The sequence below is a fragment of the Dendrobium catenatum genome, unplaced genomic scaffold (assembly GCF_001605985.2).
Source record: "Dendrobium catenatum unplaced genomic scaffold, ASM160598v2 fragScaff_scaffold_989, whole genome shotgun sequence".
In the NCBI taxonomy this organism is placed as follows: domain Eukaryota; kingdom Viridiplantae; phylum Streptophyta; class Magnoliopsida; order Asparagales; family Orchidaceae; genus Dendrobium; species Dendrobium catenatum.
Genome location: NW_021319451.1, coordinates 445,136 through 514,811, shown reverse-complemented (window position 1 = coordinate 514,811; position 69,676 = coordinate 445,136). Strand labels below are relative to the sequence as shown.

Below are 69,676 nucleotides of genomic sequence, written 5' to 3'. Positions count from 1 at the left end.
ACAATAACTTGTTTAAGATTTTTCTAGGCCGATGCTGGAGGGATTGAGAATATTATTGGCTAGACTGGAGGGAAAAGGGGAACCATTTGCTAGGCCAGAGGAAATATCGACATTGACTCGAGGACTTTAGAACTAAGTTCTATTTTTATAGTTTGGTTAGTGATTACGTGAGCGATAGATTATTGTAGTTTGAGGAAAGCCTAATATGACTTATCTAGCTATTCTTGCATTTTCTTAACCTGTAGCAACATTAATGCCACTTGTGCCTCTAGGTTTTTGATGTGTCAATCATCATCTCTGGCTCTCACTGAACTGTTTGAATATGAATCAATAGCTGTTGAACCTTCCTCCTTGCCAGAATGACATTTAATCGACTCAATTTCTTAATGGATCCCCTAATCTCAACCATAGAGACATCGCTAATTAGTACATCCTCATCTATGAGCATGTCATCCAACTCTAGATTGAAGGTTTCTTCAGTGTCTTTATTCTTCAAAATCTCCTTAATTTCCCATCCCGCCTCATTGACCAGTCAGTCCCCTATCACTTCAGGGTCGATGGGCAAGTAAGGCTTATAATTCATCATATCATAGAACTCCTTATCTTTTAACTTAGAAATGATGGCTTGTAGCTTAAGATCTTTAGTTGTTAAAGGCTCTGCCATCAATTGCTCAATTATTTACTAGTCTTCATCTTGTAATATCTCGTCCCCTTTAACTACCCCAGGGTCAGAAGTCAGAAGGGTGGCATCCTCTACTAGGTGAGAGACATCTACCTTAAGAGGTGGGGTAGGAGCTTGGAGGGTGATAGCTTTCACATCAGATAGGGTAAATTCGTTAGATCCCTGAGTAATGAGCTTAGGTACAATAGGTGGAATTTGGGAAAGAGTGTTTAGGACATCAAATAAAATATTGGTTGAATCAACAACCAGAACATCGATTGAACTCACAACTGGACTAACTGGATCTAAATAATACTGTCTAAAATTTTTTATGTCTTAACTGAAGACTGGGGTGGCTCAATTATAAGTAGAGGGACATCAACTCTGGTGATCTTTATAGGGATATGCTTCTTTTATGGGGACTTAGGCCCCATGCCCTCGGATGGTCTAAATGAAGTTCAATCAAATATCTGAGTATAATAATCAAGATAAGTGATTATTAATTTTATATTTGAATTTATGTTAACACATGATATATCTCCCTAAAGAAAGAAGACATCATCTGTTAATAATCATTCGATTATAAAGATAATGATTGCTATAAGTTTGATTTTCCAAAGGGAAATATTAATTGAGTTTTTAAAAATTGACGTGGGTTCTAAATCTCCTGCGAGTGCAAGCCCTTATTGTTAATTACATTGTAGGAAGATGGAGTCTCCTACGGATACTCTCGATTAAAATAACAACCAAAATTTTGTTTAGAGATTTTCTAAGAGTGTTATTAAATGAGGTGAATTTGAAGTTTCAATATGGATTGGATTAAATTTTAAACACATACTTTTAGTGTCAACAGAAGAGTGGTAGGAGAATCTTTAGGATTCTAAAATAATTCAGAAGTGCCCTAACCTAAGCTAAGTGTTGAGCTTTAAATGCTGGATCGAGGAGATCTTTAATTTAAGTTAAGTAATATATTAGAAAGTTGGGATTATATTCTTGGAGGTTTGGGGTCTTATGGTTCAAAATTTACCCCGGATCCTAAATTTAAATTTAGACGCTATAACACAGTAGTTTGAACCTAGCTAATGTAGTGCCAAAAAAACCTAGACTTACATCGGGCCTGGATTGAGGAGCAAACTAATCACCTAGTTGATTTAAAATCCATGAGTCCAATCTTTCTGAGAGAGTTGTAAAGACATTATTATTAAAGTTTTTAAGAATTGGGATCAACGTCTATAGCAAATCCTAATTGGTCCCTTAACTTTATGTAGGATGAGAATGCTTGAGATAAATGCAATTAAAATTTTAGACTCGTTCTTAATTAATTTATAATTCAATACATACTCATTGACTTAATTTAATACATAAAATTAATATGTAGTAGTTTTAAAAAGGCTTGAAAATATTTTCCCTAAATATTACATAACATACCCTTAGCATATATGCACCCTAAATGGCCATATAGTGCATAACAAGGAAGATAAGCAATTAATATGATTGTGTAGACTTCTGATGGTCCTGGGCTTACTTCTTAGATTGTTAGAGTTTCTATGTGAGCTAAAAGTTTTAATTTGATTTAAGAAGAAAATATTTTTTTTTAGCATACCCTCACAAACCTCCGCGTATCCAGGCTAAAATAAAACTCAACATGTAAATCACCAAAAAATTAAAAAATGTAGACAAAATTATATACATAATTAAGTCAAATCAAATACATCTATCAATTAAAATAATTCCTTAAATTAATTTGCATAAGTAAATGCCCCATTTATTACAACCCAGATTTACAGAAATTAAAAATGGTCGGGCACCACTAACCACAAACACAAATTCTAATCCTTGGACAAACACAAATGACTTTGAGTGGGATAGTCTCTATCTTCAATTCCTCGGTCTTCTCCTCTTTAGGTCCCTTGGATTCATCGTACATGGATACCTAAATAGAAAAGAAAAACTTTTCCCCCAAGGGAGATGTTATTATTTTCCCCTTTGGGTATTAAAGTAATCTAGAATTGGGCATTCAAAAGGAAAAAGACAATTCCCCTAAGAGGTATCCTTTCCTCTTTAGAATCCAATCTTGGATACCTATATTCTAATTCAAAGACTAACATTAACAATGCTTAACTTTAAAAAAAAATTACATTAATATAAGAGAAAAAAATCCAGACTCTCCTAAAGGGTTATCCTAAGTATTAAATAATCAAATAAATCCCAAGAAGTTATATATATTTTTATTAAATTTAATAAGTAAACACATGTAGTTATGCTCGTATTTATTTGGGGGGTAAGAAGCTGAAGAACCTATTGCAATTACAATAATTATTAATTTAACCCCTTTTTCTTGCCCTACACGAGCGTGATCACCTACAAAAATCTCAATGAACAACTAGAATGATTCTAACCTAAGGGTAAATTATCACCCATTACATCAATTCAATGAATGTAATAAAAATAAATAAACACATCAATCAATTTTTAATCACAGCATGCAAGAAAAACTTGGCATACAATAATAAAAGTTAACACTAACCTAACCTAGACTAGAGTTGGTTGTCCTGGCAAACTATCTAAAATATGTGTTAAAGGCCATGTGGCTGGGATATATCCTAGAATGGGTGATTTTTTAAGTTTGTCTAATGTTCGGATTTATTAAAGGTTAAAAGGAAAATTTTGGTTAGAGTTCAAATATTAATGTATTAAGGTTTTTTTAGAATTAATTTTTAAAGGTTGATTGGTTAAATTAATTTAATTAGTTAGAGATTAAAAGACCATAATTTTTTTAATTAATTAGATTAGTTATTGATTTCAAGGATTATATTATTTTAAATTTTTTATCAACAGATTCGTAGCGTTATGCCACCAGGCTAGAGGAACCAGACCTCTTCGGGACACTTAGCCCCGTAGCCTGGAGTAGTCCATCCTAAAAACCTGGCTGATATAATTGGATTAAAGATTTTAGTTCATTTAAATAATTAAGAATCCTTCAAGTTCAAAGTTTCACATGTCATTTCAATACGTTCAAGGTGTTGTGCCACTAGGCTCAAGGAACCAGACCTCTTTAGGACACTTAACCCCTCAGCCTGGAGTAGTCTACCTCAAAACTTGATATTTGTAATAGTTATTGTGTATTAAAGTGTTGGCTCATTGATTTTATTAATCAAGTTAGAGTTTTTCTAGAATTTTAACAAATTATTGAATTTTATAAATTATTCAGAATTATTTAATCATGTTGATTAAGGGGCCAAAAGTTGACATTTTTAGATTAAAGTTAGCTTTAAAGTTTTAGATTTTTAATAAATATTAGACCCGACGATGAGTAATTAGACTATTAGCTTGCTTAATTTGAAGTTTTATATAAAAAAATTATGATTTTTTTAAGTTTGAACCTAAATTTGAACTACATTTGACCAAAAAGTTGACTTTTTCTTTAATTTTATTTTGGAGGTTTGACACTTTTAGAAAATATTAGATTTTAATTAGAGTTGAATGGCTTTGAGTTTGATTAAATTAATTTTTTCTATAATTATTAGTGTCTTTTCAAAGTTTGGGTATTTTTGGATTTTTTTAAATTGCTTAATTAAGGGATTTATTTTTAGATTTTAATCCATATTAGTACCAAAATTCATGGATTCGCCCCAAAAGGTTAGAAATGACCTAACAGAATGTCTACAATTATTTAAAATTGGAATTTTTAAATATTTTTAATTAATTAATTGAATTTATTATCAAATTTCCTTATAAATTAAATTTAAATTAAAATAAACATCATCTAATGAGTCTTTTAATATTTCTAGGTTGAAGACTTAATTATGAACATTTTTACATATCATTGGATTTTTTATTTAATTTTAATTAATGTGAATTTTTGAATTTTGACACTTAATTAAAGGTTACTTTACCGTTAATTATATTTTGGTTGAGTGTCTATTTAAAACCAATGGACTTCTACTCTTAGGATAGGTAGTTTTACTAAGTTCATGATCCCTAAGTTTTGTTCCTATTAAATGCATGATTAAATTTCTATAACTTCTCTAAAATTCTAAGTCTAGTCCTTAGTTTTTTTGTCCACATGGGTCTCTATGTAAAATTAATGTCTTTCTAACCCTCCATACATATAAATTTAGGCATACCATGCAATATGAATGCCTAGTACTCCACCCAATCTAAGGTCATAACCATGCATAATTAGAGAGTATAACATAGAGATTATTGTTGAGAATGTGATTTTAGGAAATAGAATTTTGATGATTACGAACATTTTTATTTTTCTACGACTATCTTGCCTACTAACATTTCAGGTCCACAAGGTCAAATTTCAAATTGAACTAGCTCAAGATTGGGTAGATTCGGACTAAGTCAGTTTGTAATGAACATCAAGTGTCTTTTACCCTTTCTTTCGTCAATTATAAATGATGTAGACCCTAATACTAAGTAACCTTGCACACAAACACTGAAGAAAAAATTTTAACTATTTTAGAGTTTTTTGTTTTCGATCACATCGTTCGGGATGATCCAAAAAATTATCCTAGACGATCAGTTAAAAATAGAAACCCTCATTAAGGCATCCTGGTTAAGGCAGCCATCATTAAGCGAATCGTCCTGGATGATATTAACATCATCTGGGATGATAGGCTCAAATCTAAAAGAATCAACCATTATATCTATTTAGGAATCTTTTATTTTTGGACATCATCCAGAACATCGTCCTATATGATGCAGTGCAATTATACCTAAATTAATTTGAGAATTAAGAAAAGTAATTAATATTTGATTGCTTGATCATATTATCCTGGATGATCTCAAGATTGACCGGGACGATCAGTTAACAATCCTTAGTTCTTCCTAGATGATGTATAATAAGCCTGGTTACTTTCAAGGCGATGCTATGGACAATATGTACTAGATTGAACTAATCATCCGGGATGATCAAGTTATTTTTTTATCATCCAGACATACATTTAGGGTGATATTTTGGATGATATTAGTCATTTTGTACTAATCGGCTTGGATGATCGTGAGATCATTTTGGATGATCTAGTTATTTTTCCATCATCCAAACATCCATCAAGGGTGATAGTCTGGATGATATTCATTGTCTTGAACTAATCGTACATGACGATATCTTATTGTCCTGGATGATATGAATAAATTATCCTTATGATCGTCCAGACTCTCCCAAATCGTCTTGGCTGATTGAGCTGAATTTGTACTGATTGTATGGGATGATCGACGGATCGTTTTGGATGATAATGTTGGTTTATTGTAATTAAGAGCAAATCCGAAGCTCTTCTATATAAGACCTCTTGTTTTATCCAAGATTGTATCTTTTACTATTGTCCTAACCTGAGAGAGCCAATAGGAGAGGGTGAGCAAGGGAAAGAGAGAGAGGATATTGTGAGGGGGATTTTGTGTGAGGTTTCACAAAGGTTGCTCCAAGAAAGGATCTGAGTCATCTTCTCTGATCGTCATCCCTGGTTCCTTGGAGGTTCGAGAGAGGTCTACTTTAGCAATTGATCAAGGTTCTCTGCCTGCTTCTGGAGGAAGCAAAAGGAGTTGGGTTCTCTACCTACTTCTGGAGAAAGCAAAATGAGGGGTTCTCTACCTCACCGGGGTTGGTGAAAATGAGTTTTTGTATGGGCTTCTCCGCCTTATTGTGGGGGCAAAATGAGAGACACTAAGTTTAGTGTAATACTCGGAGGCACCTCTGGGGAGTGGACGTAGGTCAAGTTGATCGAACCACTATAAAATCAGGTGTATTCTTTCTTATTATTCTTCCACATTTAATTTATGCACTTCGTTACTCTTATAGTGAATCTTGGTTTGGTTGTGTTTGTGTTTTTGATTGAGAATTTTTTTAAATACCAATTTACCCCCCTCTTAGTTAGCCTCGGGACTAATTCATAAGGGCCTAACATCCCTGATGAACTTTCAAGTGGTATCAGAGAACTTTCAATTACTATAGTATTGGGGATCAAAATCTACTAAAGAATGCATGGTTAGAACTCAAGCCTATGTTGAAATGAAAGAAGATCACTCACTAATTCCATAGAGTCCTAGTATGCAATTATTAGATTTAAATTGGGTTGGTCATGGATCTCCAAAGATTTAGGCTAGACTATGATCAAGATCCTTGAAAATTCATGGACAGCTTGAGTTTTCATCAAAAGACCTTGAGAAATTTAGAGAAGGTAAAAGGAAGGCCCTAGAATACCTCTACCAAAATTTAAGTCAAACTAACATATAAATAATTAATTGAAATTAAAATAAGTTTTTTCTATAAAAATTAAATAACTATCCAAACATACATTAAAATAGCTTAATTTTATTTTAAAATAAAATGTACACCTTTTGGAATCCATAGAGCCCTGGAACTCCAAAATCTGTTAAGAAATAAAATTTCTATAATTTTTTACATTTCTAGGAACTTTCTCATTTTTTCTAAGCATTAAATGCATAGTTAGTTGGCGGCATTGACTGTACAGGCACTTTCCATGCCGCGACAAAGGATCGGTGCATGCGACGAATGCGTACAAGCTCTCTCTTACACTTAAGCACATTGAATTCAAATTTGGGTTGTTCAATCCATACGATCTAGGTTAAACGGACCATATTCAATCTGGTATTTACTTATCCACATTATATCCAGATCTGACAGTTGGTCTCATGTGGTTATAACTGGATGACTAAGATCTAACCTCCCTTTCCACTTAACCATGTCATCATAAAAACGAAGCCGTTGATCCCATGGGATTTGGAATGAACGGTCTCAATTTGATCCATTATTTTACTTATCCAAGTCATCATCAAATTAAAGCTATTATTCCCACAGGATTTGGAATGAACGGTCTCGATTTGATTCACTATAATGAGTGATAAGGGCGATTAGTTGGAGCAAGAATAAGACTTAATCGCAATCATCCATATTAAATAAATGGGTTGAATGATGGAGATTTCATCTTCTCTATGAGGTAGCAAAAAACCCTTGACTCACTCTTAGTGTTAAGCATTCAAACCCGTAAATAAAACAATATGAAAACTTAGACATAGGTAGAGTGGAGCTGGTAGAAGGATGGGGAAGTAATTTCAAGCTCTTTGATGAAAGACTCAGAGCATCATTTTGAAATTTAAATAGATATCGAGGGTTAAGAATATACCTCAATCCACCTAGCATTTTTGAACACAAGAAGAAAGGTTGAGCTTGTAGACTGTCCAAGATAAGGCTTCTTGAAGAAACCAATGGTTGAAAGCCTATGGATCACAAGCTACGCACCTTGGGCTGAATAAGTGTCCAACCCCTCATTTTTATGGTGCCAACAGCTCATAAATGATAGGGGATCAATAGGAAATTGAAGGGGAGCCTCTAGGGATGCAGAATGAAAACATAAAGTTCTCTCTAGGTAATGGATTGGGGGATCAAGTTAGTATATCTTATTTATGTCCCTTAGCCCATTCCATGTAATGGCACCTAATGGGATGACTAGGATTTCTCAGAGCAGTTGGTGGGATGACCCTTGTGCCATTGAAAGGCTTGGTGTGGGAGGGGGACCACTCTTGCCTTTTTAGGCTAAACCAAGCCTTGAACTCAGTTAGGGAGCTATTAGGGGAGTGTTAGTTCCCTAATAGAATGATTCCAATGGCCAAGACTAGAGAGAGGGAGGTTGTCTCAAGCATTTGATCATTTAGAAGGATTTGAGCTTATTTGACTAATTTGACCAGTCAAATGTTAATGAGGTGGATGAGAGAGATCAATTGCTTACTGGTTAAGTGTATTCCAAGATCATGAAGCAACATTTTGGAACTTAGATGCAAAGGTTGACCAAGAAAGTTTTTTCTCAAGCTTAGGTTGGCTAGTTGACTATTCAAACTCTTGGGATTCAATAGGATAAAGTATGAAGAGATGTATGTTAGCTATTTGAGTGTGTTGGAAAAAGTGTGGGACCATGTGTAGAGAGCTCAAGTGAGTGTTTAAGTATATAGAGAAGTTTGACCAAGTTTCTAAGTGGACTTTAGTCAAACGTAAGAATATTCATTTTGCATTGAAGTTGAAAGCATTCAAACCCTATTATGAAATGGGATTTGGTGGGGTTTAAGTAAGTATTGATCAAGTGTATGGGGAGATCTGATCAAGACAAAGGATTTGACTAAGTCAACATGTTGATTTGGTAAGATTCATCAAAGTTTAGTTCATGAAAGGTTTAAAGGTATCCAAAACATGCACATAGGTGAGCTTAAGGGTTTAAGGGGTTTGATTAAACTATACGTAGTGATTTGACCTAATTAGGTTAGATTGACCAAACCCAAGCCCAATTAACTAAGTCAATTATTGACTGGATCACCATGTCCGGTCAAGTCTAAACCACTAGGAGAGGTGTTCAAAGGAGTTTGGCTGAGTTTAGAGTTGATTTGGAATTGAATTGATTAAACATGCGATTTATTGTTGATCTTGCCAACCTAAGTTGACTTGGTCAACAAGGTTGAATTAGGGCAGAAGTGGGACTTGGCAAGTTTGAAATGATCAAAGGAGTCTACTGGAGGTGGTTTTAAGGTCATGGGAGGTCATTTCAGTCAAATTGACTATTGATCCTTAAGAGGCTATCTGGTCAACCTAGTTTGACTTAGTCAACCAGGTTGACCTAGGGCTTGTGTTTGGGTCTAACCAGTTTGGTTTGATGTTTGGAGACCAGTGGAGGTGGTCCCATGAACTGGTGGGATCATTTGGTCCAAAATAGGTATTTGAACCTTTAAAGGGTGTTTTGGTCAACCAGGTCAAACCAAAACCTGAGCGTAGGTCCAATTGATCTCAAATGATATTTGGGATTCATTGGAAGAGATTTCAAAGGTTGAAAAGTTTGAACCATATTGAGTTTTGGTCAAATGTCTAAAAATCCCCTTAAAGTGCATTTTGGTAATTTTAATCTCTATTCAATTCTGGGTCAAACTAGGTCCAATAGAATGTGGGTTGCTGATCAATAAGTCATAACAATGGTGATGAAAGTAGTTAGAGGCTTTGGGGATAGTTCCAAAGTCAAATTCCATATGGTGATAAGTCTAGTAGCATAGGCCAAAAATATTTGAAGGTTTTGCAGCCTTTGGAACTAGATTTAGTTTCTAGGGCCAGAAATCTTAAAATGAGCTCAAATTTGGAGAGCTAGGTCTAGAAATATGTCAAGTCAATAAGAAATTAAGAGATTATAAATCGGAGGTCATTTGATTAGATTTCTAGGTGATAGAAAATTCACCTAGAAATGGTTTTAGGACTTGGACACTTGGCCTAAGGTTTTGATTTGGAAATATGGGATTTTGATTAGTTAAGTTTTGGAATACCCAAATGAATCACAATTAGATAAATGATAATGTTGATTAGATAATACCAAGATTTGATTGAAATTTAGATTTAACTATGATTACAAGAAGAATAGGAGTCTAGGGTAGAAGTTGGATTAAAGGCTGGATTGAAATTTGATTGAGATTTTTATGATTGACAAGTGACAATTATCAATCCTAGGATCACCAAAAAGGAGTTTAGACAGACCCTAATGACCTCATACCAAAAATAAGGTCAATACAACCAAATACTTGATAAATAATCCATGATCAAGTGAGCTTATATCAGTCGTCCATTGGAAACTCCTAACTTTCCCTTAATCTTCTCCAAATTTATTGGTCATGCCACTAATTATTGTTGGACTTTCACTCGGCCATCAACTGATGCCTGGTTTATGCCCGACCACCAACTAACACTGGTATTATGCCTGATCACAGACCTTCCCCCTGTCACCAATTAACGCCAAATTTATGCCCTGCCCCCGACAATCATAAGGATTTCGCTGACTTTTCCCGATCACCAATTATAGCCGGACTTACCCCTAGCCACCAATTATCTTTGGATTTTCTCTTGATCACCATCACCGACGGTCTTTACAACCTTTATTATCTGACTAAATTCTTTCTAACAACCTTCACCCTCTGACTATGGCCTCTCTGGCCTCTATCACTCGCTAACTACAATCTCTTTAACTACCATCTCCAGATTATAAGCTCCTTAACCTTCATCATCTGACAATAGTTTTTTTAACCTCTGTTGCTGCCAACTATGGTCTTTTTGACCTCCATTATCAGAGTATAGTCCTTCTAACCACTGTCACTCAACTACAGTTCTTTCTATCTACATTACTCGTCGACTATGATTCCGCTGACCAAGTGAACATATCAAAACTTATTCTTCCAACTCCAACCATCTAATACACTCTATATGATGTATATTAACAACATCAAGATAAGGCCTTCCCCTAAAGGAAGGGCCTCATTTGTAATCAACTACAAACACTAGTGGATTTATTTAAAATGGGCAAGGCCCCGTGGGTTTTCTCCCTTTTCAAGGGTCTCCACATAAAAACTCTTGTTTCTCTTATGAATGCTACATCCCTACTCATTTATATATATATGAGTGTTGAATCTTCATATAAAGTTAATGCGCTAAATTTTATATTTCTACTACTGTGAATATTCCATGACGCAATAATAATAATGACAAAAACATTTGTAAATATATAACAAAAAATTGAATAGAATCATAGTATGAAGAAATTAAAAAACATAACAACTAAATTTAATAAATTTAAAATTAAATACATTATTATTTTGAGCAACTAAACTCTTTATAGTCATAACTTGAGAGATGAAATCAAAATTTCTCTTGAGATGTTATAGTTTATACCTATAATTGGTAAAGCCTTGAAAATAAAATAAATATGAGATACTTATTATAATTGTAAACCTAATAATGAAATATAGAGTAAATAAGCAAAATATAATAATATATTTCACTTGAAGATGCAAATAATTATTGAAAGATTTGAACACTTTATATTAGGTGATAAAAAAATATATTCATAATATAGAGATGAAGTTAAATATATTTCATTTTCTTAGTTTAATAAATTCAATAGTTTCACAAAAAAAAGCAAAGATTTCCTAAATTTGCATCATCAAATATATTCATATAGTTTGAGTCTCAAAGTCTCACTTCATCTAAATATTCAAACTCAAATGCATTTGATTGATCGAACTCGATTATATCATCTCCTTCATTCCCTAAATCACCTTCACAAACAATAAGAAATGTAAAACCAGACATTATTTTTTATTTTATTAAAATGGGAGCTTGTAACCAAGTCCTCTGGCAACAATGACATTTACAGCTTTTTATGCATACATTGAAGTTAACGCATTAATTAGGATGCAGCAATTGAAAAACCATCTATCTAAAGCCATATTTACATGATGAATTGCTTCGTTAGATGCTAAAGCACTCTTAATTAAAAGTTGGGAACATGGTTTAGTTATAAGGACAAAGAAAATGTCCACATCAGCAATTTTTCTTTTTCCTTTATCAAGTTCTGATACATGTGCTTCAGAAGATTATATTTTAAGTAGAGAAGAAGAATCACTTTCTTCCTCTACAATCATCCAGAAGAAACGGTGTACTATCCAACTGCTCTTGTGCTTGTTATTGTTTTCTTAAAATTTTCTTCAAGTTTTTGTGCGTTTGATATCAAACATCGTGTGGAATATTTTTTGCAAGAAATTATATTCCCCTTTACTCATATTAAACATTGTTTCTATATTTATTCCTCCTCCCTTGAATGTAATACTACAATGCAGACATTTGAACTGTTTCTTCCCATCAACTCCTCTAACTTCAGTGAAATGATTCCAAACAATATCCACTTCCTCATGCACACTATAACTGGAAGCTGAAGTCTGATTACTTTCCATTGTAATTTGATTAACTAAATAATATCACATACATATAAATTAAAACCCATCAATCCACATAATCAATTAATATCACATGCACAAATAAAGGTAGTAATCAATTAAGGTACGCTACATAATCAATTAATATCACATACACATCTACAATGTATGATACATAATTTGCATTAACCATTCAACTAAATATTGTTAAGAAAATACAACTAGGTTCTCAATGCATTTTTAGTCTAAGGCTTTGTTTGAGACAACTTTCGTACTGCTTTTTAAAACGGCTTTCTAGTACAAAAATTTCAAATTCAAGAAATTTTTGTACTAAAAAACTATTTTAGAAAGCAATAAGAAAGCCGTCCCAAACAAAGCCTAAGTCTTGCTCAAGAAGAAATTTGGCTTATAGGTTTCTAGCGAGAACACATTGGTTATATTTGGTATCATTTATACTACGTTATTCTTTTTTTTTTTTTAAAGAAGATAAATCTGTGGAAGGAATAATTTTACAGTGATGATCCATTATTATTTTTTATTTAATGCAGTAATAATTTTATATATTCATATATTGAGGTTATCTACATTTAAAAGGATGTGATCAATCAATCAATTCAGAAAAATGTGAGAATTCTATACTTGGGGAGCCCTAAAGAGAGAGCAATTAAAGGTAAAATCTGAATGCTAATTTCAGAATTTCAACAACACTCAAGCTACTGAATATATATTATCCATTCCCAACTTGCTTGTAATATCTTGAAATCTAGAAGTAGGTAATCCCTTGGTCATGACATCAACTAATTGATTACTTATTTTCATCAACCATTCTACTAAATATTGTTTGGAAAACTTGAAGGAAACTAAGCAAAATAAAATAAAAAGAACATCAAAGAAGTAGAGAATGTGAGGAGAACTGGAGAAGAATGAGAACAAGTTAAGAACTCACATTGTAGGTCAGAGAGGAGGAGTTGATGAAGAGATGCTTCAGTTCCTTGTGGGCTTCGCAAAAGAGAACAAGAAGGGGGAAGGTACGTCCAAACTGAATAGGAGGAACTGAAGAAAATGCTAGGGTTTTTTTATTTGATTTCATATAAGAGGCGATAATCTTTACCGTATTTTACTTTAATCCATATGATTTAATCTCAACTACTGAAAACATATTTTAAATGAACCGTTATGTTATTCAAAAATAGAACCAATTTGGTAGTTCAGAGGTTGAACCACCGATTCGAACGGTCTAAGAGTGGTTTTTTACAAATCTAGTTTTTGAGCAAACCGTAACCAGCCTGCCGGCTGATTCGCAGTTTAACTAGTTGAGCCGGCCAGTCTAGTCCGATTTTTAATGCCTTGATTTTTTCAAATCAAGCTTTGCGTGGAATCAAATTGGCTGGCTGATCAGTTGCTATTTCAATCGGTGGTCCGGTTTTTAAAATCATGGATATTTCCCTCTTCTAAGAAAAAATATTTCGTATTGTCACCGAACGACGTCTAGAAGCGAATGCAACACGTCACATCATTTTTTTTTGGAAATTTTGGGGCAAAGCCCTTGTATTAAAAACCAAAAATAGTTACAAGTAAAAAACAGTTACAAGTAATTCTAAGAAAACCTGTAAAGGAATAAAAGAAAATCTAAAAAAACATCAAAACTTCCCTTAACAGAGGGAGCAAAAGTTGGCAGAGCAAAAACAATAAAGAGCTTGGAGAGAGGACAAGGACTCAGGCATAATGAGATCCCCCAAAATCACACAGAATTGATCAATGGCTGTCAATACGAGAAGTCCCAGGCTGCCAATTGCCTCCAAGAACTGAACAGCAACGAAAAACATTATCAAAATTTATCGAATAGCAAAATCGACCAGGCAATAGGCCGTCCAATAGGACTTGAAGATAGCAGGCGACAGTGCAGCCACTGGGAGATCCCAACTCATCATCGCCCAAAAATTGTCCAGCCCCCCAGCACCACCACGAAATCAGCATAACCTCAAGATAGAAAAGAAAATTTCTCATTAAGCTTGTGAATATCTTTCCAGCTTTTTATTTTTCCTCGAATAGCCATAACAATATCTTTGACTAGAGCCACCGGAGTAGTACATGAATTAGAGAAACGTCTATTGTTTCTCTCTCTCTCTCCACGAGAAATAAATAGTGCAAGCAGTGACAAAATAACATAAGTTTTTCTCAGCTTTGTTGAAATTAGGAACATAATCAAGAAAGTCATAAGTTTGAGTGATGTTTGTTCTAAAGAGAAAACCATTTAAGTCAGGTAAAATAGCAGAAATAACCCAAAAAGACTAATCACATTCAAAGAAAATATGATGATGAGATTCTGGGTAGGCATTGCAAAAAACACAGTTCACCGAGACTTGAATGCCTCTCTTAATCATAATATCCGATGTTTTAAGTTTTTCAATGATAGCCATCCACGCATAGCAAGCATACCTTAATGATGCATGTTTGTGCCAAATATATTTATATCAATGCACCTTCTCTAATATTGAATAAAAGCTATTAGTGTGCCATTTAAGCGTCGGACGACTGGAGCCCTCCCAGGTAAATTCTGGTTGCTCCAAAATTGGAATGGCCGAAATCTGTCTCTTAGAAACCAGAGAAAGAAACTATGGTAAAGGCCACATGTCATTAACAATAAAATCTTCAATTTTCTTATGATACAGCCTAGCATCACAGCACAAATCAGCTAGTGTATAACCATTTATCCAAGGGTCCCATAGGAATGAATCACAACAGTGTAATCCAACAGACATCTTAACTTTGGATTTAATATTTTGTGCAGTAAGACAACAAAGTTTCCAAAATTTAGAAGAGGTTAAAGCAACATGTTTCCAGGGAGATTCATATTTTGCTCGAAACCAAGCCAAAGCCAAAGACTGAGAGTTATAAAACCGCCAGATAAAGGAACAGACAACCCCATAATATAATGCATCAAAAGAAGAAATCCCAAGCCCACCATAACATTTAGGTTTGGCAATAGTCTTCTAGGCAATAAGATGCATCTTTTTATCCTTGATATTTCCATGAAGCAAAAATTTAGCAGATAATTTAGAGATGAATGCACGACAAGCTTTAGGTATTATGGATCCCCTAATCCAATAAGCAATCGAATTTGCTATCGTGAACTTTAAGAATTATAATCTACCAGCAAAAGAAAGGAATTTAACTTTCCAACCCTCAAGTAGAGAAGAAATCCTGCTCAGAAGGGGTTGGAAGTGAGTAAACTTAAGTCTTTGGGGGGAGATAGGAATGCCAATGTATATTAAGTAAGGGCTCCAATGATGAATTTGAAGGCAATTGGTTATAACATCAGCAGAAGGAGCATCTTTGGCAAAAGAATGGAACTTTTATTCGGATTAATGTTTGGGTTAGAAGAAGAAGCAAAAAGATTTAGGGCATTTTTAAGATTCATGGCATTGCAGTGAATGGCTTCTCCAAACACTAGGAGATCATCGGCATAAAGAAGATGGTTGATAGAAACATCCTTGCACATGAGACCCAAGAAATTAGAAGAACTAAGGCAATGGGAGAGACCATCTATAGCAATACAGAAAAGAAGATGGGAGAGTGGGCAACCTTGTTTGAGGCCTGAGGAAGACTTGAAAAAACCTTCCAATAACCCATTGATGCAAACAGAGAAGAAAACCCTCAGAAATACAACCATTAATCCACTTAATAAAAAGCTCTGGAAAACCTTTAATTTCTAAACGGTGTAAGAGGTATTCCCTAGAAAGGGAATCAAAAGCTTTCTTGTATCCAATTTTGCACAAAACAGCTCCTTTCCCTTTTTAAAATCTCTGAGAATTTCTACAGCAAGGATAATATTATCAAGGGAAGATCTTTGATGAATAAAGCCAGCCTGACTCTCATGAATAATATAAGGTAGAATCCCTTTCAATTTATTAGCAATCAGCTTAGCCACAATTTTGTAAAAAAACATTGCATAAAGAGATGGGTATGTAATCGACAATGGAAGCAGCATGAGAGGTTTAGGGAATTAAAGTGATAGCAGTAGCTTTAGCTGTCCTAGGAAGGTATCCAGTAGCAAAAAAAACTTTTGACATCCTTGCACACAAGATGACCAATCAAAGGCCATGTTTTTTTGTAGAATTCAAAAGTATACCCATCAGGGCCCAGAGCGACCTTAGCCTTGCCAAAGAAAACCACCTTTTTAATATCCTCTTCAGAAAAAGGCTCAATAAGAGTTTGGGTCAAGTGATGAGGAATCAGGTTTCCAATAGGAATAGAGGGGTCATCCCACTTAGCAGAAGGGGAGGAGTTGAAAATGCTTTGGAAGTGGTGGATGATATAGCATTAGAGATATCAGGTTGAGAGGAGAAGTGGCCTTGATCCGTGTAGATTTCCCGAATGTAATTTGTATTTTTCCTTGCTTTAATCTTAGCATAAAGGAACCCTAAGTCATCCTCACCCTTAGATAACCAGTAAGCTTTGCCTCTTTGAGAAATCCAGCAAGACCAAGCATGTTGTAAAGTAGCTAGGTTGTCGTTAACCCTCTTGAGATTAATATTTAAATCTGTGTTCAGAGGATTAGCTTGCAGGTCAACAAGAATCTTGTTTTCTAATTCTTGAAGTTTTAAGATAGGCTTAGTAAGATAATTAGATGAGGCCCACTTCTTGCCTTTAAGAGACCTCTTGAGGATTTTGAGGGAGAAATAGAATGCAGAGATTGGACTACCAACAGACGACCTAGCAAAAGAAAAGCAAATGGCCTCCCAAATACCATCCATGTTCACCCAAAAGTTTTTGAACATAAACCTAGCATTGGTAGAATTAATGGCAGAGTCCAAGAGTATCAGGGGAGAGTGGTCTGATCCAAATGGCGAGCAACTTTATAATAAGCAGTTTGGAAAGAGTTGATGAACGTCGAATTGACCAGAACTCTATCAAGTTTGATGTGGATTGGTTGATCCGGTCTTTGATTAAACCATGTGTAATATAAGCCAACAGAGGCAAGTTCTTAGACACCACAATCAAAAATGAATTTGTTTAATTCCTCAATAGAACTCATATGGAGAGGATTACCACCCACTTTTTCATAATCAAATCTGCAACTGTTAAAATCTCCCATGATAACCCAAGGTGAATCAACAGGAGGGGTAAGATTCTTAAAATCATTCCAAAGAACTTTCCTGTCAATCATATTATTAGCTGCATAGATAGCCGTCAGAAAAATAGGAGGGGAAGTTCCTTCAGAAAAAGAACCATGAATGATTTGAGCTAGGATGAAAGTAGGGGTGAAGGAGACAAAAAGAGGATCCCACTTGATCCATATTCTTCCAGGAGAAGAAAAATGAAAATTATGATAACTAGCTTCATTATCAAAAACCATGTGACGGTTAATAAACCAAGGATCCAGAGTAGCTTGAAGCTGCACCTTAGCTTCCAAAATACACAAGAACTTAACACTATAAGATTTAACAAGATCTTTATAGAACCGAACCTTCTCATGGTTGTTAAACCCCCTCACATTCCAACTAGAAATTGGTGTACATGTCACTGAAACTTTGAAGCTTTAGCCTTTTTTACAGATTTAGGCTTTCCTTTTTTGGGTTCTTTATGGGATTTGGGTTTGGTCTTAGAAGACCCTTTTACATCAGAGGCAGCATAACATTCTTTAGAATAAGAAATTTCCCCCGAAACCGACATAGAAGAGTTCTCAGAAGTTGAGGGCTGATCAGCTGGTTGATCAGCATCTTGCTGTGGTATAGGGATATCCATAGGAGGGGGAGCCATTATAGATTCATCAGTTTGTAAAGAGGCAAATATATTGGCTAGCTTCACATTAGCAGGGATATTGGCACAACCAGGAGACGAAACATCAGGAGAAGAGGAGATATCAGTAGGAAGATTAAGGTTCGGTAATGCAAGCATTTTACTCGGGCTAGATATAGGAGGAATAGAGAAGGGGATTTGTGGAAGAGGATTAAGCACAACAGATTCAACCAAGTCCGTGATATTGGGGGTAATAATGGGTTCGGGACCAGGTTGTGAAATAGGTAAAGAAACAACCAACGAATTGTTGGGAAGAGGATTGGGAGGGGTAGGATGTTTTAAGGTAACCAAATTATTAGCTGGAGCTTGGATGAGCTTGGGCAGTGGTGGTTTTGAGGTAGAATGATGCTTCTCCGGGTTGCGACTAGTACTACGTCCCCTAGGACGAGACGGAGGAGGAATTGAAACTGGATTTGGGTTAGAGGAGCATAGAGAGAATGGGTGAATCAACGAACCACAGCCTTCACACGGTATCGGTTTCCAATCATAAACCACCTTGAGTGTCATGTCTAGCCCATCAATTAGAATAGGGATTTCATCCGGCAAAATCGAATCCTTAGCAATTTGCACACAGATTCTAGCAAAGGTCAACCTAGTTCTCTTGGCAATGAGCGGATCAACAAACAAAGGAACTCCTACATAACTGGCGATTCTAGAAATTCCCGTTGGAATCCACAAAGCTAACGGTAAATTGATGATTTTAATCCAGATAGGTATAGAGGCAGACTCATCCCTAACCGGATTAAATTTTGGTGACCACCTCTGTAGTATGAAAGGTTTCCCTAAGAGAAACCAAGGCCCCCAGTCCATACCATCTCAAGATCCTCCAGAGAAGTAAATTTGAGTAGAAAAAAATCATCCGCAAGAGAAAGGAGAAAGAGCGAACTTTTAAGATTCCAACGATTTTTCATAGCCGAAAATAACCTTTCGTAGTATGGCCTTCGGCCAATCGAGTAACCCACGAGTGAAAGAGTCCAGAGAGAAGAACCTTCTGAGAGATCATCCGCAAAGAAAGAAAGCTTCAAACTTGGCGAAACAAAGGAGACGGGAAAATCTGGAGTGAGCGATGTTGTGGCCTTGAGATTATCAGCATAAGATGAGTTAAGCGACAGAGGAGACTTGCCAAGAAGAGAAGCAGAAGAGAGAGGTGGAAAATCTTGAAGAGAAGCCTCCATGGAGAGGCCATCCCCAGCGGGAGACCCAATGGCGTAAGCGGCGACAAGGGAAGGAACCAGAGCAAAACCCTAAAAACCTTCTCTCTCAAACGCGAGTGGTTTTCCGGTCAAACGGTCAGCTCTCATCATTTTTTTTATTATAAATCATTATTGTGTACCGCTCGATATCATATTTCCTACATTCTAATTTATTCGGTATCTGCATAGACTAATTTCTCATTTTTCGAATTAATTGCTCGTCTTGAAACGTCCGGCCCTCAATAGGTCCTATAGTAAAAAAGGGCAACCGGAAAAAGAAATGGGGACCGGCAGATAAGGAATCATATCGATTCAATCCACGCTGGCGCCAAAGCGGCCCGAACCAATGAACAGGATTGCCCAGGCACCGTCATGACCCCACTAGATGTTGTGGCCAGTGAAGGTGCCACGTCAGACGGATACGTTCAATAAATGACACGTGTCAGTTAAATGGAGGTCCATCGAGATCGCTCGCTGCTTCCGCCTCTTATCGCCAAGCTTCAACCCAAAAAAAAAAAAAACCCGAAAATAAGGGAATTTTTTCTTCAAAATTTCTCTCAATTTTCCCTCGCGTCGCCCTCCGTCGCGGAATCCGCCATGACGGCAGCGGCAGCACTTTCTCTTCTTCCAATCTGTCTTCGCCGACCCTCTTCGAGATATAACTCAAAAAAGGTAAGAAAATCCTACGCCCTAGCCAGAAATAGCAAATATCTTGAAGTTATAGTGAAACTAGCTCTGATCCTGCACTGGTTAAGGAGAAACTTAGGGTTTTCTATAAATCAAATAATTAATTGATCTTCAGAACTAAAGAGTATTTGTTTGGAACTTTTTGACGTTTAGGTTTTGAAAGCATTTGCTTCAGTGGTTGTTGGATTTATTTTTTCTTTATTGATGGGTTATTTGACTTTAAATGTGAGTAATCGATCCTTTTATGAACGGAACCCCTCAGGGTTTTTATTCTGATTGAAATAGTTGTTTTGTAGTGTGGCTATGCTTCAATTTTGAAGTTTGAGACTCTTTACAAGTTTTTTTTTTTAAATGGTTTTTGATGGTGAGAAAGTGCCCTTCTCTATTAAGAAAACAATTCAATTTGACAATTTGAGTAGGGACATCTTTTCATGCTTCTAAAATGAAATCTCTGATTCTTCTATTCTTTTATTTTCCTTAAAATGACCCTTAAAAACCGTTATCATGTCACTTGGAAGTATTCATCTGAGTATTTGTGGCATCAGGAGGTCATTTTCTTGCGGATTTAAATATATTTGTCATCCAATTAAACCTGAAAGCTTGATGCGTTCCTTTGGTTTCTTGTACTTAGAAAATGGAAAATGAAATTTTCATGGGAAGAAAGCCTATTTTTCTATAATGCCATAGGGACCACCTGAAAAAAATGTAGAATAAACTAATTCTTATGGCTTTTGTATCTTTAAATTGGTATCTCTGAATCGAAATGCTATGCAGGGTGGTTTTATTAGAGATGAATTCAGAATATTTGCTGTTTATAGAGAAGAAGGGGGAGGTGGTTTGCAGAAAAGGAGTAGTTGGGATGCAATATTTGATGTTGAGGATCCAAGGCCTAGAATGCTACCGTCTAAAGGAAAGTACTTGAATGCAAATCAAGCGTTAGAGGTTGCTAGGTTTGATATACAATATTGTGATTGGAGGGCCCGTCAAGATTTACTAACAATCGTGCTTCTCCATGATAAGGTACTGATAAAGTTTAACTATCTTGATATGATGCTGATTTATGATGCTTTTAATAATTTTATTGCATCTTAGTTCTTTAGAGTTTTGATTCCTGACCATGAATTCTAAGCAAAAGTAGAAATCTCCTCTGGATGATGATTAATAGCTAGTTATAATCTCTGCTAATTTTAGTCTTTATTTAACTTGAAATACTTGAGAGAACTATTTCCGAAGGCCATTGAGGCTTTTCCAGGTAAAAAGTTAACATTCTTGTTGTTTTGAAGAAAAAAGTGAACTATTTTTTTGTGAGTTTCTTAGCACCAGCAGCAGCTTTCCTAATAATAATGTCCAATTTCAACTGAAAAAAGTTAATAAACAAATAGCATTTTGTCAGACTCATCCTGTGCTGGTCATCTGATGACAAGTGTCAGAGATCAGATATTCACTTAGCTTCATATTTGTTGATGATTGTTGATTTGTAGAGTTGTTGCAGCATCTAACAAAGTAAATTATGCAGGTTGTTGATGTTCTGAACCCTTTAGCACGTGAGTTCAAATCTATTGGAACCATGAAGAAAGAACTTGCAGATTTACAGAAAGAACTAGCAAAGGCTCACAATGAGGTATGTATGAATTGTTGCAATTAATCAAATGATTTAGGCCAATCTGCTTATTTTTGTTCCCTTTCACATTATTTGGATCAGGTTCACATATCAGAAGCAAGAGTAGCTACTGCGTTGGATAAACTAGCATATATGGAAAACTTAGTGAATGATAAACTTTTGCAAGAAAGGATTCCAAAAGAATCCAGTTCTGATCCTGTGCCAGTTGCTGTAAGCACTTCATCTGCGCCCATAGCTTTTAGCGCACAGTCGCCTAGAAAAAGCCTTGATGTTTCTGGTCCTGTCAAACCTTATCACCCCAACCTTAAAAACTTCTGGTACCCAGTTGCTTTTTCTACGGATCTCAATGATGATACCATGGTTAGTATTTCGTTTTCCATGCTAAGACTAAAAAGTTATCTAAATAAGTGCTGCTTTTTTAATTGGTTAAATTGTGCTCCTTCAGATTCCTTTAGATTGTTTTGAAGAACCATGGGTCATATTTCGAGGCAAGGATGGAAATCCAGGATGTGTTCAGAATACATGTGCCCACCGGGCTTGCCCTCTTCACCTTGGATCTGTGAATGAGGGACGGATTCAATGTCCTTATCACGGTAAGTTTTTGGCATTGATTACCAGTTTCGATTGATTTTGTCTACACTTATTGTTTAATGGGTCTCAAGAGGGGTTGAGTAAAAAACTTCCAAATGGCATCTTTAATTTGCATTATTATTTCTCTTGATCTGCAAACAGAATCCACTAATTTTGCTTTAATTACTTTATTTCATTTGAATTTTATGGAAACAAACAGCTTACTTGTTCATCTTTCTATTTATTTTGGGTCATTTTGTTTGATAGGAAAGTGGGTACGGATGTATTTTATGGTTATGATTATTAGGCTTGGGGAACATTAGGATGATGTGGGGGATGAAGGGAAGGAGGGTGTCGGGAATTAGAAGGGGATTTCAACAATAAAGGTTTTTATTGCTTCTACAATTAATCAAGAGGAGATTAGTCAACCACAGAAAATTTCTTTTTAGAAAATCAGAGTGCGTTGGAAAACAATAATATATATAACTTATTCATGATGACCAAGATCTAGATACGGCTAGTAGTGGCTTGTAATGTCGGTTTCATTTTTTTTTACTTTTTCCAGTGAGAATTTATAGTTGTCAACATGCTTTTTAGAGATATTCCGTTAAGTATAAGATATATTTTGACAATGGTCAATCACATTTGGTGTAATATGCCTTTCGCTTCTCCAGGTTGGGAGTATTCAACCAATGGAAAATGTGAGAAGATGCCATCAACCCGCATGCTCAATGTAAGTATAAGATCATTGTCATGTTTTGAGCAAGAAGGAATGATCTGGATTTGGCCTGGTGATGAACCTCCTACGGCTACTCTTCCTTGCCTGCAACCTCCTCCAGAATTTCAAGTTCATGCAGAGGTAATGAAGTTGTAAGATAATGTAGAGAAAAGTATGATAATTTCACTAAGCAAAAAAAAATCGGAATAGATAGCGGTTGAATATATTTTATTACACAGCAATTTGATTGTCTAAAAAGTTTGAATTATTATATTTTGCTAAAGTTAAACTTAAATCGAGGATGCTACATAATTCCATGTTTACAGATCGTTATGGAGCTCCCAGTGGAACATGGACTTCTCTTGGACAATCTCTTAGACCTGGCCCATGCTCCTTTCACTCATACTTCAACCTTTGCTAAGGGATGGAGTGTTCCAAGGTATTCTTCTTCAGTTGATAATCATCCTGATAATTGATTCACATGGACAACGCTGAGTACAATAGTTACCCAATGCATATCAAATCATTACATTTTTTGATAGCTCAATCTGAAGTATAAGAAAAGTGTCAATGCTGGAAAATTAGGAATTATATTGAAATTTGCAGGATAAGAGGAATTAAGGCTATAATTCTTCACTAGTACAGCAAAGGTTGAAGTACGAGTGAATCATTTAAAATTTCTTTTTTGAAGAAAAAAAAATCATTTAAAATTTCTTGTGTGTATTATATGTTGATTTCTATTTCTATTTTTATTTTTTTTATTTTCTGTATTTGAATTAAGTTTCACCTATTCCCCAATACTTGCATCTTAATTCTACTAAAAAACTTGAATCTATGTCAGGAAGTAATTGTGATTTTTTTTTATTACAATTTTAAAGTATCAAGTGATTCTTAATATACCTTTCTTCATGGCATCCTCCCATATCTTAGTAGATATCCATATTAACATTTTTACAATCAACCAGACCTAAGAAGTTTCATTGGGCATAGATTGTGTGTGTGTGTGTGTGTGTGTGTGTTTTTTTTTATTTCCTTTTCTCAATATAAAATAATTCTTAATACACCTTTGTAGATGGCATCCTCCCATATTTTAGTAGATATCCATATTAGCATTTTCGCAATCAACCCAGCCTAGGAAGTTTCGATTGGCATGACTAGTTGTACATTTTTCATCATATTCCATCGGGCTTAACTTTAACTTGTGTTAGAGATTATTCTTTGAAGACATTGGGTAACTAAACTAGCATGATTTTTGCTCTTCTTTTTCCCCCTCACAGCTTGGTCAAGTTCCTCACACCAGCATCGGGACTTGAAGGATATTGGGATCCCTACCCAATTGACATGGAATTCCGACCACCTTGCATGGTCCTTTCAACAATAGGTATCTCAAAACCTGGAAAACTGGAGGGACAAACTACAAGACAGTGCTCAACACATCTGCACCAGCTTCACGTGTGCTTGCCATCCTCCAGACAGAAGACACGGTTGTTATATAGAATGTCACTTGATTTTGCACCGATACTCAAGCACGTCCCTTTTATGCATATATTGTGGAGGCACTTCGCTGAGAAGGTGAGTTCTGTCTATTGATGCCTCTTATTTCATATTCGGATTATAAATAATGATGTGTGTCTCATGCATTCTGCTTCCTATTACTGTAAAATTATTCTCTTATAACGCTACTAGCTGTTTAGCTTCTACTTCACCTCGGCAAAGCAACTAATTATGGAATGTATGCAAATAGCACTTTAAAAGCAGAAAGATTGATTGATTCATACAGTGCTCAATCAAGGTTTAAGGAAGAAAGATGAAAAGGCTTCCCTCTAGAAATTCGCACAATTAGAGCAATAAAGCAAGGTCTTGTAGTGGCAACCACGAAAATCATTAACAACAGTTAAATATAGTATAAATGAGGTTGTTAAGCTGAATTTATGATAAAATTAGAAATGATATGATGAAAAATGACTATACTGGTGAGATGGCTTACTCTTGAGTGAGATAGTAAAAAATTAGGAGGAATCACCATTGTTTCAAATTCAACCTATTTATTCATCTTCTTAGATTGGGCTTGCATGCTAGCAGAAGACTATGTTAGAAAGATTCTTGGATTATCCTCTATTGAAATAAGATTATGAAAACTATAATGAATAATAATTAATCATTTTAATTTAAGGACACTCAATTAACCTACGTATTTATATCTTTTGAGGTTGTATATTAGAAAGCAAAATACACATAATATGATGTGTAGATGTAATTAATGCAAAAGCGTTATGTAGGGGTTGTGTAAAATTTTGCACAAATATAATTTAAAATAGCATGCTACACTCTAATAGAATAAATGAGAATGATTATTTACAAAGACCGCTCTAAATAATTGGGATAAGGCTTTGATGATTAGGCTTCCTCTTCCCATTTTGTATAATTGTTTTATTATGATTCAATATATACACTTATTTCCCCTTAATTTCCCTTGTTTCAGGTCTTAAATGAGGACTTGAGGCTTGTTTTGGGGCAGCAGGAGCGAATGATAAATGGAGCAAATATCTGGAATTTACCTGTAACTTATGACAAGCTTGGTGTAAGGTATAGATTTTGGAGAGATGCAGTTGAGAGAGGAGTCAAGAAATTGCCATTCAGTAAACAAGAAATATGAGAATGATACACCAAGTACTGGTCCGCGGACTTCTCCCATTGTCATCATTCTTTTTGAGACATAACTTGCATAGCTATGCATAGAGAGCTCCAGGAGCATTCCATTGGCCAAAAAGAGCAATTGATGATCCAAAGTAATAAGTTTGGAATTTTACTTTTTGTACAAACTGTAAATTAGTCGTAGTATCAAGGCATGAAGTATAAACTCTGCCTAATTGCCTTTTTTGTGTGCAAAGCTAATCTTGATTCTATTAGTTTTTTTTTTCTCTCGTTGTATCTTCATTTTCTTATCAATAAAGAAAATCTTGTTCCAAGTGGTTCAGTTGAGTTCCATTTTTTGCTTCTTTCTAGTAGTGTAGCATTCTCCTTGGAATAGCGTGAAATGGGATGACGCCGGAGCTGAAGGAAGGAAGCCGGAGCTGAAGAAGAAATAACAGTGGGAGTAGTAAAGGCAACTTCAGTTTAATATGTTTTAGAACTAGTTCTTTCATTTGTTTGCTATAGCCGTATATGTGGCTTAATAGAGTATAAATACTCGTGTAACGAATTAATCAAGGAGGTTGGATAGTGAATTTTCATGATTTTCATTTTCGTATTGAATTTGATCTCTGTATCCGGTTTTCAACCGGTGGTGATTTTTGGCGCTCAAACAAGAATTCAAACGAATTCTTTGTTTTACGCTCCATTTGTTTCTCGACTAGTGACGATCATCGTCGCCGGAAGAACGATGACGTTCGTCCCTGTTCTCCGCTCGAGTTGCTCGACGTCGACGGAGTTCTTGATCTCCGTCCTAAAGCTTTCCGTGACCCTGTTCTTCGTGTCCGGAGTCAAGTGGTATCAGAACCGGCAAGATGCCGCCTCGCCAGAATGTTCAGAGACCAGTCCAAGAAGTCTTGATCGAAGATCTGCAACAAGAAATAGCTTAGTTACAACAGCGATTAGCTAGATGTGAACAACGTGAGCCTGTAATAAATGCCTATGAGGATGAAGAGGTTAATCCGTTTCATTAAGAAAGCTCCAGTGAAAATGAAACTGTAAGACGACCGGTGGGTAGATTTAACAAGAAAACTCACCATGATTGTGGGATTAAAATAGAACTCCCTGAATTCGATGGACGAATGGATCCGGACGAATTCATTAACTGGCTTCAAACAGTTGAGAGAGTTCTTGAATTCAAAGAAGTCCCGGCAGACAGAATTGTCAAACTCGTTGCGATCAGACTCAAACGAACTGCATCTTTGTGGTGGGAAAATTTGAAAAGATTAAGAAATCGGGAAGGGAAGAGCAAGATTGTGACGTGGACTAAGACGAAACAGGAATTGCAACGAAAATACATTCCCGACTAGTATAAACAAGATACTTTCTTAAAATTTACCCAGCTTCAACAACATCAGCTGACTGTAGAAGAATACATCTTTGAGTTTGAGCAGTTATCCTTGAAATGTGACCTCGTAGAATCGGAAGAGCATACCATGGCTCGATTCATATCCGGATTACAACCGGCGATTGCCAATGTGGTGCAATTACAACCATACTGGACATTCCAGGATGTCACTGGGTTGGCTTTAAAAGTAGAAAAGCAGCAAGACATAACCCGAAAATTTTACCAGAAGAATGTCAGTCCAGAACCTGCGAGTAACAAGGACGCCAAAGTTTCCAAGAATGTAGCAGGGCCGAGTAGACAATCGGACGAAACGCCCGCATGTATGCCTATTCAATGGACTCAAGGTTCAACTACTGCACTAGCCCGTAAATGTTTTAAATGTCAAGGATTTGGGCATATTGCGTCCAACTGCCCCAACAGACGTGTGGTGACCATGATCGAGGAACCTAAATCTGAAGATGCTACCACCAACTCGGCTACTGAGGTTCCTGCGTCCGAACCTACCTACGTAATGGGGGATGAAGGAAATTTGCTGGTCTTACAGCAATCCCTAAACATTCACGAGGATGATTCATGGCTACGTCATAGTATCTTTCGAACAAGATGCACCGTCAAAGATCGCGTGTGTAACATGATCATAGACAGTGGAAGCTGCGAGAACGTAGTTGCCACTGTCATGGTGGATAAGCTGCAACTAACTACCACTGATCACCCTAAGCCGTATTCATTATCTTGGATACGCAAGAATGCTGAAATACAGGTGGGCAAACAGTGTCTGATTGATTTCTCCATCGGACCATTCAAAGATCGGGTTCAGTGTGATGTCATCCCCATGGACGTCTGTCATTTGCTGCTGGGACGTCCCTGGCAATTTGACAAAGGGACTATACACAATGGAACCACAAATACCTATTCGTTTGTCCATAATTATTAACAAATGGTGTTGTTACCGTCTCCTGTCATAGAGCATGAAGAACGTTCTGCAACCAACATCTTTAGTCATGCCCTGTTACTTCAAGAGTTAAAAGCGGCTCAACATGGTCTACTGGTGATCCTGATGGAAGAGAATTCTCAACAATCAGAGGTTCCAGAAAATCGTCCAGCCCCTGTTACAACAATTTGAAGATGTGTTAGCATCTGAATTACCCACGGGACTCCCGCCTCTCCGTGACATTCAACATTAGATGGAACTTATGCCAGGATCGGTCCTACCCAATAGACCCGCATACAGACTTCGGCCAGATGAACACTCGGAATTACAGCGACAAGTCGAAGAACTCATTAGCAAAGGTTTTGTACGACCCAGCGCTAGTCCATGTGCAGACCCTGCATTGCTCGTCCCTACATTGCTCGTCCCTAAGAAGGATGGGTCCTTCAGAATGTGCATCGACAGCCGCTCAATAAATAAAATCACGATCAAATATCGTTTTCCCATTCTTCGGATCGACGATATCTTTGATCAGCTCCATGGTGCAACTCTGTTCTCCAAGATCGACCTGAGAAGCGGTTATCATAAGATACGGGTGAGACCGGGAGACGAGTGGAAAACAGCCTTTAAAATGCGGGAGGGGCTTTATGAATGGAGCGTGATGCCGTTCGGAGTCTCCAATGCCCCCAGCACTTTCATGAGACTCATGAATCAAAATTTTCAACCTCTAATGAATAAATGTGTAATAATTTACTTTGACGATATCTTGATATACAGTCGTGATATTGAAACTCATTTGATCCATTTGCAGCGTGTTTTTGAGATTCTCAGGGAACAACAGCTATTTGCCCATCCGAAGAAGTGTCAATACTTGACAAACAGCATCACCTTCTTGGGCTTCATCATATCAGCTGCGGGCGTCGAAGCTGATCCCAGTAAGGTTGAGGCCATAATGCAAGGGACGAAACCCAATTCAACTACTGAAATACTCCAGTTCCATGGCCTCGCCTCCTTCTACAGAAGGTTCATAAAGAATTTCAGTTCCATCGCTGCGCCCATCACTGAATTACTCAAAGCTGAACAATTTTATTGGACACCTAAAGCAGATCATGGGTTTGATTAGCTAAAACTTTCCATATCAGCAGCACCTGTTCTGGCTCTACCCAACTTTGAAGAAGTATTTGAGTTAGATTGCAATGCATCTAACTTGGGCATTAGCGTTGTACTAAGTTAGAAGGGTCACCTGATCGCCTTCTTCAATGAGAAACTCAACGACGTGCGGAAAAAATATTCAGTATATGTTAAAGAATTCTATGCAGTGGTGCGACCTTTACACCATTGGGAACATTATTTTCTACCACATGAGTTCATCCTATTCACTGATCATGAAGCATTGAGGTTTTTAAACACACAAAAAGAAATTAAAAGGGAGCCATGCTGCTTGGGTAGAATATATGGGAGCATTTCATTTCGTCCTGAAGCATAAATCGGGTAAGTATAACTAGGTGGCGGATGCACTTAGTCGGAGGATAGCCCTGCTTCAAACATTACAAAGTAAAATAACAGGATTTGAAATGCTGAAGGAATTATATCCCCAGGATCCCGACTTTGGAGATATTTGGGCCAAATGCCAAGAAGGACCTAATCAGTTCTACCATTGTCGACATGATCATATTTTTTATGGTAATCGGCTCTGTATTCCTCAGTGTTCGACGAGGATGACCATCTTACAAGAATGGCATGAGTCTGGTATGGCCGGACATTTCGGCAGAGATAAAACATTGGCTTTAACCAAATAACATTTCTATTGGCCCTCACTTAGTAGAGATGTGGAACGTTTCATTAAACGTTGTCGCATTTGCATTCTAGCCAAAACGCAGGGACAAAAACTCGGTTTATATACGCCTCTACCAGTGCCGGAAAGTCCTTGGACAGACGTAAGTCTAGATTTTGTGCTTGGACTACCGAGAACTCAACGCAGCAAAGATTCAATCATGGTGGTGGACGATCAGGCCAAAATTGATCGTCCTGGACGACTCCCAGAACTATTCTCAGGATGATATTTTCTACAGTGCAGATCGGCCTGGACGATCTCACCATCGTCCCGGCCGATCCTGGGGAAAAATCACTTTTCCCAGCAGCTACAACAAAGGAACGAGGTCTCACAGATGGCTCATTTCGTGGCTTGCAGTAAGACTCTGGACGCTACTCATGTTGCCGACTTATGTTTCAAAGAGATTGTCCGACTGCACGGGATACCGAAATCAATGACTTCTGATCGGGATGTCAAGTTTCTAAGTCATTTTTGGAAGACGCTATGGGCCAAGCTGGGAACGAGACTACAATTCAGCTTAACTGCTCATCCTCAAACTGATGGTCAGACGAAAACAGTCAATCGAAGTCTGGGAAACCTTCTTCGATGCTTTGTGGGAAAGAATATCAAGCAATGGGATCTCATCTTACCGCAGATAGAATTTGCATTCAACAGATCTGTGAACCAGGCCACGGGACACACTTCATTCCAAGTAGCATACGGCGGTAATCCCCTGACTCCGTTGGATTTGATTCCTCAAGAAACTAACAGTAGCTACAGTGCCGACGGAGATAAGCGTAGTCGAGAAATTCAACAACTACATCATCAAGTCCAATAACTCATTCAAAAGCATAATGATAAGTGTATGAAACAAGCAAACAAATCTCGACGAGATGTCCAGTTTAATGAAGGAGATAAAGTGTGGATTTGTCTGCGGAAAGAAAGGTTCCCTCCCGGCGCGTTCGGCAAGCTCAAACCAAAAGCGGATGGACCGTTTCGTGTCGTTCGAAAAATTGGGAACAATGCGTATCAAATTGAGCTGCCAGGTGACTATAATGTTTCAGCCACCTTCAATGTGGCTGATCTTTCTCCCTATTATGAACCTGATGTTTCTCTTACACCGGGAGAATGACACCGGAGCTAAAGGAAGGACGCCGGAGCTGAAGAAGAAATAACAGTGGGAGTAGTAAAGGCAACTTCAGTTTAATATGTTTTAGAACTAGTTCTTTCATTTGTTTGCTATAGCCGTATATGTGGCTTAATAGAGTATAAATACTCGTGTAACGAATTAATCAAGGAGGTTGGATAGTGAATTTTCACAATTTTCATTTCCCTCTGGAATTTGATCTCTGTATCCGGTTTTCAAATGGTGGTGATTTTTGGCGCACAACAAGAATTCAAACGAATTCTCTGTTTTATGCTTCATTTGTTTCTCGACCAGTGACGATCATCGTCGTTGGAAGAACGACGACGGTCGTCCCTGTTCTCCGCTCGAGTTGCTCGACGTTGACGGAGTTCTTGATCTCCGTCCTGAAGCTTTCCGTGACCCTGTTCTTCGTGTCCGGAGTCAAGGGAGGTAAGCAATATTTATGACTTTGACAACAAAACACCTCTTAAAAATAAGGAGAGATTATTACGTGCGGAGTATGGATTCAGCTTACGTTTTGACTCCAATCAAAATAGAGCCCGTCACCTATACACAGGCTGTGTACAATTTTGTATATAGTGTGTGTATAATATATATAATGTTTATTGATGATGTGGCTCTTTTCTATTAGAGGCCGGCATGTAATAATTTCTATTAAATAAGAGAGCAAGTTTTGTAGCTTTCTTATAAGTAGATTGTGAATGCACTCTGTAGCTGATCTAATTCACGACCCAAGAATGCGTCTAAGTGATTCGATTCAAATTTTAATTTGAGCTAAGTTAGCTATGCTTGGCTTAAATCCAATGTCAAATTGAGCCAATATCTGAACAGTTACTTTGATCTAGTTTAATGACTACATTCAAGCAAATTCCGACTCTTTTAAAATGCGAGGAATGTTAAAAAGATTGAAAAATCTTTGTCTGAATGCATGCCAAATAGAATGAATATACCATCTTGCTCTTACCTGAACAATTTCTGAAAATAAAATCCCTTACAACTTCAATCGGCTTTCGTTTCGGCCAATCTTCTCTTTTTCAAGTAATTCCTTAAAAAATTTGATCCTGCATTCGTTTGATTCAATGCAAGTTCGGTTTGATCCAAATTTATGTCATACGTAACATAGATTGTTAATCGGCATATTAATTTCAATCCATTTTAACCTGCATCAATCTTAGAATCAAATTCTCAGGCATTAAGGCATACTAACAAGTTACATTTAACATCTTAAAATGGGCTATTACAAAACTTGAGGAGAAGGTTGATAGCAGATGGATGCAGATCAATCAACATCAAGCCTTTATCCCATTACGTGGGGTCGACTACATAAATTCTTTTTCTCCATTGTGTTATGTTAAGAATCAAATTCTTATTTAAATCTAATAAAAAAAGATCATTTCTAATATTTTATAACCGAGTCTTTATAGGTCTACATCTACCTTTCTTAAAATAGACTAAATTTAATACATCTACTCTCGTAACAGGGTCATTGAAAGGCCATAATTTTACATAACAAAACCATCTAAGACGACTCTCTAATCTTATCTGTCATTGGAGCTACTTCAACCTTTTCATGGATATGCTTATTTTGTATCATATCTCTTAGAGTAAATCCACTCATCCACCTGAGCATCCTCATCTCAACAACACTAAACTTATTATTATACTTCTCTTTTAATGGCCAACATTATGCGCCATAAAATATTAGATGTTTCACCAAAATTTTATAAAATTTTTCCTCAAGTTTGAGTTGCACTTTTCTATCACACAATAAACTTGAAGCATTCGTCTACTTCAACCATCTAACTTGAATATGACCATGTGCTTTAATAATTAAAGCGGGTAATATATATATATATATATATATATATATATATAAAGTTGTTCTATATAAAACAGTTTGACTTAAACAATAAGAAAAAGGAAATTGAGGAGTCTAGCAAAAATAACTATTATCACAACATAGAAGGAAATGACTGAGATCCTTAGAAATCTATATCAATAGTTCATATCCTGGAAGCTGATTCCTCATTCCGGACTATCATTTAGCAGCAAAAGCACAATTTTTTTACTAGCTCACAAACAGGCTGAGATGACTTGTACATTTTCACAAAAGTTGAACTTATATACTTATTCGTCACATCACAAAGCCTCAGTATTTGATTTAATTGCATTTCACACCGGTAATAGATTTCGATCCATCCCTAAAACCCAAAATCCTAATCTGCACCGTTTTTAGAGGGCGAAACCGCAGTAGGGGCAGAAGCGGAATTGGGGGTCAACGGGGCGGGAGCATGAGTGGCAGAGGAGATTACCGGTAAGGGATGGGAATGAGCTCTGGTCGCCACCGAAAATTTCGTTGTCCGAAGTATCTCCGTTGATTGGGAGTGATTGGGGGAAGAGCAAGGAGCAGTTGCGGCAATAGAAGGCTGGTTGTTTGCCCGACCATCGCCAAACGGGGACGAAGAATAGCTTAAGTACCTTCTCGTAATCCACCAGATCGGCTATGCCCCCGCATCGGATGCAACGCCCCGCCGCTTCCTTCAGCACCCGCCCGGCCTGCTGCTCTAGCCCTCCTACGAAGAAAAAGAACATCTTCACTTTCTCTATCCTCCTCTGATCGGTAATACCATCGAGAAAAAAAAAAAAAGAAGGAAGGATTTCTAGAAGATGGAATCGATGCTGAGTTTCAAGGAAAGCTGCTTCACCGCTTTCAACTGAGACGATATCAAAGCCGTCCGTTTCCTTTTTACTACAATACAATTTTAGGTTTTGTTGAAACTCCCCCTTGCACCACCCCCACAAGAAAAAAAAAGTAAAATTTACTTGCATATCATTTTATAACATCCTATTTATATATCTAACATCTAAAATTTTAATATTACATACATACCATCTTATATTATTTTAATATCAAATATATCACTTATATTTCTTTCCTACCACTCATATATTTTATTTCTACCACTCATATTTGATATGAAAATGAATTATGGGTGGTATGTATTTAATATTAAAGTTTTAGGTATTAAATATGTAAATATAATAACATTAGGTGGTATGCATGTAAATCTCCCAAAAAAAATATTATGCCTCGTACTACACTTAAATTAATCCCCCATATACAATAAACTTAACCGATTAAATATTTCTATAATATATTTACTGAGAAGAATATATTATTCATGATTTTATTTTGAATAGAATTATTTTAAATGAGGGAGAATTTTTTCTATTCATGAGCTACTCTTTATATTCATATCGTTTGAATTTTGGCTTCAATTTATCCGAATAAGAATAAATTCGAACATAACTCAAACTAAAACTAAAATACCATATTTTTGGAATTTGCCGTTCTTAATAGAGATGAAATTGTTCATTTGCAAGAATCTCTTCACATATGAATAGTCCCATCGATATCTACCCTAGATACGTCATCATGAAATTGTCTTGATTGGGCACGAATCTCGATGCAAAACCCAACCCGGAAACTTCAAAAATTAAATCCGGAAGCACCCGAACTCCGATTTCAGCGAGCTTACAGTCAAATTGAGCGTCTCGGAAATACGAACCCAACGACACCAAATTCAACCCAATCCGAGCCCAAATGGGTCCAAATCAAGGTCCCGAAGCGCTATTGGAAGGTTCAAACCACAATTTGAGTTACCAAACGGTCTCCGATTTTAACGAGCTTATACTTGAATCGAACGGCTTGACGAGACGAATCCAACGAGCCTAAGATCTCCGGATTCTGACATCACTAAGGCCTTCAAATGGCTGACGAATGGTGTACGATCAAAGGGTTCAATATCGACCGTCCATTCAAACCACTCCCTATTTGCCCATGATCTCACACCTATTTACGAGCCATGCCACTCCAGAAAAATTATAAATAGAGTCCTCATTCTTCACAAAGGGGACTCAAGTGAAGAGAGAGAAGAAGAAGAGAAGGAGGAGAAGGAAGAATCTCCTCCTCGACCACCGACGGAGCTCTTCCTACTGCCTGAAGACGTCGGAACTCTGCCAGATTTTCGGGAAACGCCGGGAATTTGCAGAACTTTGTAACTTTGTGAGAAGTTGATTGTAAATTGATCGTCTTGATTTGTAAGACGTATCAACCTTTGTACTTCAAACAAATACTAGTGGAACTTTGCAACTAGGCGAGGCCCCGTGATTTTTTCCCTCTTTTGGGTTTTCCATGTAAAAACCTTGGTGTTCACTTCTCTTTTCTGCTTGTGTGCTGAATACTCGTACAACGCTAGGACGCAAATTTATAAACTCTACCGCCGCGTATATTCTAGCACGCAACAGTTTGGCGCCGTCTGTGGGAAACACTATCCCACAACTTCAAGTATTGTTACAATGGTCAACAGGCGTAGCAGTCGCATCATTGGAGCTTTCCGCTCCAACTCCCACCAATCCAGAAATCTGTCTGCAAATCAAAGACGCCCGATGTCTGCCTTTTTTCATCCTGAGGGGCAGAATGCTGCCAGAGAAGGGACCTCAGGACCTTCTTTAGAAGAAAGAATCCATAAGATGGAAGAATCTTAAAATGAGATCCTTCAACTCCTGCGAGATGATCGACAGCCGATATTGGAGGAGGTCCTTCTCCCTCGGGATCCACCAAAGGTTGAAGATGTTCAATTCGAGCATCTTCAAGAAGAGATTCATCTTCCTCCACCTAGAAGACATCCTCAATCACGACAGGATGATGAACTTGCCGATACAGCAAGCTCAACACATCCTTCCCCCTCGACTCGGCAGCCTCGCATTCTTTCGGATCTCCTAGAAGGCTCTGCCAAACCACACATTGCGGAACTCCCTCACAATGTCCTGCGTCATGAACTGTGAAGATTGGTACGGGAAGAGTTCCCCCGAGGAAATGTGAGGCATGCTCTCCGACAGAGGAACTTCCAGGAGTCATCACCTCTAACTGAAGCCATTATTCAACACCCCATTCCGGTCGGATTCAAAGTGCCAAACGTCGAGTCCTACGACGGGACGACCGAGCCGTATGAGCATATCGACTACTACAGAACCATCATGCATATTCAACGAGCGTCAGACGCACTCCTTTGCCAGGTTTTTCCTGTCACCCTTAAGGGACAGGCTCAAACGTGGTTCTATTCTCTTCCATCCAGAACGATCCCTTCATTCATCAAATTAGCCAAACTTTCGTTGAACAGTTTGTGGCTAATCGAAGAATTGCTAAGGATTCTTCGCACCTCTCCAGAATCCGCCAAAATGAGTTAGAATCATTGAAGGATTATTTTCAGCGGTTTTCCACCGAGGCTCGACAGATTCCAGGAGTAGACCCTGAATTACTCAGAGGAGTCTTCCTTGGAGGCCTTCGTCCTGGCCCCTTCTATGCGGCCCTTATGCGAGACACCATCCATTCATACGCTGACTTGATCCATCGCGTAGAGGCGCAAATCTCTGCAGATGAGGCTATAAATGCTCACGTGAAGCAGTTTGAGCAAATCAATGGGAAGCGCAAAGGTGTATCTGGGATGGGCAATTCTTTCTCACAGCAGAAAAAGCAAGGGAAGAATAATCTACCTCATAGGTGTTGCAAATCTATTTTCATGACTTATATTTTGATGATTGACAAATACTATTGATTCTCTTGGACTGCATGTTGCTTCTAACTTTTCAGGAATCGAAGATCGGATGAACAGACGAAGCCAGTTCAAGATTGCGTAGGTCTAGGGTTGAGTCAATCTGTACTTTGTTTTTTCTCTTCTTGAGTCTATTTGTAATTGTCAAAGAGACTGATGCTAAGTAACCCTACACACACATACTTGAGAGACTTAGAATTTCTATTTTTACTCATATCGGCCAGAATGATATTTACATCGTCCTGGACGATCAGACTTAAAACAGAAAATTTAAATAAGGATTCTTAATTAAGGCAGCCGTCATTAACAGATCGGCCTGGATGATACGTGTATCGGCTAGGACGATAAGCTCAAAACAGAAAGAAGTTACCGCCATAGACAATTAAGGTATACTGTATTTTTAAATTATCGGCCAGGACGATCATTGATCGGCCTGGATGATCATTGATCGGCCTGGACGATATTCACAAATTATGCCTTAATTGATCAGGAAATCAAGGGAGTAATTAAGGATGATTGATACGATCATATCATCCTGGAAGATCGCAGGATCGGCCAGGACGATCTATTCAAAAAACTTAGTTACTTCAGGACGATAAATAGAGAGAGAGAGAGAGAGAGAGAGAGGATCTTATGAGGGGATTCACAAGGGTTGCTTCAAGGATCGCTCTACTTCTTCTTCGTCTAGAAGTTCTCATCCGTGGAAGGGTCGGTAGAGGTAAGGAGTTAGCTTTTGGTTGTGGTTCTCTGCCAGCTTCAGGAGGAAGCAAAAGGAGATAGGTTCTCTGCCTTGCCGGGGTGGCAAAAAGGAGGTTCTTGTAAAGGCTTCTCCGCCTAGTTGTGGGGGCTAAAGGAGAGTCACGTTTGTAGTGCAATACTCGGAGGGCGCCTCTGGGGAGTGGACGTAGGTCGAGTTGACCGAACCACTATAAATTTTTGTGTTCTTGTTTTCTTGCTTCCGCACTTTTATTTCCGCATTTATTTTTCACGTGGTGTGATTTTAGTTTATGTGCTTTTGGTCTTTGTAAAAAGAAATTTTTTAAAATACCAATTCACCCCCCTCTTGGTTAGCTTGGTACTAAGTTCATAGGGCTTAACATCCCTAACGAACTTTCAATAGGTCTCCATCACCGCGATGGGAACCTCGACAGGAGGAGTATACACCACTTAACATATCTCGAGCAAATGTGTTGATGGTTGTTCGAAATCAAGATACATTGAAATGGCTGAATCCTTTGAAGTCGAACACAGGAAATGCAGATCAGTACTGTCACTTTCATCGAAGTCGTGGTCACACCACCGAAGCCTGTAAGCAACTCAAGGATGAGATTGAAAGACTTATCTGCTAGGGCTACCTTTGACAATTTATTCGGGATCCACCTACCCGAGAGGAAGCTCGTCCCGCTGGGGGGCAAAATCAACAACAAAGACAACCATTAAATAATATTCAAATGGTTGGAGAGATTAAATGATCACGCATTTAGTGTATTTGTATTAGCAATACTACTTGTCTTATTATCTCTTTTATGTTGAGTAGGGTGTCACTTTGATATCTCCAATGTTTTCTTTTAAGTTAAATGTTGTATTGTGTCCGTACGTAGATCTCGTGTATTGAGTACTTTGTAATTTGTATATCCCTGACTCATACGAGGGAAATATTGTACTGTCTTACATGATGCAGTAATATAATGTTCATATTGTTGTAATATTATTTTCTCTTGTGAAAGATAATTTTTTTTTTCAAACTATTTCTCCATGATTTGAGAAATACACAATCTACATTGTATCTCAATCACCAGATGATCAATCCTAGGGGGATTTGATCTGACCTCATCCACACAGGTTAACGTCATCAAGCAGGGCTCTAACATACAACCTCGGATAGGTCTTACATCCTTGGTGGATTCTCTCGACCTCTTCCACACAGGTTAACGTCGTCGAGTAAAGGCTCCGACATATAACCTCGGATAGGTCTTACATCCTTGGTGGATTCTCTTGACCTCTTCCACACAGGTTAACGTTGTCGAGCAAAGGCTCCGACATATAACCTCGGATAGGTCTTACATCCTTGGTGGATTCTCTCAATCTCTTCCACACAGGTTAACATCGTCGAGCAAAGGCTCCGACATACAACCTCGGATAGGTCTCACATCCTTGGTGGATTCTCTCTAGCCATTTTACAAAGGTCAACATCACCGAACAATATTCTGAGTAAACAATGTTCTCTCTATAAAGACTCCAAGAATGCAAGTGATTGATAAATCTATCACTTATACAAAGAATTCAGTCAGTCTAAAATTTCGGAACAAATATTTTTGGACTTCTACACGTCGTTGGACTTCTGCTCGTTGACAAACTTTCGTCGGTCTTTTACCCGACATCGTACTTCTACCCGACGTCGGACTTCTCCCTATCGTCGAACTTCTGCTCGTCAGCGGACTTCTACCCTACGTCGGACTTCTCCCTGTCGTCGGACTTCTGCTCGTCAGCGGACTCCTACTCGTCATCGGACTTCTGCTCGTCGATGAACTTTCGTCGGTCTTCTACCCGATGTTGAACTTCTACCTGACGTCGGACTTCTACCCGATGTCGGACTTCTCTCTGTCGTCGGACTTCTGCTCGTCAGCGGACTTCTACTCGTCGTCGGACTTCTGCCCGTCGACGAACTTTCGTCGGTCTTCTACCCGACATCGTACTTCTACCCGACGTCGGACTTCTCCCCGACGTCAGACTTCTCCCCGTCGTCAGACTTCTCCCTGTCGTCGGACTTCTCTCTGTCGTCGGACTTCTCCCTGTCGTCGGACTTCTACTCGTCATCAGACTTCTGCTCGTCGATGAACTTTCATCGGTTTTCTATCCGACGTTGTACTTCTACCCGACGTCAGACTTCTCCCTGTCGTCAGACTTCTGCTCGTCAGCAGACTTCTACACAATGTTGGACTTCTATCGTAAATAGCGGAAGCCTCAACCGTCAGAAAGCTGGGGAGAGGAGAAGAAATCTCATAACTCCTGCACAAGAGGAGGGGCACTAATTCGAGCAGGGGAAATTTCCCACTCATAAATAGCGGAAGCCTCAACCGTTAGAAAGCTGAGGGGAGGAGAAGAAATCCCGTAACTCCTGCACGAGAGGAGGGGCGCTAAGTCGAGCAGGGGAAATTTCCCACTCGAAATTAGCGGAAGGCCTCAACCGTCAGAGAGCCAGAGGGAGAAAAAAGAGGAGAGGAGTAGTTTTCCGCTTGCCTTAGGGGGCTATTTATAGGGAAAGAGGGGAAGGAATATTATCCATGATAAGGAATATTCCAAAAAAGATACCAAGAATATTCTCTTTAAAAAAAAGTTGTGGGCCCACATCCAAAAACAAAAAAAAACAAAAAATGGAGCCTTTTTTTCTAACCGGTTGCTAAGTAAATAAGGGACGCGTCTCTCTAGTATGGCAGCACGATTTAAAGAGGGAGGAAGGTTCGGCAATTCCATGTTCATTGTATCATTGCTCGAGTGAAGATAAGCTTTCAAAGTAGGAAGGGAGAGACTGTAATGATTTGAGAGATGAAAATTACATCTCAGGAAACCACTGCGCCTCATTTAGAAATAAAACCAGCTCATAATTATCCGAAATACTAAGCTTTTTTAAAGGCAAGACTTCTCAATGGTTTCATTAGAACCAAAGGATCACTTATGCTAAGATCGCTGAGCATGAATTGAAAATTGTTAGTGGTTTGCATTTCTCCAAGAGAGATCATATTGGGGCATTTTTTAATTATCAAGAAACCAATTTTCGATGTTTCGAAATTAATTTTGATACTTTAAAATTATTTGGATCCTCTACGCCGAAGATCGGATTATTTTAAAGTTTCTACAAAAAATTCCTCAAAGGCTATTGTACATATTTTCGGACTTCTGGAGCTTCGACGTCCGAAAATAGGGGGGCAACTGATACGTCATCATGAAATTATCTTGATTGGGCACGAATCTCGATGCAAAACCCAACCCGGAAACTTCAAAAATTAAATCCGGAAGCACCCGAACTCCGATTTCAGCGAGCTTACAGTCAAATTGAGCGTCTCGGAAATACGAACCCAACGACACCAAATTCAACCCAATCCGAGCCCAAATGGGTCCAAATCAAGGACCCGAAGCGCTATTGGAAGGTTCAAACCACAATTTGAGTTACCAAACGGTCTCCGATTTTAACGAGCTTATACTTGAATCGAACGGCTTGACGAGACGAATCCAACGAGCCTAAGATCGCCGGATTTCGACATCACTAAGGCCTTCAAATGGCTGGCGAACGGTGTACGATCAAAGGGTTCAATATCGGCCGTCCATTCAAACCACTCCCTATTTGCCCATGATCTCACACCTATTTACGAGCCATGCCACTCCAGGAAAACTATAAATAGAGCCCTCATTCTTCACAAAGGGGACTCAAGTGAAGAGAGAGAGGAATAAGAGAAGAAGGAGGAGAAGGAAGAAGCTCCTCCTCGACCACCGCCGGAGCTCTTCCTATCGCCTGAAGATGCCGGAACTCTGCCAGATTTTTGGGAAACATCGGGAATTTGCAGAACTTTGTAACTTTGTGAGAAGTTTATTGTAAATTGATCGTCTTGATTTGTAAGACGGATCAACCTTTGTACTTCAAACAAATACTAGTGAAACTTTGCAACTGGGCGAGGCCCCGTGGTTTTTTTCCCTCTTTCGGGTTTTCCACATAAAAACCTTGGTGTTCACTTCTCTTTTCTTCTTGTGTGCTGAATACTTGTACAACGCTAGGACGCAAATTTACAAACTCTACCGCCGCGTATATTCTAGCACGCAACAACCCTAATGAGCTTCCAACATAAATTCCTATTCTCTTTAACATGCCATTGATCTCGCTAATGCTTACCCCCAAAAACCTCCTGCCATGAAATCCTCTTTACCAACACATGTGGGGGATTCATCGATTTTTGTCTAATTCCTCTTTACCTTCACATACGAATGAGATCATTATTGCTTGGTGCCAAAGAGCTACCATTATGAACATCTCTTCTCATTCACACATCTACGGTCCCATTAATGCTTGCCAGTAGGGAGCTCTTTTATATGAACTCCTCTTCACCTTTACATATTGATGACGTATTGATGCTTGCCAATACTGAGCTCCTATCACAAACTATTTTTCTTTTTGACATGCCATCAATCTCATGGATGCTTGCTCTTGCAACATGCCATCAATCTCATGGATATTTGCTCTAGCAAGCTCCTATGATAAACACTTCTTCTCCTTCACATGCCACGGGCCCCATCGATGCTCTTCCCCAATGAGTCTTTGTCACCAACTACTCTTCTTCTGAACACATTATCAATCCTATCCATGCCTTCCCTTAGGAAGCTTCATCTAAGATAAGAATGACAAACCAAAAGGACAAGAATGGTGATTTGAACCTTTGTTCGAACCATTTTGAATGATTCAAAATAGAACAAGCTTTGATTGATTAACAAGTCAAATGAGCTATTCATGAATGATTGATGGCGACCCATAGCTAAGGTAATTTTGTCTAAAATGAACTTTTTAGTTTTTTCTTCAAATAAAAATATGATGGGGATATTCTACCAATTACATATATTATAATGTGTTAAATTTTTCATTAGAAAATGCTAGTAAGGTTTTTTTATATCCTATTTATTTTACCAAAAAAAAAACATATTTAAAATATATAATAAATTTATTTATTTGTATTTGCATCTTCTTCATGATTGTTGATTATTTTATAAAGTAAATTGTATATTTGTATGTGAGTAGGATGATATCAGTTCATATAATCTAGTAAAAGCATAATATGAACATTAATTTTATCTTAAAAAAATTATGATTCTATTTGATATTATTTTCTTAAGTTGCTCCAGATTGTATTTGTTTTAAACATATAATAATGAAAATTATATTTACCGAGCCAATATGTCAAGTCTAATCATTGAATCAAAAGCATATCTTTATAGTCAAACATGTGGTTTTTGGCCTTCTTTTGTAGAAATGACATTATAGAAGGAGGTAGGGAGAGAGAAAGATTGGGAGAGTTCTTGCACTCAGAGATAAGATGCCAACAAATGAATGAATTGTTGCCTAGACTATGTAACAAGATCTTATTTATATTGTAGTGTATTTTATTTTATTTTGTCCTATAACAAAAATAAAATATCATATCTCTGTGCTCAATAACTTTCATAAAAATTAATAAGATGCCTTAAAAGTCAAATAGGAATAAATATGCAATTTGATCAAAATTTAATAGTTTTAAAATATTAGATAACACATAACATATAGTACATACATACATACGTACATACATACATGCATACATACATACATACATGTAGGATCAAAAAAATCTCAATAAATTTAGCATTGCCCATCTTAAAAATTGGGTATAATTATCTAAATATTTTTAGGTTTAATTATATGAATTGAAAAATATTTTTCTTTAAGGGTAAAATTCCTAATTTTATTACTTCTACCATTTTCAATAATCTCAATAAATTTAGCATTGCCCATCTTAACGAAGGATCTTCTCATGGAGTCATTGATAGCCCGGGCATGGCTAGCTGAAAGCGTGCATAAAATAGAATATGCCTTGTGGTCAATTAACACTTTGGTTTTCTTTGATATAGATAGGCCACTAAATATGCAAGTATACATGTCAATAAAGTAATAAAATGATTGAGAGAGTGTCGATCATATGAGGAAGTGTTCTGTTAGATTGCAATTAAACTGCTACACTCTATTATAGATGGAAGATTTATCCTTCTAAATGAAAATCAAGGGTTTAAGAATTTGTCACTTACGAAGAAAAATAAAAAAGATAAATGGGATACCAGATATTAAAGATGTTTTGGACTAATGTATGTAAAATAATAAATTTTTCTATTGAAACTCTTAAATATTGATGTGGAATAGAGCATATGCATCCCTAAATCTTTGTCGAGCAGCTAAGGTTGAAAAGGGAGGTTTATGACCTTCCTACAATTCTATTATCTCCATAAAATATAGAAGGTTTAACATTTCATGTATATGCATGTCAAGATTCCATTCCAATACTCCTATTTATTTTAATTATTCTACATTAAAGTAGTATATATATCACACTAGATATTAACTAGACATATGACTATTGTATGCTAATTAGGAACGAGATATATTGAAAAGATCCATAATTTCATTCAAGACATAAGATCCTATATTAGTACTTTCAATATGTTCACAACATTAATCCAAAACTAAAAAATTAGCCATATATGGTAATGAAAAAAAAAAACATATTCATTTCTTGCATAAAAGAGAAGATATGGAAGATAAAGGTAAAATGTCACCTGAATAGTATACTTATACTCTCCACTCTCCTTTCTCTTCCAAATGTATGATTGTTCAAAATAAGATGGGCTAAGATCTTCAAAGAAAGTATGTTGCTCTTTCTTAGCCTCCCTAAGATTTAACTCTAAGGGGACACTATAAAAAGTACAATTCCACACTATTTATGACAGAACCCCCGAAAACTTTAAACTAAAAATTTATTATACTAAGCAAAAAAATGGGCTCAGGCATTTCAGCGCTTCAAATGGTGGCATCGCGGCATTATAAGATGAACTAGTACATCAGTGCTACTAAGCTTGCTTCACTGTAGTGCTGAGCTGACTCTGCACATCTATTGGATGAATTAATACGTCATTTGGCTTATTTTGCATGGCTCTGTCTTTTGTTAACTTCTCCATCATGTCACTACAAAAGTTGAGTTTTGTGGCCCTTGAATATGTAAAACCCCTCCGAAGCTGATTTTTTTTAGTGCTGTTAGTCCGGGGAACTGACTTTAGTCCCGGACGAACTGAAAAAAATTGTGAAGAATCTGTCAATTTCATCTGGACGATCCTGTAAGGGCCGGGACGAACCGTCGGGACGAACCGAACAGAGAGCATCATTTAGGGACAAAACAAATTGGAATTAATTTTTGTCTGTACGATCCGTGTCCAGAGGAGTTCGTCCCAAGACGATCTGGGCATCATCCTGGACGATCCTGCTTGATAAGTATCGGATTTGAGATATTTTGGAAATATTTTGAGGAGAGAGAAAAAGCAGGAGAGAGAAAGAGAAGGAAAGAGAAAGAAGAAGCTTGATTTAGGAGGCCCCGGAGCGCTTTTCGTTTGACAACGTAGTTTGAAGATTTGTTTGTCTCGCAGTAAGGACTCCAAATCCTATTTCTGATTTCGAAGATTTCGAGTTTTGATATTTCTGTGCTAAGTTTTGTGTTTCCGTTACCGAAAAACGCGCATAATTTTGTATTGACGAAAGTTTTACCTCACAACTTTTGATATATTTCTAATATGATATTTCTGCACGATTTGAGTATTTTATGTAAAGTTTCTACCGGTTATTTTGAGTTCTGTGCAATTTTTATCGAATAAAAAATTATCAGGATGTTGGAAATTATTGCTTTAGTACAAGTAAAGCTTTGAAACGTTATTTTATTCGATTTCTGGTAATTTGATAATTTTCAAGAACTGTGCATTTTGAAACGACGTCTGTCTACTATACGATATTTTAAGGGTTTTTTCTGCATTGAGCTAAATTGTATTTATTGATTGCAATACCTTATTGATATGCATACGAATGTGAATGTATGATTGAATTATTATTATTGTTACTGAAAGACAAGTGAAGACTGGTTGAACCGTTGGTTGGATATTGACTTGACCTGTACAGGATGGTGGGTCGACGGGCTTTCCTTTAAAAAGGGTTTGGTGTTATCCTCTATTGATCATTGATATAACGATTGGGAGTCATAAGGAGATTATTTTGCCGACGGACGGCCGACGGGCACAGAGTGACGACTCTTATTGAGCCAACGGATATATGGATATATGGATATTTCTACAACAGCACAATGGATATACAACGATACATTGACATTGAAAAATGCCTTAATAGCCAGTGATTATACTTGTTCAGTAAGACTACTGTATTGAATTGCATGTGTACGGTATTGACCTATTGATCTCATTATGGATTCATGGATTTATTGATATCGACTGATTTGTATTGAAATTTATTTATTGACGGATTTACGAATTTACTGTTACTGTACGATTTCATTGATATTCGTATTATGTCACTAAGCATTGATACTGATATGAATATCGATATTGCATTGACTTATTGTTACTATGGACATGGATATTATTGATTCATTGATATTGATTCATTGATACTATCGCTTCATTGATACATCGTATTGAACTGCTACATGTGATTCATTGATCAGTATGGAATAGGTTTTACTGTATTGATTTGATTTCAACCATTCTTGCGATGTATTGGTTTGATTGTTTTATATGATTTCATACCGATTGATGTTATTGACCAGAGATAATTGATTTGATTGATTATATTGATACGATGTTGATTTAACTGATATTATCGAGACGACGATTTTTCTCTATCAATTTGACTGATCGATTTAACTGAGATCCTTTCGAATATAGATTTTTCTACTGTTTATGGATTCTTCTGAGATTTATCGTATGTACTGATTCATGGAGCTTTATGGGCTTCTTCCTATTATTTATCAATTCTTTTATCGATGATTGTGAATTATATTGATCATGCATTGATTACTGATTTTCGTATCTGCTGCATATATTCACTGATCATGTGCAACTGATTGTTATGGATTTGATGGACTGACATGCATATTGTTTCAGTATCATGCTTTGATTTCAGTTGTAGGTATTAGGTGACCTGCTGGGCTTTTTGAAGCTCATTATATGTGGTTAACAATTTCAGGTCAGAGCAAGGGAGCAGGAAGTGATGGTTGATCAAGACTATCGACGAATCCTTTCACTATGGATGCCTGGGGCGTCACAGAATATACAATCCAACACTGTGGTGTTATACTGATCAGCATTCTGATGCTTGAATTCCCAAGACTTAGGTGCTACAACACTTATTTCTAATGTTATAACACTATAAAGCTATACGGTGCTAACCTTTGCTCCATTGGGGTGTTGAATTATTTTCCATTTTCCTAAGGCTTCAGTGCTGCAATTTCTTGATCTTATGTTGATGCATTATAGATGTTACGGTGTTGGTAGTATGAGCGATGCGGCGTTGATTCAACACATGTGAATATTTCTCCTTTTTTAAATTTCCTGCACAACATCAACTAAAAAACCATATTTCATTAATTTTTAAGATAATAGAATAGTATAAAATTTACACTTAATAAATTTCCCGAGTTTTAGATCTTATTTATCCCAAGCAATGGTGTAATCACATATTTATTAATTCATTAGCCCAAATAAAATTTGTAATTTAGAATTATTAAAAGGTATGCCCATACTTCACTATCTATATGTAATTTAAAATGGTCAACGTTTGAATGTTAATTTGAATAATCATAAATAATTAGCCTAATCAATCATCCTTGTAATTGTTTGAATTGAGCTTATTCTCTACAAGTGTATGTGTAGGTTTTGACCTACATTAGAAGTTCATTAGTGAACCATCAAAGTGCACTACTTTGTGCTTATTCTCTACAAGTGTATGATTTTAGATATGAATAATGTATCATTTAGAGATTAGTTGTGCTTGTACCTACATTAGAAGTTCATTAGTGAACCATCCTATATATTACTTCACTTATCTTAGCATATTTAATATAGGTATTAATATGCATTTTGAAATTGAATTTTAGGAGATACTAATTTTTATTGTAGTCATCTTTTTTCTTTTCAAATTTTGCTTTTATTTTATTATTATTATTTCTTTTTATACTTAAAGTATAAATTAATAATTTGGATTATCATTTTTTCCTTTATCCCTCTAACAATCTTCAATAAGTTAACATACAAATTTAATTAATTGCTAATTCTATAGTTTGGTTTACAATGACCTTTATTAATTTAATCTACACAATCCTTTTCTCCAAACTCAATTATTAATACTTTCAATTTAGTAATCAATGTTTAAGTGTATAGCTTTTAAGTTCAAAACATGACCATGACTTGGATAATTTTCCTTAATTAATTTTTATGATTTTCAAATTATAAATTAAAGCACTTTGTTCATTTAAATTTTCACCTAAAGTTTATTATTTTAAATAATTTTAATTACTATTTTTTTTTTACTAAATAAACCATCAAAGTGCAAGTGCTATGAGTTAAGCAAATGTGGGAAGTTTAATTAAATGTATATGATAGAGAAAAAATAATATATATAAAAATAATTGAAGATTATCACAAGTAAATATAACTAAGCACAAAAGGAAAAGCTTGTCTTTTCATTAAAATGATAAAAAGCTCCAAGGCAATGAAATACATGCTAATAAAAATAAAAAAGATAACTATAGTGTATGAAATAGTATTCTCCAACTCCAATGTCCAATTACCTACTCATTGACATATCATTAACAACGACTATCATAGCCATCCACTGTTTGTTGGTGGAAGTTTGAAAGCGGGTTTTGAAAGGATTTAATCTTGTTTGAGAAATTTAATATTAAATCTACATTCTCAAAATCGAACATCTCATTATAAACAATATATTTCTCCTTAAGGCCAAAATATCATTTGCTAACGGGTTCATATGATGAAACTGAAAGTTGTTATCCTGATTGTAGTAGTTGAATCCAAATAAGAATCACATATAATCCCGAAGGGTTGAAATGAGATTTTATTAATATTCAACCACTACAATCCGGATGGGAGATCATTAATTGCATATTTCATGTCACAATAACGAATTATATATCTCTCAAAGGAAAGAAAATATCACTCATTATCGATTGATGTTATCGATTGATGGAACATAACGATAATGATCGTTATCATCTTAATTTTTCCAAGAAGATTAATTTTGAATTTTGAAAATTGATATTGAAAAAGGTGGATGTTGGTTCTAAATGTCCTACAAGTGAAAGCCATCGTATTTAATTACATAATATAAAATTGGAATTGTTGACCTCCTTTACACCTGGTCAAATTGACCAAGCTAGGTCCCAAGACCACCTCCCTTGTGTTCAGTGGGTCGAACCCAGTCTATTGAGCCCAAACTCAGGCCCTGGGTCAACCTGGTTGACCCAAATTGATCCATACCCTTCCATTTGATTTCAAATCAAATCCAAAGCATCTCAGACTCAATTCTCACCTCCACTGGACCCAATGGGTCAAACCCCACCCATTGGGCCCATACTTGTGCCCTAGGTCAAACTAGGTTGACATAATGAGCCCTATTTGGTCAAATTAAATTTATTCAAATCCATACTCATCCTTGGCTCAATCCACTCATCCCTTGGACCTAATAGACTTGGTTGACTAGGTCAACCCAAGTCTCTCTTGGTCAATTTTGACCTATTTAGGTCAAATTAATGGCATTTATGCCATTTAAAACCTTCATATTGCTCCTTGGACTCAAATCCCTTCCTAATTGAGCTCCTTTCCCTCCTAATTATCCCTAGGATTGATCATGGCCGTCCATTGGATGCCTTGGCCTATAAATAGTCTCCTTAGCATTCATTAGGAGCTCTCTTGCAATCTCTCTTTCTCCAAGACCCCTTAAGCTGACTTCTTTTATGCTTGAACTCCCCTAACCCTTCTCCACTCTTTCCAAGTCAAACCTCGCTGGTCTAGGCCACTGTCGGCGAGATCTCCGATGACCCAAGGCTAAAGAAAGTCCAAGGTGATTTCTTGATGATTCGTAGCTCGTTTGATCGTGGCTTCAACTAGGGAATTGTACAAGGACAATCGACAAGCTCAACCGTGCCAAAATTCTAGAGATCTAACAGTGAAGTTCTCCAAAATACCTTACCCTAGGTAACTACACTTAGATTTAAATAACTTTGTCAAAAGTGCATTTTAGACCATTATATTGGTCCCCTAATAATGCTCTTCACTAGTGCTAATTAAGTTTAAAATTTCAAACAAACCCATCATGTTGTTTGTAAGAATGAGACAAAAAATGTATTAGGGGTTCGATTTCACCCTAGGCTCGTGTGTACGAGATCTCCGTTGTTGATCATTTAATCAACAGTGGAGATCCAGCCGTTCCACAATTTTGTTCGAAACGTGGAATCGATCCCGCGGTCATTCATTTCATCTAGCGCGATCAGGGTCGTTGATCCAAACAGCGAGAGATCCAACAGCTTCGTCGCCTCACTAATGTAGATAAGTAACACGTCATTTTCTACATAATCATTGCCAATGATTGTGCGATGGCGTAATCATTGACAATGATTACCAGGAACTAGTCCCGAGCCGACGCGTGGCACGTCACTACCACCTTTTTTTTAATCATAAAATTTTCAAAAAATTAATTTAAAATTAGAAAAATATAATAATATATAATATTTTTCAAAATATTATCCCCTTTAATTTAAAAATAAAATTGACTTAAAATGTTAAGTATATTTTAAATTATTTTATTTATGAAGTATTTATTATTTCAAATTAATAATTAATTATAATTGATTAAAATATGTTATAAAATTAAAAAATCCTATTTTAAAATATATTTTATAATTTTAGAGAAATATTTATTATATTTTAATCTAATATTTAATTATTTTGAATATTTATTAATTAATGTAATTAATATTTAATTACTACTTATTAATAACTATTATTTTAATTACTTTAAATTATTTTAAAATTTCTTTTAATTACTTTAAATTTCAAAAATTCATAATTAATTCATTGTCAATTGAATTTTGACGTATAATACCTCATATTTTTCAAAAAATAATGTATTTTATATTAAAATTATTTTAAGTAACCAAAATTTAATTTTTTGGTTTATTTATATTTTATTTAATTATTTGGTTATTTAAATAATTAATATATTAAATATTTTGAAATTTAAAAATTATTTTAAATTTCTTTTTGGGTGACCAGTGGATCTATCAAACACTTATAAAATTTAAATTATTTTTAATTATATTATTTTCATAAATATTTATATACTTAATACATAGGTATTTTAAATTATTTTAAAATTACTTATGTAATTAAATTACTTTCCTTTGGAAGATCTATTCATGAAATTTTAAATATAGCTTATGCTTATGAATAACATTCATTGTGGAGAGGATTAGTGGGTGGTTGAGTTCCAATCATCCACTAATCGTATCATAAAGCATACTTAATTACTATTTTTACCATCTTTTGCATATATAGGATGCATGAACACCTTGTTGCGAATCTAGATTCAGAAATTATAATTTTGATGATAGTAAATATTTCTAATACTTTTTTTTTTCTACGACTGCCTTGCTTACTAATGTTTCAGATCCATAAGATCAAATTACAAATCAAGCCAGGTCAAGATTGGGTAGATTAGGTCTGAGTCAGTTTGTAAGTGTACATCAATGGTATTTTCCTTTTTTTGAGTCAAATGTAACAAAGTGGGTCCTGATGCTAAGTAACCTTACACACACATACTAAAAGGGAAAAATTATATCTATTTAGTGTTTTCTATTTTTGATCACATGATCCGGGATGATTCAAAATCGTCCTGGACAATCAGTTAAAAATAGAAACTTTAATTAGGACATCCTGGTTAAGGCAGCCAAAATTAAGCAAATCAGCATGGTCGATATTAGCATAGTCCTGGATGATAGGCTCAAATAAAAAGGAATCAACCGCCAAATCTTTTTGGGCATGTTTTATTTTTGGACATCGTCCTGGATGATGAATTACAATTATGTGTAAATTAGTATGGTAATTAAGGAAAGCAATTAAGATTTGATTGCATGATCATATCATCTGGGACAATCGTAGGATCATCCGGGATGATCAGTTCTACAAACTTTAGTTTCTTTCTGGATGACCAGAGCGATGTTCTTGATGATACTTAATATTTTGAACTAATCATACAAGACGATCCAAAAATTATCCTTGGCAATCAGTTATTTTTTAATCATCCAAATATGTATCTAGGGCAATATTCTAGACGATATTCAACGTCTTGAACTAATCATCTAAGACGATCATGAAATTATCTTGGATGATTAGTTATTTATTCACCGTCTAAACAGTTAAAGTCTGGTCGAACAGAGCAATTTTCTGGATGATATTTGATGATTTGTACTATTCATACAAAACGATGTCGTATCATCCTGGACGATTATAATAAACAAAATTTTTAATCGTACAGCCTCCTCCATATCATTCTGGCTGATTGACCTTAATTTATACTAATCGTACAGAATGATCGGTCGATCATCTTGGATGATCTTTAACAATTAATTACAAATTAGGGAAAATTTAAAGACCTTCTTTATAAGATCTCTTATTTACTCAAGTGGTGATCTTTCACTGTTATCCTGACCTGAGAGAGCCAAGAGGAGAGGGATAGAAAGGGAGAGAGAGGATCTTGTGAGGAGGAGTTTGTGAGGGTTTCATAAAGATTGCTCCAAGCAAGGATCCGTATCATCTTCTTCGACTGTCGTCCCTAGTTCCTTGGAGGTTCTGAAGAGGTCTACTTCAATAATTAATCTAGGTTCTTTGCTTACTTCAGGATGAAGTGAAAGGAGTTGGGTTCTCTGCCTACTTTAGGAGGAAGATAAATGAGTCAGGTTCTCTATCTCATCAGAGTCAGTGGAAATGAGGTTTGTACAGGCTTCTCTGCCTTATTGTGAGAGCAAAAAGAGAGCCACTGAGTTTAGTGCAATACCTAAAGGAGAGGCTCTGGGGAGTGGACATAGGTCAAGTTGATCGAATCACTATAAAATTTTATGTGCTCTTTCTTACTGCATTTTTACATTTAATTTTTTCACTTTATCCGTGTGGTGAATGATTGTTTGGTACGTGATTTTAAATTATTTCAAAAGATCTTTATTTTTGGTTTAAGAAAATTTTAAAATACCAATTCATCCCCTCTCTTGGTTAGCCTCAGGCTAGTTCATAAGGGCTTAACATCCTTAACGAACTTTCACACATAGTTTAGGCCCTCTTAGATCTTAGGATTTGTGTGTTTACTATTTTTAATATATCCCACTCATGTTACCTTAAGGGTTAATTTCAAACTTTAATTTTAAACCTATTTAACGTAGCAACACCCTAGGGATAATAATTAAGGACCTGTCTAATGAACTTAGAAAATTTTTAGGAGTTAGGACAGATCTCTGATTGACATGAAACTTTAAACACTTAAATTTAGTAACATCATAAACCTCTTAGACTTTTTTAGGAATTTTTAGGAGCCTTTATACCCCTTAATTAACAAATCCTAATTTAACCCATTAATTAAGCCATGAAAATTTCAAAAAATTATATTAAATTCAATTTAACTCCTAAAATTGCTCATAATATCTCAAACTCTTAAACATTTAACCCTTAACCTTAAAAAATTAGGGCCCCTTAATTAGACTTCAATTTTGACCTTAATTTAATTTTAACTAAAATTCACCCTTTTGCCTTAATTAAATAAATAAAAAATATTAAAAATTTCCCCAAACACTTGGTAACACCTCTTTGGATCATTTTGGATATTTGGGGAAGATTCTAATCAGTTTAGAGCTAATTTGGATCAAAAACCCTAAAATACACTTTATTAATAATTTTTTATTATTGTTTAATTGCCCCAACCTTAAAAAATTCATAACTTTGGCTAGAAAACTCCAAATCCAGCAAACTCAAATCCTAATTGCTCCTCTTAAGCCCTAATATTTAACTAAAATTCTAGAACTCCCAAACCTAGCCTATTTCCAATAATGACATTTTGGACCCCCTTTAAAATAGCATATAGGAGGACCCAGACCTTCTAAAATTTACTAAAATAATTTAAACTTTAATTATCACTAAACTAAGTGTTAAAATATACCCACAAACCTAATTAACTAAAATAAACCCTAATCCACTAATATTTACACTATAATTAAAGTTTTTCTTTTTAGATCTTCAACAAATCTGAACCCGAGATAACTTAAACTAACTATCCCAAAGCCATACAAGCCTACTACACACACATAGATTTGTTAGGGCATCATTTTTAGTCTTAGGAATAGGGCCGGTGATTTTCCTTTTCTGCTTTATGTGTTGTGATGCTTCTATATGTGATACGTGTGATTGGTTGACTTAGTTTGTTCTGATGTATTATGATTGATGTAATACTTATTTCATTATTATGCTTTATTCACTTTGCTAGTGATATGATTTGTGCATTAGATCACCCATGGGCTAGGAGCATTTTTCCTATTAATCCAGTCTTATGCGGGTGGCCACGCTCATTCAACATTAAAATAAAGGGGGCAAAATAATTAAAGTTTTAAAACTAATAATATTTTTTCCGCGGATGCTCCAGAGACTGCTCAGCCCCTTTTAAAATTAAAAGAGTGTGGCCAAGTATTTTTCTATTTATGCATAATATTAACTGCTTGGATTGTGCCACATAAATTGCTTGGGATTTTATTAGGATAACCCTGCAGGTTCAGCTTTAGTCTATATTTTTCTTTTTTTTATGATGTAATTTGTAATTTAATATCGAGTTGTGAAAATCTTCAAAAGTGAGGCAATTTAAATACTCGATACCTAAAGAGAAAAAGAAAGGCCCTTCATATGAAATTTTTATTCATTTGGGTACCCTTCTGGAGGACAATCCGAAGGAAGACAATCTGGAGGAGGACGATCCACTTGAACATGAAGACTCATGTTCTAAGTGTTTCTAACTAGGATTCGTAATTTTACCTAATCCACATGGTGGATTCAGATGATAATGGGCTTGTTGAACTTGCAGATTATCCTCGTACAAATTTCTAGTTGAACTCAAGCCTTGGTTCACCTTGGATCAAACAGAATTTGCCTAGGAAGCTTTGAGAGCTCGGTTGGCCAGAGATCTCGCCACCGGTGAGTCTTGGATGGTGGGTTTTGGTCGGGAAGGGTGAGGGGAAGTAGTGGGAGCTCGAGTGCAAAGATTCTCGGGCTTAGGAAGGCTAGGATGAAAGAAAGAGCAAGATCCTCTATTTGAAACCATAAAAAGAGTATTTAAAGGCTTAAGGGCTTAGATCCATGGCTAGGATCGAATCCTTAGTCAATTGGGAGGGAAAACAAAGCTACTTGGTTGTGGTCCTCAATTCAAACCCTTTTGGAATGAATTCAAGGCATTTAATGGGTTTAAATTGGCTAAAATAGGTCAATTTGACCTAATATGACTTGAGTTGACCAAGTTAATGGTTGACTTGGTCAACTTAGTCAATTAGGTCTAATGGGAGTGGGTGTTTGAGTCAAGGAATGTTGGAGTTGATTTAAAATTGATTTGGGCTTAAAAGGGCCTAATGGATCAACCTAGGTTGACCTGGTCAACCATGTTGACCCAAGGCCCGAGCCCGTGCTTAGCAAGCTCAGTTTGACCCAAGGAACTGAGTGGGATAGGTCTTGGGGCCTGGCCTAGTCAATTTGAATTGTTTGTGCAAAGTGCATCAAAAGTAAAAAGATATGCAAAGTGCATCAAAAACATTTTCTGGCTCCGCCACTGAATAAAATCAAGAGGTAACTTTCTCATTTTAAGAATATTTGATTTTTTTTTCACTAGATATGGGATCATTTTATTTTTTATTTATTTTTATTGTTCTGATTGTTTGTGCCCCTCCTCTTTTTGATAATGTCAAAGGGGGAGAACATACTATTTATTTGTATCAATTTTCTATTTTAAAAAAATAAAAACAACAAAAATTTTGTCTTCCCCTATTTTTCAATTTTTATTCTAGTGAGGGGGAGATTACAACAACAACAACAACATTAAGCCTTTATCCCACTACGTGAGGTTGGCTACATGAATCCTTTTTCTCCATTGTGTCTTATTAAAAGTCAAATTCTCGTTTAAATCTAATAGAGAAAGGTCATTCCTAATATTTTCTAACCAAGTCTTTTTAGGTCTACCCTATCTTTCTTAACACAAGTCCAATCTAATTCCTATACTCTCCTAACCAGGTCATCAGAAGGCTGCCTTTTTATGTGACCAAACCATCTAAGGCGACTCTCTCTAATCTTATCATCTACTGGAGCTACTCCAACCTTTTCATATATATGCTCATTTCCTATCCTATCTCTAAGGGTAAAGCCACTCATCCACCTGAGCATCCTAATCTCTGCCACAATTAACTTAGTATTATGCTTCTCTTTTAATGGACAACATTCGACACCATAAAGCAATGCAGGCCTCACTACCATCTTATAGAATTTTTCCTTAAGTTTGAGGGGTACATTTCTATCACATAACAAGCCCGATGCATTCCTCCACTTCAACCATCCAACTTGAATTCTGCTGATAATATCCCCATCTATTTCACCATCACTCTGAACATTAGATCCAAGATATCTAAAACATGTACTCTTATTAATGACTTGATCGCCCAAAGTCACAATCCCCTCACTAGGTCTATTACTACTAAAATTACACTCTATATATTCCATTTTAGATCTACACAAGCGAAAACCTTTAGACTCTAAGGTTGACCTCCACAATTCAAGTTTACCTTCAACTCCCTCTCTAGTCTTATCAACAAGAAGAATATCATCAGCAAAAAGCATACACCAAGGTACATCCTCTTGTAATATTCTAGTGAGAACATCCATGAATAAAGCAAAAAGATATGGGCTTAAGGCTGATCCTTGATGTAACCCAACCGAAATAGGGAAATACTTGGTCAAACCACCTTGTGTTTGAACACAAGTAATAGCTCATGCATACATATCTTTAATGATTTGAATATAAGCATTATTGACTCCTTTCTTTTCAAAAACTCTCCATAGCACTTCTCTTGGAACTTTATCATATGCTTTTTCTAAATCAATAAATATCATATATAGATCCTTCTTATTTTTTCTATATTTCTCCATCAAACCTCTTAATAAATGTATGGCTTCTATAGTCAACCTACCCGACATAAATCCAAATTAATTTTGAGAAACATTAGTATCACGCCATAACTTATGCTCCATAACTCGCTCCCATAGTTTTAAAGTATGACACATTAACGTAATACCTCTATAATTCGTACAATCTTGTGCATCACCTTTATTCTTAAAAATAGGAATTAACACACTCATTCTCCACTCATCTGACATCTTTTTAGTCTTCAATATAGTATTAAAACGTTTAGTAAGCCAAGAAATCTCTTCATCTCCGAAGCATTTCCACACCTCTATTGGAATATTATCAGGTCCAACAGCTTTTCCACCCTTCATTTTCTTTAAAGTCTCTCTACCTTCAGCTTTACTAATACGCTGATAAAAATAAAATTATTTATTTTCATTTAGGATGCTAAGGTCACTATAGTAAATCTTATTTTCACAATCTTCATTAAAAAGTTTAGCAAAATATCTCATACACCTTTGTTGAATATCAACTTCTAAGAAAAGTATTTTTTGATCTTCATCCTTAAATACACTTCACTTGAACTAAATCCTTACTACTCCTATCTCTTTATTTGGCTAACTTATACATATATGAGGAGGAGATTACGAAGATATTATTTTTAATTTTGTAAATTTAACCAGTAATATTTGCCATTATAAAAAAGGAGGAGATTGTTGCAACTCAAGCTCATGAGTTTATATTTTTTTGTGATAACAAATATTATGGCTCACTTTCTGTTGTCTACTTGTATTTGCAATATATGTTTGTTTGTGTGTATACTAATATTTCAGGAATACCATGCAACATTAAACAAAGAATCAAAGCTCAAGATTGGGTTGAATAATGTTATGTTATAAAAGGGTCTGTAATATTCATTGATGTAATTTTGATTTCTTGAGTCAAGTATTGTAAGGGTGTATGCTTGCTAGGTGATCATGCACACACACACTCAAGGGAGTGAGATCTAGTCAAATCAAGAAGATCAAGTTTTGAACTAATCATACTGGACGATTTAGGATCATCCAGGACGATCATTTTATAATCTTGGAAAATAGCTGCCAATACTAATTTAGGCAAGATTTTAAGATTTAATTTTTGTTCTAATTGTCCCGGACGATCTGGATCATCTAGGACGATATATAAAAATTATGCCTAAATTGATCTGGTGATTAGGGAATTAATTATGATTAAATTTTTCAATCCGATCATCCTAAACTATCTGTATATCGTACATGATGATGTTTGACGACATACTTGATTTTCCTAAATCGTCCAAGCTGAAATACCATAATTTTTCTTCTATTTGTCCTAAATGATCCACAATATCATCCTGGATGATCTATACATTTTTGTACTAATCAGCCTGGACTATCCAAATATTGTCAAGGACTATCAGGTCAAATTCTGCACATCGTACTAGATGATCATGCCATCGTCCTGGACGATATTTGGCATCAAAATTGAGTTTTTAGGGTTATCTGAAGCCCTCTTATTAAGCATATCGTACGGGACGATTCGACGATCGTCCTGGACAATAATGTTAGTTTGGAGCATTTAAGAGCCTTTTTGGAGCTCTTCTTTCTAAGCTTTGTCATGGCACTTGATATGTCTCTTTGACTGCCATTGAAGCTTTATTCTTCTGGAGGAAACTTGAAGAGAGAGTTTGAAAGGGAGAGAGAAAAGGGTGGAATTTGAGAGAGGGAGAAGATCCTTGGAGGGAGATTCAAGGGAGTGTGGAGGGGGTTCCACACGATTGCTCCGAAGAGCTTGCACCTTAGTACCATCGGATTCAAGGCTCGTCTTGGGGGAAGTTTTGGGAAGAAAAAAACCTCTTTGGTGTCAAAGGGCCCGACTACTTCGTCGCACCGGGGAAGGTGGAACTGATTTTGTAAGGGCATCTCCGCCTAGCTGTGGAGGCTAAAGGAGAGACTCTAAGTTTAGTGCAATACTCGGATGGTGACTCTGAGGAGTGGATGTAGGTCAAGGTTTGACCGAACCACTATAAGTCTGGTGTGTTCTTTCCTTTATTATTTATGCATTTATTTTCTGCACTTTGATTTTCTTTATGGTGAATCTTGATTTTGGATGTGATTGTGTTTTTAGTTAAAGAAGTTTTAATATCTAATTCACCCCCTCTTGATTAGCCTTGGGACTAGATCACAAGGGCTTAATATCCCTAACAAACTTTTAAGTGCCTTCAGTGCACTTTCAGGTTAAAGTCTTGGTAGGTGATTTCAATGGGCCTTATATTGACATAGATTGGAGGGCAGTGCACTCTTTGTTAATTTGAAGGCTTGCAAAATTTTCAAAAAGGAGCTCGGAGTTGAATGAGTAGGCAAGAGTAAGGATGAATTGAAGGGTGGTGCGAGCAAAGAAAGTGAGTACCTGGAAGTAAAAAAATTCATGATTAATGATTTTAGAGGGGTGGATCCTGGCAGCCTTATAATGATGGTATGCTTCTTCGTTGGTTGCTTCAGCGAAGCAGGGATCAACTGGTGAAAAGAGTAGAAAGTGGGGAGAAAGGAAGAAGGTCTGAAAGGATTTGAGTGAAGAAAATTCTTATTTACCCTCCCTTGAAATAGAAACTGGCCAAATCGTACAGTACAAAGTGGTATAACACAATACAATCTAGTGTATTAAATTTGTCCAGTATAATCTGTTAAAAAGGTGGTCTTATTGTATAGTAAGATTAGAATGTACTGGATGATCCATGTGAAGATGATCATCCAGCTTGGACGATCATTGACTGATCAGATCATATAATACGAAGAGGTGTTTATACAGTACAATACAATATTTAATATCATATTGACCAAATTTAATTCGTCAAAATGGATCAATTACAGTTGTTGGATGTGTTGTGAGAAGTTATGTAATACTTTATGAATATTGTATAGTATAATGTGGGATTGTACATTATGATGTGGGATTGTATAGTACAAAGTGGGAAATTTTTAGTTTTTTTTTGTGATGATCATGAAAACATCACAAAAGGGCAAGATAAATGAAAAAAATTAACACACAAGCTATATAACAAGCACACATAACAAAATACGAACAAAAGCAAATTACTTAAAAGTACACAAAAGAGTGAAAACATTAATTTCTAATTTATCCTGATTTAAGCTTGAATATCCATAACACCTAGTCTATTTCTCAAGATGCCAAAGGTTTCAAAAGTAAGGGGTTTTGTAAAGATATCTGCCAGTTGATTTTTAATGGTGATATGATGTAACTCTATATCCTCCATGGTCATATGATCTCTTATATAATGATGCCAAATGTCTTTGTGTTTGGTCATGGATTATGGATTGGTTTTTTTGAAATACAGATGACACTGGTGTTATCACAAATGATCGCAAAAATGCCAATAGTGAGTCCATGATCAAGAATTTGTTGTTTAATCCATAGGACTCGAGCAACATAACTTCCTAAAACTATGTATTCTACTTCAATGGTAGATAGGGTTACAAAGTTTTATTTTCTATTAGACCAAGAGACTAATGATTGTTATCTGAATTGACAGGTTCCAGAAGCACTTTTCCTATCAAATCTAGCATAGTTACATACACTAAATATGATATCAGGTCTACTGATAGCCAAGTAAAGAAATGATCCAATTATCTATCTTTACTTCTTCTGGTCAATTGATTTTTCATTTTGGATCCTTAACTAATTGAATGGTGAAGCACATGAGAGTTTGATTGCCTTAGCATTATCAATCTCATATTTTGAAAGAATATCTTTAATAAACTTTGATTGGCTAAGGAAAGTTCTATCACCCCTTTGCTTCACATTAAATCTAAGGAAATAGGTAAGCTCTCCCATCATGCTCATCTCAAACTTCTCACTTATTATTTTTGAGAATTTATCACAAATAATTTTATTTGTAGATCCAAACAATATATCATCTACATAAATATAAATAATGAGTATATCTTCTCATTCTTTCTTTAGAAATAGGGTGGTGTCTACAGTACCCTTAAGAAAAGCTCTATTTAAGAGAAAAGTGCTCAATCTTTCATACCAAGCTCTATGTGTTTTCTTAAATCGATATAATGCCTTTTTTATTTTGAATATATGATTGAAAAATTTTGAGTTCTCAAAATCTGGGGGTTGCTATATATATATATATATATATATATATATATATCTTTTTTAACTACCCCATTTAGGAAGACACTTATAGCGTTCATTTGATACAACTTGAATCCTCTAAAGCAAGTAAAGGCTAATTACACTCTAATGGCTTCTACTCAAGCAACAGGGGCAAATATCTCTTCAAAATTAATTCATTCAACCTAATTGTACCACTTAGCTACTAATCTAACCTTATTTCTAATTACTATGCCATAGTCATTCATCTTATTCTTGTAAACCCATTTGGTTCCTACAATACTCTCGTCTTTGGGTCTACTAATCAACTCCTAAACATTATTCCTAACTAAAATCAACTCACTCTTCTTGCATAACTAAGATCCAAAATTCATCAAATAAAACATGATCTATTTTTGAGGGTTCTACCATAGACATAAAGGTAGAGTGGCTAACCTCATTTCTAAGTCCATGCCTAGTTCTTACTCATACTGATGGATCTCTTAGGATGAGGTCCTTAGTATGACTAGATGAATATCTCCAATATTTATGCAATGGGTTCCAAGGTTATACTCTATTTTCTAAAATAATAGATTTTACTCCTTAGGCCACTTCAACCACTTTTTCTTCTTCTAACCTAGGCTCAACACATCAAATACTACATGGGTGGTCTCTACCACTAATGTCATCTTATTGAAAACTCTATAGGATTTACCTACAATTGAATATCCTAGGAAAACCCAAATAATTTCTCCCTAGAGCTCCACTCTAAGAATCCTAAACACAAAACCTGTAGGACAAGGGCACAAGTCGATGAGGATAACCGTATGATCACCCTCACAAAACTCTTGACTACCCAAGAAACAACATCTTAGCCTCATCTTCTCTCTCAAATGGTTTGGATAAGCTATCTCAAGCAAGGAGAAACACCTCCCCCTCTCTAAAAGAAACTCTCAAAGAAAAATGGCTATGGTTACTCATCCCACCAACATGCTTAATTACGAGAATCAAATTTTGCTATCTAAAATAAATTATAATATTTATTTCAGATATATTAGTACAAAGTATCATACTATATGACTGATTCAATATTAATTTTTAAGCTATTTTAGATCAGACTGTATGATATGAATTATACAATACGATCATTTGAATCAACTCAACATTCACCCAATACAAATAATGGTTCATCCATCAAGAGTTCTATTCGTTTGTATTGTGCAAGCTAGATCGCATAATATAAATCATATTTAAGATTTGATTCGATTCGATTTCTTGATTAACATATTAAAATAGGCAAATTCAGAGAGAGAGAGAGAGAGAGAGAGAGAGAGAGAGAGAGAGAGAGATCTAATAATTAATATTTGAAATCATTCAAATAATGAATCACGCTCATGTTTCTAACATCCATGAAATATAAAATTTAACAATACACAATTCAAGTTATTATTAGTACGTAGCAGCCCATTGCCTTGTGGAAACTCCATAAATGCCTAATTTGAAGACGTAAGTGCTAGGACTGGACTCTTGCAAGAACTTTTATTAGATCCGGTGTAAGGGCGTAGAGGAACGTCCGGTCGGAGACAAAATCCAGCCAAAAAACTCGGTATTTGCTCGGTATTACTAGGTATTATTTGATAATAACGAGGAATACCGCTATGTGAAGATCAATACCGAGTTATACCGAGCAATACCGAGTTGTACCGAGTTTTTTCTAGGAAAAACTCGATACAACTTTTGTACAACTCGGTATTGCTCGGTATATCTCGATATAACTCGATATTGGGTCTTCACATGATGGTATTCCTCGTTATTGTTTGATATTGCTCGGTATTTCTCATTTTTTAGCACGATTTGGCCTCCGACCGACCGTTCCTCTACGTCCGGTCGGAGGACGTAATAATTGTTCCTCTTGCGGACCCAATCATGCATTCATGCTTCTTAGGCTCCAAAATTAGGACTTCAATACCTATGATTACAGCCTCGGCTCTAGGATGGCTTAAAACCCTTAAAAAATTATTTATATATATATATTCTTCAATGACACCACATTCACTTCTTCATAAATTGCTGAAATGAAAATTAAATTTAAATAAAAATAACATAAAATAAAAGTTACAATCACAAAAATAAATAAATAAACAAATAAAATAAAATAACACACAACAATATCTACTTTTTCAATATCCACTATTCAAATTAGAATATAAACAGGTTTTATATTTTATTTATAAAGATTGTGTCTTTGTAGTATCAAGTATAATTAATCATTTCTTCTGAAAGATTCTTTACTATTTTTTTCTCTTATTTAAATATTCAGAATTATAATTAGTAATATAAATGTTTTGAGCATTTTATATGAACTGAATAATTTATTAATCCTACCATTGCTATTTTTTTTACTCTTCTCATCGAATATCCTATATAAAAAAAGTTACCCTAACATTTCGCACCTTTCATTTTGAACAATCCCAATTTTCAACTACACAGAATTAAATAGGATGTCTATGTGGTACCTCAATAGAGGCGATTCCCCTTAATTTTCATGATCAAATTTGAAAATATCTTTACATTGCATTATTGAATAATTATTATTTTTATTCATATATAAGTTATAACGATTGCATTCTAACTTTACAACATAAATTTTCAAATTTATCATAACAATTTTTTTTTTCAAACATTTGAAGAACTCTTCTGCTCTCTTTTTCGAAAAGATTCTTTATTATTTTCATTAATACCTCACCATATTTACAACAGCAATTGCAATATCTAATTTTGATTTTATTCATAGTTAGATCATTAGAAGAATCAACACAATAATCTATACTTACGATTCATAAATAAAGTATTTCGTGAATTATCCAAATTTTAAGAGGTATTAGATTTACTTGAAATTTAATATTCATCAATTTCGAAAGTGACAAATTTAAATTCTAGCCAGCTACCCAAATTTACACAGTTAAAATGATGTTTTACTCCACATAAAAATTTTAAGCAAATTTACATTCTAGCCAACTACGCAACCTATCATAAACAATCCCACATTCCATTGGAAAGTCGCAAATTACTCGTCCGATATTTTATATGCAAAACCCTGATATATAGAAATTTCATATATTGTACTGAAATTTCATTTATTATATTGTACTGAAATTTCATTTATTTTAAACTTATGGGCTAACTTTTGGTTTTATCACTCAAATAACAAGCAAAAAACTCAAAATGTATGACAGCGCAATGTAAACATCAAAAATAAAATAAAAATGATTAACCTGGAAATTTATACTGCTAATATTAACCAAACAACCGAAAATGCCCAACAGAAAAAAAATCGAAAGAGAAAAAGAGAAACCTAGTCTGTATCTAACAACCTTCGTTTTCCAATGTCCGACTGCATGAATGAGCTTCGACTTGTTGCACCAAGTTATTTCGCCAAAAAATAACAGGTTCTCCACACAGACCAGAAGCACAGCTAATTATTTTAATTTGCAATATTTGTTAGCATTTCTGCCCAACAACTGAAATACTAGGGAGTTTTCAAAGACGTCAGAATCAGAAAAATAAATCTGATTAATAATTAACGCACAAACTAAAATGCTTAGAATAGCAACTGGAATTTACCATAAACAAACCAGGATAACCCAACAAAAAAAGGATAGCAACTGCGGGCAAGACTTCTACAAAGAGTTCTTTTAACTGTAAATATTTGCCTACAGAAATTGGACGAGAAAAACTACAATAATCTGATAAATAAAAAATGCTATATTCTTCGTGGTTGAGTCCTTCGTGCGGCCTGAAACATAAAAGTACAAGATTCATATATCTGGTTAAGATTAATAATAAAAAAACAGTAAATCTATCTTACCTTGCATACGTTTTTGTCGACCATTTCCAAATTGTAACTGTCCTTTGCCATAGCTGAAGATGTTTTTTGCCTTTGTCTCTTAGCCTTCTTCCTCACTGTGGAAAAAATTGCATATATTTTCAACTTCAGTATTATCTTTCGAGTCTATAATCAAACATAGCAATTCCAAAAACCTATTGTCTTGATAAGAGAATAGAGTTACTTCTTTTTTTTCTAAATCAAGACATCCTTATTTTTCTTCCAAAAGAAAAAAGCATGCATCCTTTTTGCAAGAAGATTTGATCAATTGCACTACTAGAGTTTTCTTGTTTATCTTTGGGATCTACAGAATCCTTGCTTCCTTGCTGCCTTAGGTGGCATTAGAGTTAAACTCCTTTGACAAAGAATGATGGCGAAGGACCTGACAAACTGCAAGAAGTGGGTCACCAACGATGAAGGGTCGCTCAATGACATTGAAGACTCCATTCATAGCCTAATGATACAAATCCTGACTGTGATGGCCATCGATGGAAAGTGCAAAGCCTTGCATGATTATGGCAGTTTGCAACACCACTAGGATGAAACAAGACACTGATACTGACTTCATTTGTCCAATAGGGGACATTGATAACCTCGCAACAGTTGATATGATCACATCCAAAACAGTGCCGGAGAATATAAATATCGAAGTTATGGCACTTGGATGATCCAAACATGGGGAGTCAACCAGAGACTATAGGATAAGGAGGAAAAATGACCATGGCATCTCTAGACAACTACCACAACGGGTTAGTGTAGAGATAATGATGCCCGATGATGAACCTAGGCAATGATAAACATCACCAATCTCCTATTGATAATGGCTTTGGAAGGGACAGTCAAATGAAGAATAGGTCCAACTTCACCCGTGCAAGCATGGTGCCCATAGTGTCTTTGGGAATCAATGCAATGGAGGAGAATAATGAGTTCAAGGCAATGGCATAAAAGAATCAAGAAGATCATGATGACTTCCTTCCCAATCCATTCCATTAGATCTAAATTTATCCGCGGATTACACCCAATCTTACTAGCAGGTGAAGTTTGAGAGAGGTGATTTGAGAGCCTGTATGAAAATGAAGAAAAGAATTCACTTGAAAAAAAACTATGCTATAACTGCTCAAAAGGCTCTGAATTTCCATAAGTCAATCAAAGATCTAAAATGCTTCTCATTACCTTTTATTTATTGGGATTGAAGAGCTATAGGAAAGGTTGCGCTTATAAAGAAATAGAAAAGACAAGACAGTGCTTTACAGACTCTCAATATTATTGGCTACCCAAGCTGTGTTTCCCTTTGGTTGGCTAGAGAGAGAATTGCTCTGCATTAGTTTGATAATTTGTCTAAGGGGAAGCTCAATATTGGCTAGTCCAGCATTGCCAAGTGTACATGAGCAAGTCTGTTGGTAAGTAGTGAGAGCAAGAGCTCGAGGTCGTTGTGTATTCTGAAGTTGCTGATGAAAAATATGGGAGCCATTGATCACCCCAAAAAGAAAAGTGAATGAGCTGTCATTACGGGAAAGGAAAGGTCCATAGTAAAAGGGTTGCGATGGAACGAGCTGAGTCTCCTGAGTAGCTACTTTCTGCAGGTGAGACGATGAGGGAGAGTAAAGGTATCCTGGTTGAGATCCAAGGCAAGTTGCTTCAATGGTCGATCTACCATATGAGACTGGCAAGTTATTTCATCTATGCAAACTCTTAACTACCCCTATGGCGGATGATCTCCCCTTGGTGTGTATTCCTTGATGATGGTAAGGTCATTTTTATTGCTAGAGGTGGTAAAGAACCTGTCCATTACGTGAACTAGATAGTAAAACATAAATGAATTTTGAGGCTCTAATACTATATCAAGGCTCAAAGATTTGTTGAAACAATATCAATCTCTCATTCATTTTGATATGATAAAATATTTATAAATGCATCATGAACCAAATCAAGATGACTTAATACATGTCATTGTTTTCTACCTACAACAGAATATTTGATGGCTAAATGAGAAATCTACAGTAAAGTCAGCGATTGACTTCCTCAAATATTGAGTCCATCTTTTGCACTAATTACTTATTGGTTATATCTCTCATTTCTTATTATTTTATTTTGAGGACTATTGATTTCTTAGGTCAATTTTTTTTTTTTACGATGTTTTAAGATCAAAATTTCATTTCAGATAATATTAAACTCTAAACCAATATAAAAATCAATAAATCATGAAAAACTCAAAATGGCATTTAATGACTTGGAATTTGGAAATTCAAGTAAAAATCCACATAAAATCACAAGAAATTCAAATAATCATGAACTTTTAATGATCGCTAGAAATAATTAGAATTAAAATTTCATAAAATAAAAGTAAAAAATATATTTGAATACTAAAAAAAAAAATAGCTCCAATGATAAAATAAATCATAATAAATTAGTAAATCACAAACAATTCGAATTGACTTTATATTTTTATGGCACTATAATAATATCAACTTCATCATATGCAAAATAAAAACAAATTCAAAATATTGTACATCATCAAGTATGGCATAAGCTTCGCCTTTTCGCTCACTGTTTGATCCATATTGTAGTATTATATAAAAAATATCAAAAAATAGATCCAAATAATAGAATTATATTAATAAGATAACCGGAGTGTGAGCCTCAATGTGCTTCTTTAGCTCGTTGAAGGCCTACTTCTTGATTCAAACCTCTACCTTTGAAAACTTTACCACTTTGGAGTAGCTCTACTATCTTGTCGTATTCTATCACTTGTAGTTGATCTCTTCTTTTGTAGGAACTCCTTACAATATTTATAAAGCTAGAAATAATATTGAAAACTAAAGCAATTTCAACATGATTTTTAGCCACCAAGACTAATTGTCAATTGGAGCTGATGTGCAAAGCAGTGTAGATAATAAGCTGAATTATTTTCTTTCATAATCAAAGTTTTAAGGCCCTTGAACTCTCCACGCATATTATTGGAGCCATCATAACCTTAACCACATATCCGTGCTATGCTCAATCCATATTTTGTTAGAAGCGCTTCAACAAACCATGGTTTAAAATTGCACAATATGAGGCCCGCCTTTGCGCTATTCCAGTAAAAAACACCTCGATGCTTACGCCTCGAGTTTTTTTTATGAGGCTTGCGCCTCAACTTGGTTGAGGCCCGCCTCGCCTCACTGGCATGAGGCTTACGCCTCACGCTATATATATTAAAACTTACATAAATCTTGAAGTAAATGCCCGACATTGGACTCTATAGGAGAGGAAGGGGAAAGAGCAGTTCATCATAATGATGATTCAAATGAAGAACCCCTTAGTGATGACAGTGCTAATGACTTATGAGTTCTTATGTGATATGTCATTGCTATTTATTTTTGGAAATTGAAAATATATTTTAATGAAAAGAATACTGAGATTTGAGAAAGATAGAATTTTGAGTTAAACTATATTTCATGTTGTCATATTATTGAGATATTTTGATTTCACTTCATATCTTATGCTTTTTTATGTTTTATATTATTCACTCATTAGTATATAAAAAAATTATCATTTTATGTTTACACAATCTTTTGATTTTGAGGCTTACGCCTCAAAACGCGCCTTGAGGCTTACGCCTCACCTCACGAATGAAAAATGCCTCAATACCCGAATACGCAATTTTAAACATTGCAACAAACTTTTTTAGTGTCAAAGCAAATGTTTCTTCCACATGTACAAGTCTAATAAAGCGCTCGATTATACATCCTCTTTTATCAACATAATGAAATGCTATAGCCACTTGCTCTTTTATTGATACATCCCGTAACTCATCAAGCAAAATTTCAAAGAGATCATTATCTAATTTATTCATGATGACATTCACAATTTCGATGGAAGCAACATGAGTAATTTCCTTCAAAATGTCAAGAGCAATAAGTTTATTATTATTTGGAGCATTCTCCAAAACCACTTTTTTTATACATTTATCATGTGATGCAAGGAAGTGAAGAAGTTCCACTTACTTTTTTTTTTTTTTTGAATTTCTGATTCTTCTAAATCATCATGACCATGAAAAACTAACCCTTGATCAATAGAAATCAGACACAATCAATGCTAGCAGTTAAATTTAGTAGCGGAATTTTCTAAAGAAAGCCCTAGCATTAACACAATTTTTTAAATGATTCATGTCATTATTGTTCGACAAGTTTTACGCTGGCTGTCAACTACCTAACGCAACCTTCCACTTTTCTCATCCAGGACTTGGGACCTGGCAACGGCAGTGTTAAAGGAGTCGGACTACTACAACAACAACAATTAACATCAAGTCTTTATCCCACTATGTGACGTCTGCTACATGAATTCTTTTTATCCATTGTGTCATATTAAGAGTTAAATTCTAATTTAAATCTAATTAGAAAAGATAATTTATAATATTTTCTAACTAAGTCTTTTTAGATATTCGTTTAACTTTTTTAGCATTGACTGGATCTAATACGTCTACTCTCCTAACCGGATCATCGGATGGTCTAGACATTTAAGGAATTGAACTGGCTAACAAAATTAAAAAAGAACCAAGATTTTATACTAATATTTTGGTACTGAAAAATTTTAATTTAACATTCTCTTTTAGGTAATTCTCGTAAGAAAGAAGACCTTCAACATTCTTGTTAGGTTGTAGTTAGCTTGTGATGTTGGATGGCAGATGGTACACCGTGACATAGGCACGGTGGGGGCATTGGGGGCAAATGCCGCTACTGGCCAACGCAATTTCTTTTATATATTTAGATAAAACCCTAAGAAAACTCTCTCTCACACAAGTCTAGTCCTCTTTCTCTCGTTGTGCTCCCGCAAGCCGCAAGCCGCAGTTCTTTAGCATGAGTTTGCTGAAAGGCTACAACTCTAAGTGTTCTCTCTCCCTCTCTCTCTCTATCTCAGCATATGTGAGTCTCTCACTCAATCCTTGAATTGCCTGGAAGCGACGCGCTGTATGGCCTGAATACAGTGACAAATGTGCAAGGGCCGCTGCACCGGCGCCCTGATGCAGTGTTAAATAGGCAAGGGTTCCCACATCAAGGACAGATGTGGGCAAAGAAGCTAGTCCATGAAATTAAAATTAGGATAGGAACTTGGAATATAGGTTCCCATACAGGAAAATTAATGGAATTAATAGATATTATGATTCATAGGAAGTTAAATATTTTGTGCATTCAGAAAACTAAATGGGTTGGAGATAAGGCTAAGGAAATTGATAGTTTAGGATTTAAACTTTTTTGGTATTCGGGTAGTCATACTAGAAATGGTGTA

At 35.8% G+C, this 69,676-nt stretch overlaps 4 protein-coding genes across 4 annotated transcripts in view; 2 read left to right on the top strand and 2 right to left on the bottom strand.

Moving 5' to 3' along the window:
* Positions 1–19,915: 19,915 nt before the first annotated feature.
* On the top strand, positions 19,916–25,986 carry LOC110096625 (chlorophyllide a oxygenase, chloroplastic). Its single transcript, XM_020822660.2, has 9 exons — positions 19,916–20,085; positions 20,875–21,120; positions 21,617–21,721; positions 21,803–22,081; positions 22,167–22,314; positions 22,966–23,150; positions 23,336–23,448; positions 24,287–24,581; positions 25,492–25,986. Exons 1-9 carry the CDS (start codon positions 20,011–20,013, stop codon positions 25,663–25,665), a joined length of 1,620 nt encoding a protein of 539 aa, XP_020678319.1. The 5' UTR covers positions 19,916–20,010; the 3' UTR covers positions 25,666–25,986.
* Positions 25,987–32,838: 6,852 nt separating this feature from the next.
* On the bottom strand, positions 32,839–33,620 carry LOC110096626. The gene has a single exon (XM_020822661.2). The coding sequence runs from the start codon at positions 33,526–33,528 to the stop codon at positions 33,169–33,171; it is 360 nt and encodes a 119-aa protein (XP_020678320.1). The 5' UTR covers positions 33,529–33,620; the 3' UTR covers positions 32,839–33,168.
* A 1,675-nt stretch (positions 33,621–35,295) lies between these two features.
* Positions 35,296–37,900, top strand: LOC110096621. The gene is made up of 4 exons (XM_020822656.1): positions 35,296–35,387; positions 35,787–36,015; positions 36,120–36,499; positions 37,672–37,900. Exons 1-4 carry the CDS (start codon positions 35,296–35,298, stop codon positions 37,898–37,900), a joined length of 930 nt encoding a protein of 309 aa, XP_020678315.1.
* Positions 37,901–64,076: 26,176 nt separating this feature from the next.
* Positions 64,077–69,676, bottom strand: part of LOC110096620 (sister chromatid cohesion protein PDS5 homolog A-B) — a 184,686-nt gene continuing 179,086 nt past the window's right edge. The window contains exons 29-30 of the mRNA XM_028697710.1: positions 64,391–64,485; positions 64,077–64,318 (exon numbers count right to left, since the gene is read on the bottom strand). Of these exons, the coding sequence (XP_028553543.1) occupies positions 64,286–64,318; positions 64,391–64,485 (128 nt within the window). The 3' untranslated portion in view covers positions 64,077–64,285. The remainder of the gene's footprint in view (positions 64,319–64,390; positions 64,486–69,676) is intronic.

Coding starts and splice junctions, on each gene's coding strand:
- LOC110096626 (XM_020822661.2), bottom strand. CDS start 33,528: ATGTTCTTTTTCTTCGTAGGAGGGCTAGAGCAGCAGGCCGGGCGGGTG.
- LOC110096625 (XM_020822660.2), top strand. CDS start 20,011: ATGACGGCAGCGGCAGCACTTTCTCTTCTTCCAATCTGTCTTCGCCGA. Junction 21,722..21,802: donor TAGCAAAGGCTCACAATGAG/GTATGTATGAAT, acceptor TATTTGGATCAG/GTTCACATATCAGAAGCAAG. Junction 22,315..22,965: donor GATTCAATGTCCTTATCACG/GTAAGTTTTTGG, acceptor TCGCTTCTCCAG/GTTGGGAGTATTCAACCAAT.
- LOC110096621 (XM_020822656.1), top strand. CDS start 35,296: ATGGTCAACAGGCGTAGCAGTCGCATCATTGGAGCTTTCCGCTCCAAC. Junction 35,388..35,786: donor GCAAATCAAAGACGCCCGAT/GTCTGCCTTTTT, acceptor TGAACTGTGAAG/ATTGGTACGGGAAGAGTTCC. Junction 36,016..36,119: donor CAGACGCACTCCTTTGCCAG/GTTTTTCCTGTC, acceptor TTCGTTGAACAG/TTTGTGGCTAATCGAAGAAT.